This window comes from Melozone crissalis, unplaced genomic scaffold (assembly GCF_028551555.1).
Source record: "Melozone crissalis strain CALT ecotype California unplaced genomic scaffold, PUWL_Pcris_2 ptg000074l_1, whole genome shotgun sequence".
Taxonomy (NCBI): domain Eukaryota; kingdom Metazoa; phylum Chordata; class Aves; order Passeriformes; family Passerellidae; genus Melozone; species Melozone crissalis.
Window position 1 is genome coordinate 674218 of NW_026535851.1, and position 72089 is coordinate 746306.

The 72089-nt window shown below is 43.7% G+C and overlaps 1 protein-coding gene across 1 annotated transcript; it reads right to left on the reverse strand.

The window, feature by feature from the left end:
• Nucleotides 1-22658: 22658 nt before the first annotated feature.
• On the reverse strand, nt 22659-32812 carry LOC128946101 (regulator of G-protein signaling 2-like). The gene is given in 6 exon segments (XM_054290005.1): nt 22659-23609; nt 23989-24155; nt 25393-25454; nt 25556-25657; nt 32689-32768; nt 32771-32812. Coding segments are annotated over 6 exon segments (645 nt in total). The 5' UTR covers nt 32810-32812; the 3' UTR covers nt 22659-23414.
• Between the last annotated feature and the right edge of the window lie 39277 nt (nt 32813-72089).

Sequence of the window (72089 nt, forward strand, 5' to 3'; positions counted from 1 at the left end):
AAATTTCTTTAATATTTTTCCCTGGTGTAATGAAGATAATTTTCTGAACTATATTGACAGAATTATTTATTTTCTTTTTTTTTTTCATTAATTTTATTTATTTCCATGAATGTTTTTTATAGTCCCAAGATGAAAGTTTCCTGTTGTGTTCTACATTTCCATGTGACTTTTAATTGTAAAACAAACTACAATTCACCAACTTTCCTGGTAATTTTAGAAAAATATTGTCCTAGACTTCTTTCCTAGCATGCTTCTGGCTCCTGATCTTTCTCCAGCTCTAGATTTCTGAGCTATTGCATGTGTTGTGTAACTTGGTCAGGTAAGATTTTGACTTTAGATGAGTGGAAGCTGAGGTACAGGTTGCATATATGAAGGTACTGTTTTTAAAATGTCCAACCACTTTATTGCTCCTGGCTTTGCATTTGTGTCATTGGGACAACTGGAAATACTGAATGGTGGTGGTGCTTCTCACTGAAATGTCATTGCCATTGCAGTCAAATAATAATGAGTTCAAGAGAAGGAGGTTTGGTAAGAACAACAAATGGGGTCTCTGTGGAACATGGAAACTGAATGACAAAATGATCAAACATGCACAATGTTTATAGAGGCCATGCAATATATTACTGGAGTTAACAAAGTGTAATCACGGAAACAGAAGAAAGTTGGAAATAGAAGATAGCTCCAGTGTAGTCTAAAGCTGATACTGTCTCTCAGACGATTTTCTGTTTCCATTTGCTAACATGCTAACTTAGGATAAAGAATCATATCATTGTACACTTGAGGTTTTTAAGATTATTGTTGCCATTCCACTAAGTCTTACTGTTTCTTATACTTCCTTGTTGTTCTTCATGTTCCTGACAGGATATATCTTGATGACCAGGATGAAATTTTTGAGGTGTTCAACTTTGTATACAGTCTGGGCATTGCAACAGCTTGTTTTGCTGCCTCTTCCTCACCCCTGCCCTACCTCTTCCTTCCTATGCCCTTTCCTTTGCTCACTCTTGGCTGGGCAGTCCTGCCCCAATCCTTGAGCAAGTTCTGAGCTGTAACTGAGTTAATTTATCTTTCTAACTAAATATAAAATATAGTAAAATCTTTTTTCTGGATTGTTTTCTGTCCTTTCAATGAGTTAAAAAAGAAGGGCCTGATGAATATTGAAGCCCAGCTGGGCAAGCTGGCTGAGAGAGCAGGGGGAGGGCTGGAAAATAATGATTGTGCAGAGGGATTCATCAGTTCTGTCAAGAGAGCCAAGTCCTTGTGGCTGTTTGCATTTGTTATGCTGAGGAATATCTTCAGTGCAGATAATTGAGGAGGCAGGAGGCCCAGGAGGCCTTGAATTGCTGACCCCTTGGATAAAAAAGGGCTTGGGGACCTGTGGCACAGCCAGATGAGGGACACTTGGGGACTCAAGGAGCCGATGGCCCCAGACATGTAGATTGTGAGGCTGTAGAAGCTCAGAGTCTCCTTTGCTCAGGGTCCCTTCTCAGAGACATCAGCTTAAGCTGTTGATTTCTCACTTATTATTGCACCAAAATTAAACTACTTTAAGTATCAGGATGTCTGAGATGCTGCAGTGGGAGCCTGGGGCCAAGCCAGTGAGGAAACCTGATGTGGCTCTGTGGGTGTGGGGGGTGTAGCGGGGAAGGCGCCTCGATCCCAGCTCAGGGGGTGCAGGTGTGACAGCCAGAATAGCTCCTGGATGGTTGGACAGGGAAGTGTCCTTAACAGGAACTTGTCCAAAACACACCAGTTTGGTGAAAATGTAGGGTTCCGAGAGTCTGTATTAGGATGAATCAGCCAGAGCAGGGAGCAAACCCTGTAGGGCACAGCAGAAAGCACTTGCCCGGTTAACCTTGGCACTTCTGTCTCCTTTTTCCCCTGTATGAAAAGTTTTCTCTTCCTGGACTTTGCATTGTGTTTCCCTGAAAGGTTTCAGTCTCCCTCATGGAAATTATGCAAATGTCACTGTGCGCACACAAAAAATCTGACAATGGCACAAAAAGTACAGGACCAAAATAGGTTTTGCTAAAAAAAAAAAAAGGGTCTATGTAGCAATGAGAGACGTAATTTCCCTTGGACATATTCGAATTATTAGGAGATAGTTCTGTTTATCAGTCTGCCAAAGTCTCTTTTAAAAATGAGCTATACATTTTAAAAGGAAATGTGTGTACAAATTTAGTGACAATGATGAAGTAAAAAACCCTGGGATGTAAAAGCAGATTCATTTGCTGCCCCAGATCTTTAATAAATGAAGGAGTTTAGTTCATGTTGCAAAACAAGCTGGCCTTCTAGCAGGGGCCAGGGCTAGAATCTTTTGCCAAAGGTGAATGGTTTGGAAAACTGAGCGTGTGTGAAAGGGAAACAGTGGAAACTATTCCATGCTTGGAGCGTGCCTGGGCTCTGGAAAGCAGCTCTGTAAAAATGTCAGTCTCTGACTGAGTAGGTCTGTTTTCTATGTGTGGCAGCAGCCTGAGCCTGTTGCCTGGTTTGTGTCCTGTGTGCAGGTTGTGTGCGCACCACGGTCGATATATTGGTGTTGGGGCTTTGGTTGCTTGGTGCTTCCCAGCCAACAGCACATGGAGCAGATACTGTCCCAGCCCTGGCCATAAGTGGAAGCTTTCCTTTGCAGACTTTTTCTCTGCAGATCTCCTCCTGCTTCACCCTTGCAGGTGTCTGCAATGCCACTGGTCCCAGCAGAGTTCCTTTTAGGGGTGTTTTTGGAAAGCTGGGGCTCTGCAGAACAGACCTAGAGGCTACCCTGCCTTGTGAAGTGTGAGTGTCCCTTTGCCAGAGTGCCAGATTTCTCTTCTGTGTCCCTCAAAAATGCCAGAAAAGGAGCACTTCGGTCTAGCAAAGTGTAGTAATGCCACTGAGTCACTGTAGCTTTTCCTAATGTTCTGCTGATGACTTGAGGTCCTAAATTCTGACAGGAGCCACCCACAAACATCTACTTGGATGTAAATATGTGTATTACACATTGCTACATTTATACTTCAGTTTTCCATCAGACTTTAAGCTCATTTACCAACTCCTGAAGTGTAAGACACAGGTATAAATGACATGAAATTGAGTGTCCCTTGTCTGACAGGGGAAGTTAATAATGTTAGTCTCTGAGGGAACTAGAGCAAGAAACATAAATAGGAGCAGAACACTGTGTTCCTTCTTCGATGTCTTGCCCTAATCCTGACATGTGAGCACCTACCAACACAAATAATGTTATCGGGTCAGAATCGCCAGCCAGTAATAAATCAGCCCTGGCACTAGCGAGGCTGTCACTGCTGTACAGCAGTATGACCTCCAGTCAGGAAGAGACTTTTTATTTGGGCAGAGATGCTTGTGTTTGGTAAGAAACATCTTGCACCAGTACCCGGGAGATGTGCATGCAGGTTGGAAAAACAGAGACATGGGAAGGTGTAAATTTATATGGACTCTGTGTGGAAGATGTTCTCTTCCAGCTACCCAGAGCAGCTGCAAGGCCAGTAAGGGTTTCCAAACGTGGAAGAAATGGGCAGACAGCAAATGCTCGGTGGCATATGCGTTATAGCTCAGAGTTGGACGTTACTGGTTACAAATGATTCACTGCTGGCATACACTGGAAGGGTAAACCTCTCCTTGCAAATGTGCAACACTTGAAAAACTGAACATAGGTAGATGATGAAACCTGCTTTTGGAGTTACTGGCATTTCTGTCTACAGAAAAGATTGTCTTTTCTTCTCAAAAACTACTTGAGAACTCGGTGGAGAAATCTCAGTACAACATGAGGTTAGAATTTGCCTTCTTTGAGAAGAGCTGGATGTGGAAGAGCCAATTTCAGTATTCTTTTATTTGTAGACATCTTGGTGGCAGTTTTGTTGCAACTGTGTTCCTACGTGCTATAAGCATCCATCCATGGATTTCAGCTAGACCTCAAGCCAGCAGCTCTAGGGTTTTTCCATTCCCTCCCCTGCACTTTCCAAGCCTTTTTAGTCCCTGTCAAACACTTTATCAAGAGTCATGACGGGTGGATAAAGCACTAGCAAGAATATCAAGAATTATAGTTTCTGTTGGAAAAACAATAAGTATTTGGTTCAAAATGTTGGTTCTACTGGTTATATTTAAAGTCCTTTGAAGTCAATAGTGAGAATCTACTGATCCTACTGCAAGATTAATTCTTCCAAGGGATCCAGTACAAACATTCAGAGCTACTTATCTAGAAGAAACAGACTTTCAAAACCAGAGACAAAATGCCACCTTTAATGCACATATTTACTCTTTATGTACTAAGCACAAAGAGGAGGCCATAGGGCCAGGAGAGAGATAAGGTAACTTCTAGTTTATGCCATGAAATTGTATCTGACAACATAGTGTATCTATTTGTGAACAGTGTAAATGAGTCTGAACCATCTGGGGAAGTGAGTAAGAAGGGATCTGTGCAGCTGATGGCAGAGGACATCCCTTGTACTTTCTGCACTGTACAGAGGAGGAAGGAAGGGCAGGTTGCACAAAGGCAGTGCCAAGCTGTCAGGATTTCCTCCCTGAGAATTTCTGGTGAATGTACAGAGCATTGTGTGTTATCCAGATATTGCATTGGTGTGTAAAAGTACAGGTCACAGGTACATCTGTGACAAAAAAGGGTAATCATGGCTGTAAAACTGGGCATGCAAAAGAAATGCTTGAAATATGGTTGCTTGTAAAACTTTGCTTAGTCTTCCATCTAGAATTGAAGTACTGCTTTGATTTCCAGAGACACTTTGAATGCATGCTGCTGTCCTAGTTTGGGCAGGGCTGTGGCCAGCTCATACCCCCATCCCTGTGCAGATAATTCACAGGTAGGTGACATACAAAATCCGCATGGAACTGGTATTTTTGGTGCCCTTGTGCATTCTCTAATTTCTGTATGGCTTTGCTGTTGCACAGAATGTCTATAAACATAACCCACAGTCACCTTTTGTACTTTCTCATTTTCTCCCCAAACAAGAATGGTCTGGTCTGGACTTTGCAGTAATCTCTGATGTACAGGCAATCTATGTCCAGTGATGCAGGAAAGGACCCCCAGCCTCTGTCAGCGATCAGGGCTGGCTGGCAGGAAGAGGTGAAGGTTCTGCCTAATGTTTAAAGGCAAAAGGGCAAAACATTGCACAGATCAAAGGGACTCAATTACTCCCTTTACACAGGCAGAGGCCTTCTGTGGTTTCAGGACAGTGTCAGAGCTAGAGCACCCAAAACAAAACCTGCATTTCCACCGAGTAGGGCATGGCTGGTGATGGAAATGTCTTTTTACCTTGCAGTGCAGTGGCTTGCAGCACTGCTGTCTGCATGTCCTACAGGCACAAGCTCTTTCAGTTGCTATGAAGCTTTTCAATCACTTTGAAATTCGTCCAGGAAGCAACTCCTCTGTGACTCTCAGCAGCAAAGAGCAAATTGGCATTGGAGACCTTTCTCATAGTACTTTGCTAAACTATCTCAGAGATTTGTATGTGACACTGGCAGTTTTTCTGAAAGAATAATCAAAACTCCTCAAAGTGTTTAAGGAAAATATGGCAAGAATTTAAGCCTTGTGTTAGAAAAGTTGTTTGTGTCATTCCTCAGAGAATTTATTTATAAACAATGTTGTACATTAACTTCTTGTGCACCCAGTCCTACCTGATCCTCTTTCTGTCTCTTGAAATGTTTAGATAGAAAATATAAATAATCTTTTTATGCTTACTTATTGTCTGCCTCTTGCATTTACAAAGATGCAATCAAGTTTAGAGTTAAACTACAGCGCTTGTTTAAAAATGTGCTGTTTCAGGGACTCTTACGTAAATACTACTTGGACTTTATTTTTTCTTTCTTCAAATTTTTCATTGCCCTGTCATCAATGTGGAAGGAAGATGTGTGATCAAAAAGTAATGTAGGCCCAACATATTCAGGTTAGTGTTCATCTCTGTGCTCAGATCCTATATCCACACAGATGTAGGTGTGAGGGCTGGACAGTAGGAAAGAACTACTTCAAGAAAGAGCTGTCTTTATCCTGGGATTGACTCAGCATTTGTAATATGTCCCTGTCCAACTCCACAGGTAGTCTCTGGAAGCCAGAATAATGTGCTGCTCAATGTGCGTAATGCTATTTGTATCCAGCTCGTGGTAACAAAAATTGCAAACCAACACTCCAAAAACCCTGAAAATCTTCAGGCCCTAAAACCATTTAGAATTACATGCAAAAAAACCCAAACAAACCAAACCAAACCAACCAACCAGAAAAAAAATACAACAAAACAAACCCAAAACAGAAACAACAAAAAAGAACCAACAAAAACCCCAAAAACCTCACCAACAAAAACCCCCAAACCCCTCATTGTTGAGACCTCACGCTGATTGTACTGGATGAAGTACAAGTTGTTGCTGCAAGGGATGCACAGGCCTTGCAACACTCCCTGGAGAGGTGACAAACGTGGCAGCCTGTTTTGTTTCTGTGCTAATTGAGCAATCACTCATTGCCATGGTGGAGGCAATTCCTGCCTGCTCTTGCAGCAGTGTGTGCTGGTCCTCCCGCCCCTTGAGCCCCTGGGAACTGCTGTCCCTGCTGCTGGTGGCAGGGCTGGCATGTGTCTGTCGCCAGTACAGAGACCAGGGGCTCTTTCACCCTTGGTGCTCACGCTCCGGTGGGCGTTGAATGAGCAATGATCCAGTGCCTGTTTCTGGGTCTGTGCACAGCTCCATGCTCGTACATCCCCTCTGTTGTCTGTCCGTAGGTTTTTCATTATGTGCCTGTATTTTGTCAGTTTCATTTGATTCTTGCAGTCTGAAGCACTAGGTTCATACATCAAAGGGAGATCCCACCTCTGGCTGAGGGGTTATGGCCATACATGGTATTTAGATTTATAAACCCAGTGAAACTGTTGCTATTTTAAGAAGATGCTGCCAGAAGTCTGGCTCTGGCCCTATGGAACTAGGTCTAAATAATAATTTTTAAATGTTCCACAGTGGTGACTCTATCATCCTCCAGCAGATTCTCTGTGCTGCAGCAACAGGGGCTCCAGACAAAGGCAATGGCATTGCACCATTTTATTTTAGTCCTAAACACTCAACAAGAATTAAAAAGAAAAAGCTAAGATCTCTTAAATAATAAAAAAAAGGGAATTTGGGGACGAAAGTGTAAGTTATTAGCCTTGTAGTGTTTTGTGCTTTTGGAAGTCACATTTCAGCCTTTGCTCTGCAACCACAAATGCTACAGATATGTTTTAAAAAGAAAATTGAATTAGTCTTATATTTAAGCGACTGCTCCAACAGCTTATAGCTCCCATAACGCAGAAAGGATGCCAGAGAAGTTAAAAATGCTGCCCAAGTTCAATGTGCTTTTGATCAACATCTGCTTTTAAGTCTTAAACTTTCACTTTCCATTTTTCTTTGCCCAAACCTTGTCAAACAATCTCACTCTAGCACTGAATAGCCAGTTAATTAGCAAGCCTGTTTTCTGCCACTGCTCTGGTAACAGCAAGGAGTTATTTCCTCACTGCCCTGCTTTTACTGCTCTGTTCAGGAAGCTGTGACATGAAGATTTGTCAGTGTCACCACGCTGACGCCACAGCTGTGCACGATGACATCTCCCAGTGAATCAAAAGGGAAAGGCAAATGCCAATATGTGTATCCTGGGGTGCAGCACTGACTGATATGGAAAGTATTAAGAAGTGGCATAATGAGCAGTGTATGTAGGAGTGCTGGGTGCAAGTAGGGCTTCACTAAAAAAAGCCTTGTGCTGTCTGACAATTGTTTGAGTAAGCCTTGAATTGACAGAGGGAGAACAAAGACTGCGCCTCCACTTTTTGGGCTGGCTTATGTGAACAGCAAAGCAAACAAGCAGGGAGCATCAGGTTTCTATTTTTAAACCAAACATTCCTTTTGATTTCGTGCAGAATGATGTGTGAGCAGTGAAGGGTGCACCTTTCTACAGTGTGTGATGATGAGGACTGGATGTGAGTCCCTGCTTCTGTAGGCTGGAAGCATGGGAACGTGCACAGTTACCGCGGTGTAAATAACCCCTCCATGCTCGGGGGGACGTGCAGGTTAAGTGTAAGCACTTGTTAAGCACCCTGCAGGTAAAGTGTAAGCCCTTGTTAACCATTCTGGTGTGGCTGTCAGCGCAGGAGGTTATATCAGAGCCCACCCGGCGGGTCAGGCTGTGGGAGCCGTGCAAACAGCTCCTGTGGGAACGGCGCACACAGGTTAACACCGTGTGCATGCAAGTGTGGGACAGCTCTGAGTCACTCCTTAACCTTTCTCTCAACCACAAAAGTAGGTGGAAGCGACGGACAGCCACCAAGTTCTGCCATGTGTTCGCACACCAACTAAATGCTGATACTTGCGACACCACCATGGAAGGACATGAAAGAGCCTGCTCCTTTTCTGTGCAAGGAATGCCAGAGCTGGCATCCTGCTGGGGGTGAGGACGTGTGGGCGAAAGGGTGGCATTGCAACACCCTAAATATAGATGGGAAGTCCCCAGCTACGCTGCTGTGGAGCTGCATTCCAGTCTCTGACAATAGTGCATGATTTTCAGACTGCTTTTTTGCAGCATAGAGCTGGGTTTGCCTCTTTCTAAAGTGCCTTGCGCTGTGCTCTTCAAGCCTTGGCTGTGCAAGCAACATTGTCATAATATAGAAACATATTCCTGACATAAAGCTGGGCAAGAACTTTCATGTTAGAGTGCATGTCCTTGCCTGTGATGTTAAATATGCTTGTCCTGGACTCCTGCAGTGATAATTCAGAAAGAGAACTTTTAATCACATTGATTTTTTTACCCTTTGTGGATGACTGCATTTCTGCCCCTTCCTTAGCTTGCAGAATTCAGCAGCTGGCACCACCAGCTGTGTGTGCTTATGAGAGTGTACAGGGAGGACATAGAAAATACGAAGCTCCTACGTCCTGGTTACAACCTCAGCAAAAGTCTGAGAAGTTTTTCAACTTTGCTTTAACCCATCCCTAGATCCACATGTCAACTGATCCCTGTAACTCTTAGGGGGGCTCTGCACAGTGGCACACAACTTGGCTCCTTGTCTTCCTTAGCATAGCTGAAGGGAGCAAAGACAAGATGATCCCTCTCTCTTTGCGCTGTGGCAGCAAACCACTGCTTGGAGATTTGTTGCAAGCAGGCCATCAGCTCTAGTAATCACTCATCCTAATTCCTTTTTCTTTTTCTTTTTTTTCTTTTTCTTTTTTTTCTTTTTCTTTTTCTTTTTCTTTTTTTTTTTTATTTTAATCTAACCTGTCATATCTTAAAGCTGTTGATACTTTCAGCCTCTGGATGATCCAGAGTTTAATTACAGAGTGTGCAAGGACATGTTCTCTCTTGTTTGTTTTAGATGTGCCTCCCAGCAGATGTAGTTGGGTGCCAGACACTTCCCGCATTGTGTGAAGCAGGGAGGGCTTGTTTTGTTGATTTTTTTTTAAACTCCTCTGCACTATTTGCAAAATTATAAACAGGCCCCTCTGCCACTTTTTTTCTTGGCTTAAAATATTAAAACCTGTCAAAACTCAAGAGGGATTTCACACCTTGTATCCCCAGCTGGCCGTTGGGGTACAAGGTGTGAAATCCCTCTTGAGGACAGACCCTCTGCCAGCTCCCAGGGCAGCGTGGAGATGAACATCGGTCTGATTTCACAATCCGGGGCTTTCTGCTTTTCATCCTGTTCCCATGGGCTTTTCTGTGGGAAACAAATCTCTGAAAAGGAAAGTTGTCTGCTGTGGTAACGGGATTTTTCTTAAGTGCTAGCTGCTGAAGGCAGCGAGAGCACAGGGAAGCTAAAATTGGTTTTGAAAGCTGTTCTAATGTCTCCTGGGCATTTTGTATGTCTCTCTATTTTCCACCTCCTCCCAGTAACGTATGGCAATAAAATGAGATCTAGTGTTAGGAAATTACTTTAGAGTTAGCTCGGGTTTGTCCTAGATTTAAAGTGATTCCTGAATATTTGTGTTCCTGGAACCTTACTCCATATGAAAGTCCATTTAAGCTTAATGTATTTCCCTGAATAGGCTAAACTAAAAGGAAAGGAAAAGACAGCTGGGTACCAGCACCTGAATATTTCTATTATGGGCTGAATATTCTGGCTTATTTTATTTCACATTTCTTATTCCAGAAAATTCTCTGATGAAAAAAATGTTAGTGGAACTGTGGAAAGAATTAAATTCCTTTTTTTCCAGTAAATCAAGTCATCACTGTAACCTCATTGAATTGCTTCATATTTTCCCAGACTAAGGGACTGAGAGGATATTTTGGATAGAAAATTCTGTTACGCTGATGTTTATAAATGCCAGTCTTTATACCAACCATCTCTTTTTAGCAAAATCCTATACTCTGTTTAAAAGGCCTCATTTTAGTTTGAGAAGCAAGAAAGATACAGCAATAACTTCTCTTTTTGTAACAAAAATGTGCTAGCCTTGTTGTAGGGCAGAGTCAAGTCAAAGCCAGGGTGTATTTTCTTATTTCTTTGTATTTGTCCCCAAAATGAGGTTTCTCATCTCCATTTCTCACATGCCCTTGCAGGTGACTGGGCACCCGGGAAGCTGAAAGATCTTTGTGTCACCCACCTTTTCCCCAGACTTTAATTATTAAACATGGTCACCATTTATCAGGCACAACTTCTCAGCAAATATCTTTCTGGAGGAAAACCCATAAATCTGCAGAACTGGAAAGCTGATGTTGGCTGCTAACCGCAGGTAGAGTAGAGAGAAAAGCTTTTTGATAACCTGGGGCTGCTCCAGGACAGGATGAAAGGTGCCTCTGCTGCCAGGCCTGTCCATCATCACACTACACTGGCTATGAAAATGTGGCAAGCTTTTCTTCAAGAGGCTAGGTTTTAAGTGACAACTTTGAGTTTGCACATATGCCAAATTAACTCAAAACTAATGGCCCAGAACTTAGTACAACAATTGTGCTTAATGTTGCAGAACAAAACCTTCCCTTTTATGTCCAGAGTAATACTTTTTTTCCTGAAACAGTGTTGGTTAGTCTTGAATATCAAAGGATTGTAAGCATAAGTATAATGTATGCATTTAAATTGATTTAGTTTCTTGTGCCCTTTGTTGAGCCTTTCCTAACACCCAGTATTGCATTGCTTCAATTTTTTTGTCTTTACAGCTTTAATTTTAAAAATAAAAAAATAAATAACTCCCTCTTCAATGTGTTTAGCTGCATGCTTATGAAATCCCTGTACACATGGTCAGATGGAGCAATGAGAAAAGATGGAGTTAACGCTTCTGTGGCTGATTGCTTGATTTGCATTTCAGGCTTTTCTGAAGGGCTAAACTTGAGAGGAATATCTATTTATTCAAAAGAGTTGCAATCTCATATATGTTTTATTTTAATATTAACAAACACTTGTATTTTAAACACAGACTTTACAGATTGTAACTACTCTCCAAGCACTAGCTGATAGGTAGATGTATATGGTCAGTCATTGAAATGAGTGTAATTATTTCAATGGTATAGTGCCAAGGGCGCACCAGACCTAGTTATAAATTAATAACTTGGATTTATTACATAACACCAGTTGGAAAGAAAAATGCTTTAAACCACCTCCAGAGTGCTCTGGCATCTTGGAATGTAACTCACTGTGCTTTATTTTGGGTCTAAATCAAGAGCTGTACCTGTTAGCCTTTTGTGTCAGAGACTTTTTACAAGGGCATGTAGTGACAAGGGAAAATGGCTTTGAACTGAAAGAGAATAGGTTTAGATTAGATATTACTGTGAGGGAGGGGAGGCCCTGGCACACGGTGCCCATAGAAGCTGTGGCTGCCCCTGGATCCCTGGAAGTGTTCAAGGCCAGGTCAGACTGGGCTTGGAGCAGCCAGGGATAGTGGAAGGTGTATCTGCCCATGGCAGGGGGCGGGAATGAGGTGATCTTAAAGTTCCCAACCCAAACCATTCTATGGTTTTATGACAAATGAAGGAAAGTTTTGAAGCTGAGACTTTCCAGCAGAGCTGTAGGTCTTGGAGTGCTTGATCCTTACCCTGGAAGAAAGCAAGAGGGCATTACTGCAGGTGTGATGTGACTGAAGTGATGTTAGCTGAGCTTCCAAAACCAGTTTCAGACAAAACCTGACTTCTTGTGAAAGGTTAATTGGGAAATATAAATGCTGCTTGTGTGAGGAATCTATTTTGGAAAACCAGATGCTCTTCCTGGGAGGAAGGTGGCAGCTGCCAAGGTTAATGGAAAGAAAGCTGTGCTGCGGCTCAAGGTGTGCCCGTTAGCAACTGCCGTCATTTGGTGATACGGAAAAGTTACATTTCAAAGACATTTCAAACTAGAAACCGGGTTTGAAATGTGGCTCCAAGGTCTCACAGTTACTTTCTGTACATCAGATCCAGCTCTTAGCGATCAAGGACAGATTGGGTTCTTTCTTCATAAAAGGATGACGGAGGGAAAAGGATACCTGGTATTGCTGATGTTATTTGCTCCTGCCAAGGGGAAAATGTGGGTGAAAAGGATTCCCTGAGTTTTGTAATACTGCAGCTATGGCAGTAAATAGAAACAGTAGCTGGGGAAGACTTCAAGAATAGAAATCATTATCATCAGTCTTCAGGCTCTGGGAAAGGGAAATAATCTGCTGTGTCAGTTTATCCAAGTCTTTTGGCATTCCTGAAACTGCATCAGGGATCCATCATAGCACTGCCTTACTTCAACCCCATTTTCAAGTAATGCGTCTCTGCCTCTTTGGGAGAGACTAAAGTAGGAAATACTGGTTAGTTATGAACATACAAGTGCTGTAAATAAAATTTCCTTGAAACTTGAGCAAATTTAGGTGCAAGTTGAAGCTGTTCAAGCAAGAGCAGTTAAAGTGCTTGCTTCAATTAAAATTGTACGGCCCCAGTCAAAATGTAACCAGTAACTACAGTCAATAATAACATCAGCTACAGCTGCTGTTGCTGAGCTGTACCTGCTGCCAGTAAACCACTTTCTGTGTTATGAGTAGTGCCTGAGAGGGGCAGAATAGTTATAAACTCTGCATGAAGAAAGATGCAGCAACACAGTAAGTTAGAACTAACCCTCATCTCAAATATACTGGGTCCTTGAGTAAATCAGTATGATCCTAACTAGTTTGGGAAGGTATCACTGCTTGGTGAAAGCAGGAAAAAAAAAGCTGCCTACTTAAATCACTTAAAACAGTCTCCTGGCAGCAGATTTGTGGTCTGATATTTTCCTTATAAAAATCAATACACTGTAGGCAGTGTATCCTATTCCATAACAGCATGAGTTTTACTTGTTCTGGAAACTGCTCGTTGTCAGAAAGCCACTAAATAAATGAAGATGTACTGCTGGAAGATATGAATTTCCATCAGCGCTTTTCCAGCCCTGTTTGGAAGCCAGGCGGGCTGCTTTTGGAAAAGGATGGTAATGTTCTGAGCAGCTTTGTCCATTGACACTTTTGCCCATTTGAATTACACCAGTGACTCAGGTCAGGTCACGTTACAAATGTACTAAAATTATTTCCAGGCCATAATTGAACCTTGTACCTCTGATTTTACACCAGTAGGTGCTCAGGTGATCTGTAAAATTTAAATATTTCTTGGATGTTAAACCAGCCAACCAGCCCTTCTCTTTCTTAATGAATGACCCAAGATGTCCCTTCTCTGAACACCACCACATTCACAGTTTTGCTGGTGATATCCATTTCAGCTGCCCCCACAGTCTGTAAATATCTCCTGAGGTGCTGGCCTGTGACCAGTCTCATTGGGTTATCAAGGAAAGGGGGGGCAGAAAATCAAGAATGCCATTTCCAGATGGATGGCATTCCTTGTGAAGATGCACCAAAGCAAGGTGGAGGTGGAGTCTAAAGGGAAAAGTATGACAAAGCGGTGATGAGGGACTTGAACCTACACGTCAGTCAGCCACACCTTCCTGTATCTCAGGCCATGTCTCACCAGTGTGTCCCTCTCTTCCCTGTCACCCTTGTTTAGCATCTGGGTGGCTGCAGGCTAAGTTGCATCAGTGATCTGATTCTGTGGAAAACAAATCCACCAAAAAAAGAACAGTTTCCTGCCTGACCAGCTTGCTCATCCAGCTCCACAGCAGCTGCACAGCTGCTAAATCAGATGCAAGGGCAGTGAGGGACAGGCAGGGAGCGGGGGAGTGTGACAGTGTGACCGTCCTGCTTCTCGGGAAAGCAGCTGCTCTGGGTGCGTCAGACCACAGCGCAACGAGAGACACATCCTTCGTTTGTCTGAGCAGAGTTCCCTGAATCCATGCAGCTAGCAACACCCTGTGGAAAGCTCACTGAAGAATGCTGATGCTGTCCCAGCACAGGCATATCCTGGTGTGGTGGGACTGGGGAGGATATGACCAAGCAGCTGTCACCCAGCTGGTGATGTCACTCCAGGTCCTTTGATACACATGTTAACAGCATGGTGAGATTTAAAAAAGCTGCACTAATGTGGCTGGGGTAAACTGCTATTAAAGTAACCCTGTGTATTCATTTGTGGTTATGTCAGTTCTGCAAGAGACTTGTCGCCGGAAAAAGTAATTTAGGCCATACTAAGTCCCACAGGCACAAGCTATGCTTTGTTGTCTGCAAAGCAGCAAAGCAGCTGCATTATTTCTACCCTTGGGGAGTGCAAGCTCCCCTTGATCTGAAGGGGGGAACATTTCCTATCTTCTGGCAGTCTGCTCTCAGCTACATCCACGCTTCCTTAGTGACAGTTCTTCCACTCTCCTCTGTTGTCTGTGGCACTGAGACCCCATGCAAAGCCTGCAGCTGATATGTTCTTTGCTTGTAAATAGTACTTTGTTCCCCTCATGTTTGATTGTTTCTGGTAGCATTGATTCCTGTCCCTCTGGCTGTCACGAGCAGCACTTGCCTGAGCCCAGCCCTTCCCCCGGGCAGCTGCAGGGCAATACTCCCCCGTCCTGTGCTTACTCAGAGGAGCTGCTGCTGTCTTTGGTCACTATTTCCGAACTTGTTGACTGCCATCATCGTTAGTCACTTACTATTTCCTGGTGGAAAACATGTTCCACAGGGACTCCTTTCCAAGTCCATGCTAATTCTACCTGTTCATGTGGAAACAGGGGATGACTCCCATCCTGAGCCTGACCCTGAAACCTTCACTCAGTGGTGATTCACAGGGCTGAAGCAAATGCTTGGCAGGTTGTTCCCCTCACTAGTGGCCAGCCATCCTCTGCAAAGTCCTGTTTTGACCATGCTGCCAGCCGAGTGGTTGGCTTGGTGGGAATGCTCTGTCTTCCCTAGGGAATCCACTTCCTGTGCCAGGGGTGCTTCTCTTCAATCCCAGTACTCCTGTAATTAAGCTAGGCTGCTGGGCTGGAGTAATACTCCTGTTCTAAAAAGTGTACCAGTGACTGCTGCAGGGGTGTTTCAGAGAGACTCACCATCCTCTGGGGTTTCTAGGTGCTATCTTTAGGAGCTGGCTATTATGGGTATAATTCCTGCTTTGCTGTTTCAGTTATACTCCATAAACTGAGATTTTCTGGATGCTCTAGATTGATATAATTGCCCCACACAAAACTGAGGATATGTATTTAATATTTCCTAATATGTCATTCTAGGTCTTACATACATCCCTTAACTAACAATCAATGATTTGGTTTCCCCATCTCTATCACAGAGTAAGGCCATGGGGATGAACCAGGGGTGTCAAGGCCCTGGTTCAAAGGAGGCTGGAGAAGGGCTCTGGCTATCCCTGGATGCAGGATATCCCACTGACGGTCAGCTGGGCAATGCTGAGCTGGTTTTCCCTCTGCAGACTCTTAACTCTGCACAGGGCAGGAGTTCCATGCTGCTCTGGGGTTATTTGGCAGCAGATCCAACACTGTGCATTTTCAAACCCTTGATGAACATCATAAAAAATAGACTTTGCTCAAGTAGACTTTACGTAATAATTAGTCTTGGTTAAATGCAGCAGGCATGTTGCAGGACAGGTGCATCAGCCAGGATGTAGGCTGCAAATCATGTAGTTGCTTCTTGCTGCTTCTTTCAATACTAGGCATTGTCATTAGTTTGTTGCCCTGATAAATGTTTGGTTTTCTCACAAGAATGAAATTACTGATAACTGTGGTGTCCAATAGAGCTGATAAAGAAGCATATTTCTTCCTATTCCAGCCATGAAAAGGGAAGGCAGGTGAAAGCCCCTTTCAGGAGGTTCTCCCAAAATTAGCATCCTTGACAAAAAAACTACAAAGAGATTTACTAAAGTTCTTGCATATGAGGTGTAGGTACCTTCTCCAAAAGTTACAGTGCAGGAGCAGACCAAGAGACCTTTCAGTGTGCAAAAGCTGCTTGCTCCAGAGCACAGTGGGGTTTATACCACTGTGATTTTTTGTTTGTTTGTTTTTATAAGGAAACATACAAAAGGAGAAACTGTTTACAAGTTTGTGTTTCAGAACATCACACTTCAGAGACATTGCGGGCTCAAACAGCTACAAGACAGCTACCCAATCCCTTCTGACAGCCAGCTCTGTGCAGCACTTTGTGTTTCGCTCTAAAAAAAGTGAAGCCAGAAGCCTTTATTGGGATATTCTGTATATTTGCAGTAGTGACCTATGCTTTCACATGGGCATTAGCCTGTTGGAACATGCGTAATCTCCACAGCATCACAGAGCTGCAGCCAGCGGGACTGTGTAACTATGTCACTGCACTCTGACCTCCACAGAGCTCTGTGACTCTCTGCTCCTGAAGTCACAGCTGATCTCTCCCTCAGCTCTCAACTGTGACCCATTTACGCTGCACATTTATCTGGCATTTTCATCTTGAAGGGCTTCTGGCTGCTGAGCAAGCCGGTCTCTCTTTTTGAAAACAGAAGGACTCGGCTCTGAAAGCCAGCAGTCTGCAGGGGGGCAAGGAACAAAAATGACATCTCGGTGTGCCGATGGCAGCCAAAGGCCACCGAAGAGTGCGGTCCTGCCTGGCAAGCACTCCTCCCTGTGTGCCGACGCCTAGACCCAGCCCACAGCAGGTATCAGAGACAGCAAACAGCAGAAACCAAGTTCTGCCAACAGCCATGCTTGGGCTGGGCAGGTGCCAGGCAGGGCAGCCACATCCGGCACAGAATCTCCCTGATGCGGTACAGAGCCTGCTGAGAGTGGGGAAGCTGCCAAGCTCTGCACATGCCACAGCTGGGATGGCCCCGGGACACTGGGGACGGCTCTCCCCGAGTGCCCCTTCGCCTCCCAGGCTCAGCCCCACCGGCTCCGGTCGCTCCCATCGAACCCGCTAATCCCAAGGGCCTTTAAAAGTAATAGTCAAATCAAGAGGGTGCCAGCACAGCCCCTCTGCTGTGCTCCTGGTATTTCCATTTCCCTTGGATGCCCACAAAGGCAAAGGGTGTTCAGCTCATTAAACTGCCCACTCTGCTCCCGAATGTCTTTTCCATATTGGACAGCTGACTTTCCGAGCCCTGTAAAAATCATAATAGTACCATGTCCGCTTGAAGCCCAAAGGCAGGCTCCCATCCAAAAAGCCAACAAGCTGCTCTCTAGTCTAAATCTGTAACACAGAAACGCAACTTATTCCATGAGATCTCAAGTGGGAAAACTGGCTGGGAAACTTAAGTACTAATTTATGTCAATTAGATTATCTAGAATGGAATATTTAATATTTTTAATGGAACATATTTTAATTGATGCTCATGGGTACTTTGTAGCTGTTGGAAACTCTGATCCAAATGATTATTTTAATGAAAGATTGCCAAAGGACTCACATTTGAAACTCCTTCATAAGTTAACAGTGGGACTGTTTTTCCTGGGCTGACCAGCCCTCATTTCCCAGTCAGGGCACTCAGGGTAATGCCAATTATCACAGCTACAGAACTCAATGAGGCAAATTGCTGAGGGTGTTCACCACAAATCTGAGTGTGGAGCCCCCTCAGAAACAGTCTGAGCTGATGGGTTGATATGGATGGCCCAGGAACTTTCAGAAAAGGATATCTGCATCTTTGTGTCAAGACCCTAAGGTTTAACTGCCCTGCCCAGTCCCTCCTGTACTCCCCACCTGCTGCCCATTGGAGGGGTCTCCATTTAAGCTCAGCCTTGAGATGCCTCTGTTTCCCCCTGTCAATGTTGCTGTAGGTGCAGCCTCCCATACAGCTCTTGCTCCCAGATGGATAAACATCCTAAGCTGTAGATAAGGCAGACAGGACTGCCACCAGCCCCGTTTCTGGCCTGTCTCTGCAATGCACCTTGCATTGATGTAGAAGCCTTGTGGCTCTCTGGCACATGTTAGCTGTGCCACCTGAAGGAAATTGAATTTGGAATGCTCTCCCAGCTTCTGACCAGTTTTTCCCTCTTGAATCACAGGAAGACCAAAAAAAAGAAGACCCTAAAATTATTTCTAAAGGTCACGGTTCTTCTCTGTTCAAGTTGCCAAATCAGAAAGTCTCATCCGAGAAACCCTTTCACACACATACATGTGTGCCTATACAACCCTTTAAATCATCATTAGTGTCCCCTTTTCCAAAGGAAGAGATGCAATTTCAAGTGGAGAAGCAGATTGATTGTATTTATAGTCTGGTTTTATTTTTCAGCCACAATACACAAATCTGTGGAGCAAGATCCCTGCACTATCATTTGTTTTCTGCATGGAATTGCTTTCCCATTCTCCTGGAGTGGTGAATCATCCTCGCTGCTGAGCTCACCCTGCTTTCAGAGGCCCTCTCCAGTCTTTGCGCCACAGAGCACTTGATGAGGGTCAGCAGCCTTGGTGTTGTTCTTTAGAAGGTTAATTTACACGCTGCCTCTTGGCAGCACAGAGGACTCTCCTTCAGCTTGCCCTGTGCTGTGGTGTCTAGGCAAGCCCTTCAAAACCCAAATTGTTGCTGGATGCGGTCAGTTGAAACTCCTGACCTAGTTTCTCAAAATGATGTGGATGGCTTAAAAAATTAGATTTACTGCTTTTTTAAATGATTGTGTAGTCTTTGCTTCAAGTTCTTGTTTGAGGAATTGCTAGAGATACTCCAGTTGCAATTATGAATTTCTCTTCATTGTCATAAAGGTGACAGGTGTATTTTTATGTGATACATGATCAGGGAAACTGCTTGCCTCTAGCAGCTAGGAAAAATACCAACTATTATGACATTGTGATTTAAAAACAGTTGTATGTGGATAGTTAGAAGTTGCTGTTATTCCAGATTTGCTGGGTCTCAAAGGCAAAGAGTTCAAGGTATTGAAGTCTGTGCTAAAAGCTTTCTAGCATAAATTCCTGAACAAAAGCTGCAGCAGCAGCTGCTACCTGGCATAGAGTCCCTGGCATAGAGTCCAAAGTTCTGAGAAGGAGCAGCAGTAGCAGGCTTCTTTCTTCTTGATGATGATGATGATGATGGAGAAGAAGCAGCAGCAGCAGGAGGAATAACAGCCATTTTTCTTCTTCTTCTTCTTCTTCTTCTTCTTCTTCTTCTTCTTCTTCTTCTTCTTCTTCTTCTTTTTCTTCATTCTCCTTGCACCCCATTACAGGGGCATTTAATTCATAAAACAACCAATCAGCTAAAAACACAATTCTAAAACATATCTTTCTAAACCATCTTAGCATAATTCTAATGTACAAAAGTAGTACAAAACTAATACGAAAGTAGTGTCAGTTATTACCTAAATGTTTTATGCATATAATTTTATCTATTTACGCATATAGCTTTATCTGTTTACATGAATAATTCTATCTATTCTATCTAGAAACGCAAGCAATGTTCTGCTATGTTTTCGTTATGTCTGGAGCTAAGTTACTGAACTTTAAACTGGGTTTTAGGGCCTTACTAGCTAACACAGTCTCCTAAGGAAACGTTTCTACTTAAAACTATAACTAACTGCTTCCTCCACTTACTTAAAGTGCTGCCTCGACTTACTTAAAGTTACACTTCTACTTCATTTCTAGGTGGTTTTATATATTTCAGCTTCTTTAAAGGGTCTAATTCAAACCCTGCATTTCTTTCTCTCGCTGAAGGACTCTGAGAGACTTCTGTCTCATGTGCTCCAACAGTGGGGGTGTTTCAGCAAGTCCAGGTCCTCAGACCTATGTGCAGTTATCAGGTATGTTAGGATGGCATGAGCTGGCAGTGACTTGCTTGGGATCAATCTGGGCTCGCTGTGTGGCTGGAGGCAGCACCCAGGTGCTGGGGTGCCCTCCTGCAGATGCCCACTTCTCACTCCTCAGCTTTTTGCAGAATGTCTGTTACCTATCAATGCTAGGCTTGTTTACGCATTTGTCCAGGTTCTGTGCTCCTTCGCAGCTATTCACTGAGATCCTTCTTATTTTTCTACCTGGGCAGCTCCAGCCCGTATCCCAAATAGTGAATGTGGGCAGGAGCAGTTTTATAACCTGCTAAAAAATGGACAGTGCTCTGGCCAGCTGCTGAGCAGCACCCAGACCTTGGCCCAGAGCACCCCAATTCTGTCACTCTCCCCTTGCTGCTTCCATGCCAATCCTGTCCCCATGTCAGTCCTATCCCTGCCATCACAGTGTGTTTGGCTGTGGGCAGCCTGGTGGAACTGGGGGTGTGTGAACGTGGACAGGCTGTGGGGGAAGGAGCAGTTTATTATTTGTTGCCTTTGGATACTGATACCAGAGTACCAATTTTAACTGCAGCTGTAAGGCTGCCTGGAGTACAGAACCAGCATCTCTTAAAGCAATTGTTTGGGTTTTATTTCCACAGGAAATGCTCATATCATTATTTCGGGTTGCAGCACTCCCAATATGCCTGTATTACCTGGTTTTCTAGTGAAGCTTCCTCCTAGGAGTTGGGAAAACAGATTAAAAATGGAAAAGCAGCAATTGGAAGGAATGTTGTGTGTTGGATTTTGCAAACAAGATGTTTTAATTTTTTTTCTCTTTTATCAAGGGTTTTGTTTTTTTTAAGCAACCCTTGATACCAGGTTGTTTTGTTGCACAGCTTGGCTGTGGAGCCAGGCCTCTCTGTGCTGCAGACAGACTGTGCCAGGGACTCAGCATGGCTCGGTTGCTTTGTGAGCCCAGTGGCTCGCTCTGTGGCAGCTGCAGAGCTGCCTGCATGGCCTTGCTAATGCTCAATACTCATGAGTCAGATTTTAAAAATACCCCAGGGCAGCCTCAGGCAGGGATGCCAGGCCTAACAGCCCCACTTAATTTCCTCTACATACTGTGCTATGAGTTGTTCAGGCAGTTGTTCTGCTGAAACTAGAAATGTTTCTTTCCTTTAAACAAGACACCAGCAAATGTGGGTAATTACCACAACACAAATTGTCACAGTTGAATCTTCATGGAATTATTCCTGCCCCAGGTCTGAGTCTTTAATAGGTATACTGCATGCTATTTTTATTATTTTGTTATATTACAAAAGCAATTATCAGCCCAAATCTGTTTTCCCTTGTTAGTAAAAAACCTCTGTTGCAGGAAATTATTGGGATGAGGGGTTTTTTGTGCTTTCTTTATGTGGACTTAACTGATCAGCAAATGTAGCTGCATGAGAGCTGGCTTTCACAGCCCCAGCCACCTATGGCAAGGTGGGGGCCATACCAAATAAACTTCTATGCACAGAGCCAGTGTAATAGACGTGTACATCTGCGGGTATGTATGTATTCACTATACATAGAATCCTCATGTGATTATAGACTGGTTGGGGTTGGAATAAGCCCTAAAGATGATCTAGTTCCAGCCCCCCTTCCATGGGCAGGAAATCTCCCACCAGACCGGGCTGCTCAAAGCCCTGTCCAACCGGGCCTTGAACACTTCCAGGGATGGAGCAGTCACAGCTTCTCTGGGCTACCTAGTCCAATGCCTCTCCACCCTCATAGCAAAGCACTTCCTCTTAATACCTAATCTAGTCTGACCTGCTCTGTTGGAATCCATTCCCCTTTTTCTTGTCACTCCATGCTCTTGTGAAAAGCCCCTCTCCATCTTTCTTGTAGGCTCCTCTCCTGCAATGCATATATAGGGACCTGAAGGAACTGCTTCTGAACAGCTTTTTGGATGTGTAATTGAAGTAGAAAAAAACACAGTTAGAATTTTCTTGATGCTTGGAAAGCTGTAGTGTTATAGAAGTGACTGCTGTGGATATACATGAAATCAGCAATTAAAGCAGAGAAACTGAGCATTGGAATAAAAATGGCTAGAGCCAGGACCTAAACAGACCTGAAATGCAGATGCCACAAAGCTAACTAGAGACTGGTTTTGGAAAAAATAGTACATGGAATAACAATGACCAGTAACTTTTCCCCAAGCAACTGTCACCTAGCTGGGAGTCAAAAGCCTTTATTGTACTGGTGCCTCTCCTGACTTTGCACAGGTTTTGTGATATTAAAATCCTCCTAAACCCTTTCTGAAGAAGAGCTGTTGGGCAGGAGCAAGTGCAGTACCATGGGTGCCTGTGTTCCCAACGTCATCCTGTGAGCTACAGCAGCATTGCAGCTCTGTTTGATCTGGCATCATGGGTAGATGAATGTGTGCCTAGCATGTCTTAGAGATTGGCTTCACAGACATGTTGGGACAGAGGATGTGGTTGAACATGTCTCCCTGTTAAGCTTTCAAGCTCTGAAGGTTTTTATTCTGTTAATAAAAAACAAACAGAAAACTCAATTCATAGATTAAGAACTAACTGCTTTAAAATTAGCCCTATTAAGATCTCACTCAGGACCCACAGTCCCTATACTCTGGAGTCCAGTGCCAGACAGTGTTTATCTGTGTGTGCAACACACATTGGGCAACAAAAGAAACTTTGTACCAAAATAGTTTATTAAAAACAATAAAACTTCATTGAAGCTTGCTGTCTTCAAGACAGAATTATGACATTGCAGCATTCAACACAATCATAATCCACATATAAATATAGTACTATACAGCTCCTGTTCGCCTTGGCCAAGTTCTGCCCTCAGTCTGGCCCCAACAGCCCTGCTGACACAACCCAGCCCTGCATACTTTAGCTGCAGAACCTGTTCCTCTGGGAACAGAGTTATTCTATCCTTTCCTCCCCTCACAGTGCTGTTACTGTGAAGAAGTTACACAGAAACCCAGCACAGCTCTTGGCAGCTCGAGACAGTAACAGAACCGGTGTGAGCACACTGGGCCACCGACAACAGCATCCCACTGGGGGATGTTTAGGAAAAATAAATAGGCAACCAATTACTCAAGCTCCCAGCAGTGCCTGAGTGCAGAGAGCAGCTTCTGTTCACAAGAAGGAAGCTCTGTCCAGACCTGCTACATCGCTCCCATGACAGAAGGGCTCCTGCACAGCCACCTCTTGCTGCAGCTCTGGCAGAAGGGCAGTGCCAGCAGCTGGCTGGCACACCTCTGCCATCTCCCCTGAACACCCTCCAACAGCGTCACTCTGGGCCATCAGCTCAGCACCAAAGTCAATATTTGTCCTTGCACTGTGGCATACAGACTGAGTGCTCAGTGCTCCAGCCTTTTGGGTCGGGACGCTGCTCACGAGCTGTGGCTTGGCTTCCTCACCAGCCCAGAGGTTGCTTCTCCTTCCTCTCCATCTCTCATGTGCCCTGGGCTGCTCTGCTGATAGGTGTCTTCTTGCACAGTTCCTGATAGAATTCAGATTCCAAAAACCATGGGTAGGAGTTATTCTCCATTAAGCTGTAAACTCTCTTCTGTGCCACACTGAAGCAGGTATGGGTGGCTTCCTGGATGTTCTGTGCGATCATGTTCTTGGTCTGGAAGTCTATGTTTATCTGAAATACAGAAAGATTACTCCTTAGAGCAGAATTCAAGTAAGTGTTAATGCACAGTACTACTTCTGAAGAGGTGAAAAAGGTAAGCCCCCATTATTGCAGGGTCAAATTATTAGGTCAAATTTTCTTTAAGAAAATTCTTCTTTTGCACAAAACCAAAGCTAATTCAGATTTATCTTTTCACAGTTAAAATGGAAATTCTCTGCAATGCTGCTTGTGCCATTTTTCAGCTTGGTGAAAAGGCACTTGTATTCAGACCCAGACATTAACAGGGAGGTTATGCACAATGCAGTTTGACATCTGTATCTTAAGTTCAAAAAAATAACAGCTGTGAGAACTCGTACAGCAGAGCATTTGTGTATAAGCAGCTTTTCTTTACCTCTTTGGGAGCCTCCTTTTCAATGAAGTCATTGTAGATTTTTTTTGCTTTCAATGTCAGCTTTTGGGGCGATTTCGTTTTCTTGAAGTCCTCACAGGCCAGCCAGAACTCGATGTTCTCTTCACAAAACTCAGACTTTAAAAAAACTCGGAAAGCAGCAAGACCATCTAAGGAAAGAAAAAAATATTCATCATCAATTAACTATTTCAGGAACCTTGATGTTACCTATTGGTAATATCAGCTTCTACCAGAATGCTTTGTTGTAGGTCTATTTTTCTCAGCAATATCATGGCAATAAAAAAAACATAATTTATGTTTGTAAGCAAGTTAATGCTTTAACAGCTTCACAGATGACCCTTTGAGTTTGTCATTTCTTAGGCAAACACAAAAAAACCCCCATTTCTATGGTTATGTTTCCTTCTGAGAATGCATTAAAAAAAACCATTTCTCTCTAGATAAGCTCTCCTCTGTTAACCTTTACCCTGCAGTAAATGACTGCTACAGTACTCTGGAATATTCTTTCAATGGAAAGGATGACTAAAGCTCAAAGAGCAAATAGTAATATTATTTCTTAGTCATTTTGCTTTGCTAGTGAATGCTGCTTCTTGCAGAGCTACAGTAAAACCCCAAGATCACTGAACCCATGTTGCATGATCCTTTCCACATAACTGGAAAGCATTTGCTTTGCTTATGCAGTGAGCTCAGGGAAGAAACATATTACAGCACCCTGTGTGGGGTCGCTGCTGGTGAGAGAGAGACGAGAATCTTGTTTCTTGATCAGAAGGCTGGATTTATTGATATATGATATATAATACATTATAACTATACTAAATAGAATAAAGAGAGAAGTTTGCAGATGCTGCTACCGCTAAGAATAGAAAGAAAGAATCTACAACAAAGTTGTGTCCAGGGACTCGGTCCCCAGCTTGCAGCTGTGATTGGCCTTTAATTATAAACATACAAACATGAGCCAATCAAGGTGCCCCTGTTACATTCCACAGCATCTGATAATAATTGTTTACATTCATCTTCTGGGGCCCTTTGCTTCCCAGAAGATACAGAAATCTGAAAGAAAGGATTTCTGTGGAAAAATGTCTGCAACAGAAACATCCTTCTCCCATTTGGCAAAGCCAAGCTAACAGGTATGATTTTAGCTGTGGGGATTTCAAGAAAGAAACAAAATCTACTGAGATATTCTTTGTTTTATTATTAGTTTACATTAAAAAAAAATCACTTCTACGTATTTTGGCTTTAAGAAGTTAAAAGCATTTAACTTGCAAGACCAGAACCAAAGCTCTTTACGTGAGAGGTACAATACTGACATGAAATGAAGCACACTCTTACAGATACATAAACTTCTCCTTCCCTTTGATCCCAAATGTTACCTTTTAAAGACAAACTTACATTTGTTAGCAAGCAGTTCATCAAAGGCTTCTGACCACAGCTGCGCTTCTTCAGGCGAAGGTCTGCAGAAAGAGAGTGAGAACATTAGCCTACACTGCTCAAGCTTTACTGCTTTTGAAGAACACTCAAGTTATTTAAACAGAGTCTCTTTCTCATAACTTACCTAAAGTAGTTGCGGTGTTTCCCTGCCTTCTTAGATTTCCTTTTGTTAGAGTTGGAAGAGTTTTGCAGGAAGTAGCTCAGTCTTGTTTTCCAATCTTTAATGCTGGGAAAAAGAAGAGGGATATGCTTGTTTAAAATGACAGCTCGCAGAGCTTTAGACAGCAGCGCTTTCCCTGAGGCGGCTCCTGCAGCAGCAGTCACCCACAGCCCCTGAAGGCAAGGAAAACGCTTCCCGTCCTGCGGGCGGGGGGTGTTGCCTTCTGGAGCAAGGCAGGCGACCTGGTTCTGAGGAAACGGCACGGCGGCCCAACTCTCCTGGGCCACTCGGGCCAATGACACACGCAGACATCAATGTGATGGACGGTCAAAAGGCGTTTATTGTCTCATCTCTTGGGTTTTTATAGTCTAAGGGGTCTCTACGTCAGCGTGGGTCTGTCTTTACCATCTATGGTTAGTAAGAGGTGGACTGTTACTGGGTAGGGGATGGAAAGTTACTGGAATTTGGTTAGGCGGGTTACATTCCTATGTTAGTTTCTTATCTATGGGAAGCAGATGGTCTTATCTGAGGGGATCTGAGGGTCCTGGCTTTCCGTGACATCGCGAGATCTTCCGCAGCGCCTTTCCCTGTCTACCACATCTCCCCCCCCCTTTTCACAAATGAATGAGGTAGTCATATACATAGGTACTGAAGTGAGGTATGAGGTTGTAACTGGACAAGGGAAAGGAGTCTTGGGAAACTTGAGTAAGCTTTTGCCAGACAAGTTCGGAGGATCTTGTGACTGACGGTGTTCCCTGGTTGAATTCTCTGATTGAATTCTCCGGTTGAATTCACAGCAATTGTCGTCGGCCTAGGTACAGGATGTTGGTCCGTTCCAGGCGGGTCTGAACGAACGAGACCAGCTTGTTCAGCAGGCATGGTCCGAAGGTGACTGTAAGAAACCTGTCTATATTTCTCTTTTGTGGATCTGGCTGGGTCCCTCAAGAAGATGGTGCACTTCTTCGTCTGAGTGGTACAGGACCCTAGGAACAATCTGAACTTGGACACAGAAGTCGTTAGAGTCATTGAATTTGGGAAGGAACTCACAAGGACTCACTCCGGATCGCTGGCAAACCCACCTCCCAGATGCGGATGGGACTGCCCACTTATTGTTTTTCCTGTTAGGCTTGACGATTTTGGTGCAGATGTTGCCTCCCCGCTTAGCTAGGGTTGCATTGCCAAAGCGTCTGCCTCGGCCTGTGACTTGACTCAGGGTGATTCCTTTGCGAGGGGTGTCCCATCTGCACTGGTGAGGGGCGTCGGCTGTGGAATACCTGAAGGGAGTGTTTAAGGCGACTCCTTCGTAAAAAGGGGGGTTTGACATCGTGACAAAGCCAGCAGGATTCGGTTAGGTTAGGGTTGGATTCGTTCGGGGATACGAAGGTAGCTTCTAACATGCGAAGGATTGGGTCTGAGTCTGGCTCGGTTAAGCGGCTCATCTGAAAGGTTTCCGCTTGACCGGTCGGGACTTTGCTGACCCCTGTGGGTAAGGTTTTGGGGTAGGTTACATTTCTCCCTTTCGGCACGCTTTTAATCGCTTTGTTGGGTCCGACTGCTCGGGGTGCTGACGGTTGGAGCCTGATAATTCGCACGTTCTCCCTCTCTTTTGACCCTTGAAGGACTACCGTCCTGTGGCCCAGCTAGGGTGATCTGGCTGCAAGACCATCCTGTTGTAATCGGTGCATGCCTGAAATCTAGGGATTTTATGTTGGTTTCGATGGAAGTTCCTGTGAGAGAAGAGGGGTATTTTGCAACCGATGGGTGCCCTGGTGAACTGTAAGAATTTGTCTGGCTCTTGTGGATCCCACCCAGGCCCCGATGGCCTGGCATCTGTAACTATGGTTTCGCAGCCCCAGTGCCCACAGTATCCCCACCCTGGGTGATTGCAGTAGCTTTTCCCAGGGTTTGAAGCTGGGCACCAGTAGGATAGGTACGAGTGTTTGACGTGTGGGGAATAGGGGTGTACCTTTGGCTGTCCTGGAAACCCGTCGGTGATGCGGAGCACGGTGTGGCGATTTCTCTGAGTGCTTTGCCCCTACTAAGGTGTCGCATGACCCACCTGAAGGGCTGATGGGGGTAGTGGTCTGGGCTGGCTTGCCCTCTGGCAACTAGCCCCAACAGCAAAATCCCACAGAAACACCCTTGGTGCTTGGGTCTCACCCGTGCGGGTCTCTCGGGTGCTGCCTGGCGGCTTGGTGGTCTGTCGCTTTCGTCCGGAACCGGGAAGTACGCATCACGAGGACGTTCCGCGAGCAGGTCCTGTAAACAAATACTCGCAATTCTCGTCAGTCTCATTCTGCTCGCCCTGAAGGTCCGGTTTAATCGACTTAAGTGGACACCACCTGATTTTGCCGTCTTTTTTGACCGCTGCGTACCCTCGCCCTGTGAGCATCAGCCTCCAACCCCGTTCCCACTCGCCTAGCTCGTTTCTGATTACCACCTGTGGGCCCTCTTCTAGCGTTCGAGTGGCCCAGTGTTTTTGGACGGGACTGTTTGTTTCATCTCCCCTAGGGGATTGATTCAGTGCCAGCAAGGCGGTTGCCAGCATACGTGCCTGATCTCCTGGGGGAATGGCATTGGCAAAGCCCTCTGCTTTTGCCAACACTTCTATCTTGGCTTTCATGGTCTGGTTTGCTCTCTCAACTATGGCCTGTCCGGTACTGTTATATGGGATGCCTTCCACTAGCGTGATACCCCATTTCGAGGCGAATTCCTGTACTTGTTTGGAGGTGAAATTGGAGCCGTTGTCCGTTTTGATCTGCTTGGGGATACCTAGCCAAGCCATGGCTGTCAGCCAGTGCTGGATTGTGGCTTTGGAGTTAGTTTTGGGGTGCTGTGTAGCTATGATCGTTCCGCTATAAGTGTCTACTGTCACTGCAAGCCATGCTCGGGGCTTCAGCATTTCGCACCAGGTGAAGTCCGACTGCCAGATTTCTGAGGGCTTGAGACCTCTCGGGTTGACTCCGTAGGACCAAAGGGGTGACTTCTGGCAATGAGGGCAGGTGGCTACCACATGTTTGGCGTCCGCCGTCGAGATTCCGCATCTCTTCGCCAGTGCTTTGACTCCGATGTGGAGCGACTCGTGCAGTTGACGGGCTCTTTGCAAGGTCCCAACGCCTTTTGCTGCGGCGTCCGCTTTGTCGTTGCCGATCTGGAAGTAACCTTTGATTGGGTCGTGGCTGTTGATGTGGATGACTGACGCGGTGCCCTGTCGCGAGGAGAGTGCTTCTTCCAGCATTAGGGCTGCTGCCGATGTTGACACTCCTGGTCCTGCCATGGCTAGGCAGAGCCTTGCCACGAATATGGAGTCCGTTACGATGTTGAGGTGTTCGTCTTGGAAGAGTCCGCACGCCAAAACCACTGCTGCTGCTTCCAGCTGTTGCACTGACTGCGTGGGGTCACACGCTTTGACGCAGTGCCATTGCTCTCCTGCCTGCCACACTGCTGCTGCGGTTGAAGTCGTGGAGGAAGCGTCTGTGAAGACCGTTGGTCCCGGCTGCGGTCTGTCCTTGACCTTCGGCGGCATGTCCATGTCGACTATGGTCAGCAGCTGAGTCCAGGGTGGTCTGGAGGAGTAGGTGATTTCTCCTCCGAAGCCGGAGAGAGCAAGGGCCAGGTACTGTGATATTGTGGCTGACTCCGTGGTGGGCTGCTTGCGAAACGGAAGGTGGATGCTTGTCGGCTCTGTCCCTAGGTGTTTCAAGGCGAGTCTCCTGCCTTTCATGATGAGGTTGGCGATGCACTCGATTCCTGGGGAAAACGCACGAGCGGGTCTTCCGAGGACCACCCATTGGATTGGTCGGGCCTTTTCTGCAAGTCCTTGGGCGAGTGCTCCCACTCCCCCCTTCGGTGTAAAGTGGACGTACAGGTCCAGTGGCATGGCTGGGTTCCACCTGGCAAGCGTGCCAGTGGCCACCCGGTTTTCGATGAAGTCGAGGGAGCTCGTTGCTTGCGGTGTCAGCTCCTTGGGTTCCCAGGGGTTCTTTCCTTTCAGGAGGTCGTACAGAGGGTCCATGACCTCGGGAGGAATCTGGACGATGTTGCGAAGCCACTGCAGCGATCCCACCAGGCGTTGCACGTTGTGGAGTGTCTCGATGTCTCGGTTGATCTTCATCTCGGGGGGTGTCACGTGGGAGCTCGTGATGCCTACTCCCAGGAAGGTCACGCAGGGTCCTCTCTTGATCTTTGCGCTCGCGATCTCGAAGCCGTTGGCTTGAAGGGTTTCCGTGACTGTGGTCACCAGGTGATCTACTTGGCTTGTCGATGGTGCTGCGACCAGGATGTCGCCCTTGTACTGGATGATGGTTGCGGTGGGGTAGGAGTGTCGGACTGGCGTCAGTGCTTTGTCCACGGTGATTTGGCATATGGTCTGGCTGTCGACCCGGCCTTGCGGAAGTACTCTCCATTGGAAGCGAAGGTTGGGCCGCTCGCCGTTCCGAAATGCCCCCGAAAAGGCGAATTGCTCTCTGTCCTCAGGGTGCAGAGGTATTGAAAAGAAGCTGTCCTTGATATCCAGTACTGCACACGGCTGCCCTTCGGGGATGGCTGAGTTCGTGGGTAGCAGTGTCTGGACTGGACCCATGGGTCTGGTCATCTTGTTCACCTCTCTCAGGTCGTGGACGAGACGATAGCCTTGTCCGGGCCTTTTGGGGACCACGAATACCGGAGTGTTCCAAGGGCTGGTGGAGGGTTCTATGTGACCCTTTTGCAGTTCTCGATCGACCTGTTCCTGCAAGGCTGCCATTCGAGGCTCTGTCAGGGGCCTCTGCTCAACCCATACAGGGTCTGATGATTTCCAAGTCAGTTTGATTGGCAGCGGGGGGTGTACAGCGGTGGCCCTCGTGGTAAATTTGTGATCCGAAATCCGAGCAAGGAGAGAACGTCCCTTCCTAACAGGGGTGGAGAATTCTGCAAAATTGACTGCTCCCTGTGGGGGCATAGGGCTTGAGGGTCCCCTGCCCCACTGGGGGTTGCTGTAGCTGGGCCGTCTCGCATTTGCAGCGGGAGGAGGCTGAGTGTGGCCCACGCGCCCCCTCCCTCTCCCGTTTCCCCGGGGCCCGGGATGCTTGGAGTGAGGGTGCTGCCAGGGAAAGCTGTGCTCGCTGACTAGCTGTCCTTCCCCGGAAGCCTGGGCTAACACGGTCGTCTTGCCATTCCTGCTTAAATGCAATCCGCCCCGCCCCATCAAAAGCATGCGGCTTATTTGCGTAATATCAAAATTGAGCAGATCGTTATTGCTAGAAAGGCCGTCCTCAGGAGTGGGTACTACAACTGAGTTGATCCCTATTTCTGAAATCACTTTGGCTTCTTTTGGGTTAACTGGGGTATATGCCCTTTGTTGGTTCCCCCGCGCTCCGGCAACCCCCCTGGGAAAGCGTGCATGGAGGCTGCCGGTGCCCGGTCCCCACAGGCTGCTTTTATTTTTCCCCCATCGGTGAGTTTGTGTTGCGATTGTTTCCCGATATTGTTTAAAGCTTTATTCGGTTTCGCTCGAAACCGCATTAATTCTGCTCTCTCGGTTTCCGAGTCCCAGCCGGGCTCGGTCGGCTCTTCCGAGCTGTCTGAGCAGCTGTTACTTGACTCTGAGCCGGAAGGTGACTGCCGGTACACTTCCGGCGCTCCGTGCCGTTTTGTGCGGCTCCGACCCCGCTCCTCCCTTTGGGGGTGGTGCCGCTCCCTCCCCCTGGGGGTCTCCCCGCCTCCTGACGGGGGAGGTCCTTGCCCTATAAGGACCTAATTTGAATAGAGCGCTCTGGTTGGTTTTGCACTCTAGTGCGGGGACCGCCCCCCCTCCCCGCTCGCCCGCGCATGCATTGTTAAGCAGGCTGACTGCATTTCCGCCCTTCTCCTCCTCCCTTCCGCCCTCACCATGTGGTTCGGCGCCATTTTTAAACGCACATGGCGGGGGCGAGTTTTTACCGATCCCGGCAGGGTCCGACCATCCGGCCGCGTTCCGCGCCTTCTCCGCGGGTCCCTGCCAGAAGCATCGCGCGCGCTGCTCTGCCTCTTCTGCTGGATCGGCGACCGGCGGGGAAGGGACGGATAGAGAAACTGCGGTTTTCTCGGATGGTTCCGCGGGGGGGCTAGGACCCGGCGGGCTCCGTGGGAAGGTCGGGGGGTTCCCTGGGGGTTCCGGGGGGGTCTCCTGGGGGCTCCGGGGGGTCTGGGCTCGGGCTCGGAAAGGGATGGAACGCGCCCGGCCCCCGCATGTTCCCGCCTTCAATCCAATCGCTCTCGGAGGCGGTTTGTGTCGCGGCCCCCACCCCCGGCTTTGGTGTAGCTAATAAACCTGTACACGCGGCTTTCCGCGTCTCCTGTTCTTTTAACATCTCGCGTAGGGTCTCTTCTACTTTCCCCCACGCTCTGAGGTTTTTACCTCTGCCTGCGGACTTAGAGTCCTCTGCTGAGGCGGCAGTGCACTTCTCCCGCGCTCCCGAATATAATATATTTACCGGACGTCCGATCGTCCCCAGCTCTAGGAGCCTTGCAATAGCAAGATTAGAGTTCCTGAGCTCACCTTTAATTCCCCATTGCTCATGAGCCTGACTTACGACCTTCGCTGTGGATTCCATGGTCCACGCTGGTCCGGAGGCGTCCCTCCCGCTGTAGTCGGACCCGCCGCTACAGCCGCCGCCCTCTGACCAGGAGAATTCCCGTTCCCCGGGCGCTGCAGCAGTCCCGGGTTTGGCACCAGTATGTTGCCTTCTGGAGCAAGGCAGGCGACCTGGTTCTGAGGAAACGGCACGGCGGCCCAACTCTCCTGGGCCGCTCGGGCCAATGACACACGCAGACATCAATGTGATGGACGGTCAAAAGGCGTTTATTGTCTCATCTCTTGGGTTTTTATAGTCTAAGGGGTCTCTACGTCAGCGTGGGTCTGTCTTTACCATCTATGGTTAGTAAGAGGTGGACTGTTACTGGGTAGGGGATGGAAAGTTACTGGAATTTGGTTAGGCGGGTTACATTCCTATGTTAGTTTCTTATCTATGGGAAGCAGATGGTCTTATCTGAGGGGATCTGAGGGTCCTGGCTTTCCGTGACATCGCGAGATCTTCCGCAGCGCCTTTCCCTGTCTACCACAGGGGGGGGGGGCTCACATTGTTCTCTTCATGCTGCCCTTGTCAGCCTCCTCCGGCTCGCTGCGGCGGCGGCCGCCCCGCTCCATGCGGCCGCCGTGCGGCCGCCGTGCGGCACCGCCAGCAGCAGCGCGCTCTGCATCGCCGAACGCCACTCCGGCCGCCCGCTCTAACGGCCCCGCTCTTATGGCCCCGCGGGCGGGCGAGGGCGGTGCCGAGCCTGCCGCGGCTGCCCGTCCTTCCCAGCAGAGCGAACGGGGCTCTCTTCTGCATCGCGTCTGCTTTTCCCCCTTTGTTTTGTTTTTCCTTACTCCCCCCTTTCTTGGAAATCTTTCGGCGTGTCACACCGCCAAAGGGCTGGCTGTCCTTTCCGCCAGTCAGAAACATACCCTGCTCTTCTGGAGGTTTTTCTTTTAAGGTTCAGATTTTTGAGTGTGACCGGTATGTGAAAAAGGAAGGACTTAGTCATATTTCTTCAAAAATTTAAGTAGATCTAAGTTTGAGTTTACGGTGCTTTTGGCGTCGCCCCTCTGCTAACCCAGGCTGTGGATCCCTTCCCCCCCGTGTCTGCACAGGATTTAGCTCTGGGCAGTGTTGCCACCTACCAGTGAATTGTGTAAATCACTCCCAGCGCTGGAAGCTGAAGTTGCAGCGCCTTACTCGAGCGAGCACTCGGCTTGTTAAATAGGCCATGTGGTCCTTCTCAGCAGCATCCAGCTGGAGGGTGTAATGTCCAAACAATTTGGATTTAGGAACCATGTGAGTTTCTCTTTAGCCTCTCTCTGCTTTTCTGCTCTTTTCTGTGCATGTATCTTCCTCTCCACAATACCCTAGAGCCTGTCTTTCCTGCAACAAAAAACACCATCCAGAGAGACTGACTCCCAAAATGCCAGCTGACTTCGACACAATCATGTGGCATAAATGTCTGATCCTTTGAGATAATCACTGTGTCCTTACAACCCCTGCTTGCTGAACACTCACAAGCCACACTAAAGCATTTTGCTTTAAATGGGGAAAGGAATGCTATTTAATTTGTGACAGCATTTAAATAACTTTTCACTGCTTCTGATTGTACCTTGTTTTCACTGCTTCTGATTGTAACTTGCAGTATATATTGATGATCTGATAGGAGAATAAAGTTCAATCCTATAAATTTTAACAAATCACTTGAAATTGTTTTTGCGACGGGTAGCTCTTAGTTCTGTATGTACATAAAGCAAAATTATTGTGAAGGTGGTTACCATGGGAGAAAGTATGGAAAGAGGAGGGCTCTAAGTGGTGTAAAAGCATGCATTCCAGAAGCTCTATGGAGTGAAGTTGCCAAGGAAAAGAGCGGGCAGGCAGTGCCAGGACGATGGATGGGTGTGTGCTGACTGCCTTCCAGCGCTTCATTCGTCACTGGCGTGGAGATCCAGGGCCAGGTGAGCTGTGAGCGCTCCGGGGCTGCGGAACAGCCTGTGTGACACGGGGGAACACTGCCTGGGACAGCCTGCGTGACACGGGGGAACACTGCCCGGGACTGCCTGTGTGACACGGGGGAGCACTGCCCGGGACAGCCTGCGTGACACGGGGGAACACTGCCCGGGACAGCCTGCGTGACATGGGGGAACACTGCCCGGGGCAGCCTGTGTGACACGGGGGAACACTGCCCGGGACAGCCTGTGTGACACGGGGGAACACCGTCTGCACGTGCGGGCCGGGCACAGGCAGGCTTGGAATAACACCGGGAAACTCAGTCCTGGCCTTCCCCACGCTGCAGCCCCTGAAAAGGATCAAATGATCTGCAAGGCAGAACAGCACGTCCCCACCTGCCGCCTGACTGCAGATTTCCCCGGTTTGGATGCTGGTTTCGAGTTTCTTTTACCTGATTCTCAAAGCTGAAGGGGGGAAAATGTGCCAGCTATTGGGAAGTGGGAAACTTCAGAGTCTAGCAAGCTACAGTAAGGTTTGGTCTAGGAATTATATTTTGAGAGCTTACCCGTAGCACACCAGAGATCCAGAAGATGTTTAAATCCTGAAAAAATATTTTCTTGCTGGTCCTAGAGGAGGATTGCAAGAGTAGAGCTGGGATATTCCCCGCATCCGCCAAGTTGTAAAGTTGGCAGTAGTCAGCATATGGAAAACTGCAGCATGAATCATGTATTTATCTGATACTTTCTATTTCAAACTTTTAATTGCTTCTTTTAGTAACACATAAAAAGGAAGTACCAGTTAAGGAAGGCATTTATAACGTGTAATATCTTTCAAGTGTAGAAAATACAGCTAAAAAATTAAGCTGAATATGGAATTGTGGGCTTAGATGACCTTACAGAAAATTATTGTAACATTTGGTTTAAAAACTAGATTGAAATTGTCAGCTGTGTTAGGTATATTTTGGTTTATATATTTATTATACTTTTAAAGAATGGATATTACTGTTTTTTCCAGTAAACGAGACACTTTACAAAATACTTTTTCACTTCACCATGGTAAGTTTTCAGGCTGGGACAGTTAGCTTTGCAAGGACATAAATTACACATCTGCATGATAAAATGTGTTTTCCATTTATGTTCAAAGACCAAGAAAAAGCATCTGACCTCCCACAATGTCACCAGTGTGCTGTGCAAGGACCCAGTCAGGGCTGGGACGGAAGCAAAGAGGCTGCTGAGAGGTGGCCAGCTAAGTTCTCTCCTTGAGAACTTCTCCAGGTGCTGTGGGCATGAGGTGACCCTGCATGGCTGCACTGCCTGCAAGAGTGTTTGGGCTCACTGAGCACTTTTAAAGGTACCAAACCCAGGCATTACTTCATTTTATCAATTTCTGGTTTTTCCAAAGCAAGATGGCAAAATTGTTTGGATTGTTAGCTTCCCTTTTTGAAGGGGGGCTCTGTTTCACACCAGCGGTGCCATGCATTGACTGAGCAAGGGAGATTTGGCATCTCAGCCCTGTCCTGCACTGTCTTGCAGCAGGATATTGAAATATTCCAGGAAAATTAGGAATTGAGGTCGTAAAGAAAAGCCCTGGTTTGTAAGTGCAATACAGGTTAGCACAGCACAATGTGGAGTGCTGCTGGAAGATCTGTGTCTCCACGGTGTGATTCCTTTCGTAGGCACAGGGGTGAGTGGCTCCAAGCAGTGCCCAGGGCAGCACTGCAGACCTGCCTCTGGGTGTGCTGACCTCTGCCCTTTGGAATAAGGGAAGCTCTTGGTGGCTGAGGACAAATGCAAACATAGTGCTCAAGCGTTTCCTTTATGTCCTCCTTAAAGCTCCCATATATTTCTGTCCCACTGATCTCATTGTCAAAGGGCAAGGCCGAGGGAAAGCGGTGGGAGGAGAGAGCCCAGAGCCTAAACTTTGCTATTGAAGTCGGTGACAAATTTGCCATTGCCTGCAGCAAAATCTGATGTCAGACATTTAATGGCACAAGTGCTCACCCTGGAGATCACACTTTGCTTATCAGAGCCTTTCTTAAGAATGCTCTGTTCTTTTTCTGCTGGATGTACATGGGACTGTAAAACAGGCAGGCAATAAACATCCCAGGAAGAAGATTAGGATTTTTCCATCTCTGTTATGTTCTATGTCGCAATAGCTACGCTGATCTTTTGAAGTCGTCAGCGAGTTGTTCTGACTGAATGATACTTAAATCCATGTCTGCATTTTGTGAAATGCCAACCCTTGTTTCTTTCTTTTACTTGGCTGGTAGGACACAGGAAAAGTGGTCCAGAGTTTATAGCTGAGTTTCATAAAGCCAGGAGGATAGAACATGCTTTTGCATGGTAGTTCAAACCATGCATGGGAATTATTTGAGGGATGTCTTATTGAACCCTCAGCTATGAGTAGCTGAATAATCATATTCAAAAGAAGGAACAAGATGTTAAGCCATGTCTTTTTGTTTCATAATGCAAATTGCAAATGACACAGGTGAAGTTTCCTGTATTTTTATTTTTCTTGAATGTACAGCTATACAATCCTGTGCTGTGAGATGATTCATGTAAGCATCAGAACAGGAGATCAGCAAAGCACACCACATCGTGACCCTTTGTTCTTACCTCCCTTTCAGTCTGTGTCTTCTCTGAAGTGCAAGGACTTCACAGATGTGCCCAGCTATGGTGCCAGTGAAGGCTTTGTGCTGTGCATTCCTGAATAACAGCAGCCAAGCTCAGGCTGTGCCATAGGGCACAAATTTCTAAATGAATGGTTATGAATATCAAAATTGCCACTCTTTCTCATTTTTTTAATAAGAAGTTCACTCAAACCTAGGTCTAATACTAATCCTGTTCATTGCATTCTGCCTTTCTAGCTCCTGTTAGAATTTCAATTACATGTAGTAGGAGTGTTGTTTTCTTTATATTTTTTTTGTTGGGTTTTAAATTTTTGTTTGTTTGTTTTGTGTTTTTTTAATTGCTTGGAGGAGTCTCTGACTCTGGCCCTGCAGGCTGTGCCTGACAGGCTGTTGTACTTCCCCCAGTATTATTTTCCAGCCATAAAGCTCAAAAAGTGCAAATCATCAGAAGCCATTTCTAGATCTAAATTTAGCACTACTATGGATTAACATTGGACTAATCATATGCTCAGTCTTTCCTAAATAAAAAATAAAATATATCTCATTACAAATGGATCTTTTTTCACTTAGCAGCAAAATCCTCTGAGTAATGTATAAACTAGACAGGGTTCTCTGAGAGCTCATCAGTCCCAGCCCTCAGCCACCTTGTTTTACATAAACACTGACATTAGTTTATAAAAGTTTTAAAAATAGAGCTGAAATTTGTCAAGTGGATCAGCTGGGACTGTGTGTCTACATACAGGGTTGCTGTTGTGTGGATGTGTACATCTCTATTTTAGTGATGCTGTGAAAAGAATATGAATTTAGGCATTGAGCCTAAATTGTGATTCACCCTCTGCCCCTGGACATTTGAAAATGATGGTTTTGAAGGAGATACTGGACAGCAGCAGGCAGAAATTGGAACAGCAGGTTCCCTGGGAAACAGGGATGGCTGTCCTGCTTGTATCAGATCTCCTCTATCCCTTCTGCAAAAAAAGCTGAAAAGAGACCTGTTAATATAGTCTGCATTCTAAAGAACAGGACATTCTCAAATTCCTTATGCCTTTTGTCAATTCAGAAAGCAAGCAGCTTAGCAAGAAGCAGGTTATTTTTAACAATGAAGTTTTCTTAGCTGGGCCACCATTTCAGGTGAAGAGACATGATTAATCTTGTTCGAGGTTAGCCAGGTAATGCAGAACACTGACTCCATGTCCTTTTCCACTTGCAGCCTCTTTTGCCCCCCTGCCTTTACAAAGACTGTATTTGTTAACCTGGGTGTGCAGAGGGACATTAAACAATCAAATATGTTTGTTAAATCTGGATAAGGGCACCATCTTTATCATATTATCTGCATGTAACAGAGTCAGCTCACAGCCCTTCTGATGACTCTTTAATCCATGTTAAAAAAAGTTTCTGCAAATACCTGAATGGTGTTAGTCAGACTGTGATTCAGAAAGTCTCTGTGGCTTAGAGAATCACTCCCTTTTACAACTTCCACAGGTGGATACTGTCAGGAGTGCAGCAGCAAGAAGGCTAGAGGTCAGAGCACAGGAGTATAACCATTTGTGCACCACCTTAAAAGTTCAAATTTAAATGAGCGTTGAAAATTAGAAGTAAAAACAAGTACTTCTTTTGAAATTAGATAAAATTTCTTTCTTATTTTGCAATGGGCAAAAAAGTTTTAAAAAGCCCACTTCTTGGGACACCCTGATCTCCATGCTGGATAGAACTAGCAGAAGTTTAATTACACTTTTTAGTGGAAAACAAAAACAGTAGCAAAATCTCAAATTTGTCAGTGGAATTTTTTTCATTTCTTTCAAATTATTTTAGGGTGATATTTTCTTTTTATCACTTTCAGCACTGCCGCATAGGCTTTTCAGTGAAGAGTAGAAAGGTAATGAATGTCTTTGAGATGTGATAAAGGCTGCATGGCAATGGAGAGGAGAGGAAAAACTGTCTGAGCAAATCTGCTTATCATGGTCAGGAGGCATCTCAGGAAGGGCAGCCTTACACCCTCTTTAGTCATCATACTGACAAAAACAACTTCCAAATTTGTAGGGCAAATTCTCTGGAGTCAGAAAAGGCCAGAATGAAGGTTCCCTGTACAAGGCTATTAATCCCACAGTGGCACCCTGTGGGCTAATCCCAGAGTGAAGGCTAGGAGAGAAAGGAAAGACAGGATGAAATTTGTCCTCACCAAAGTGTGGAAATTCCCTCCTGCCTATTTTAAGAGTACCATAACCAGGGTGTTTTAGGGGCAGTCTGGGAGACAGACATAGCCAAGTACCTTGACAGATTAGTCATTCCCTAAATGTTGCAAAATAATGTCCCAATCCTCCAAGCCCTGTAGGCAGGTACATGGTTCCCCAAGAACTTTTTTTTTAATTAGTTCAGCATTCTAACAGGCCTTCAGAGCAGAGCAATTCATAGATGACTTTAGGTGAATCATTCAATGTGGAAAATACAGGTCCAAACCTATAAAAATATATGGAGAGAATGATAAAAGAATTTCTTCTGTCTGAATAAATGTTAGGCAAAATTCCACAGAAATTAATAAAGCTGTTCTTGCTGATATTGCAGTGCTAGATGTAGTCAGAACACTTATTGTCACAGCAAACAGCAGTGACCGGTAATTTTGCATAAAAGAAATTTTGCATTTTCTGGGCTGCTTGCAGTGCTAGAAAATGTCAGTGCAGGACTGTACATTACCATGGGCTGCACTAAGAGTTTTGAGAGGCTGCAAATAACTCATTGACTGTTCTGGCAAACTCCTTTTTAAAGGAGTCACACTGTGACACAGCCTCCAGTTAGGAGCTGTGATGAGATCTCTACATCAAGCACTTGGTATTTCTCAAGAAAGCTCTTCAAGGATTGCTTGATGTGTCATTGAGAAAAGAGAGCAAGAAACCTGATTCAACAAAAGACTCAACAAAAATTTACCATTTTTTTTTCACTAGCTTTAAGTACTAAAATGTACCTAATAGATAATTTAAAGGGAAAAAAGGAAATCTTGCCAGTTCTTAAAGGATGGGACAGGTTAATTGGAGGTGACAGAGAGGAGTGTTGAACATGTCTGTTCAGCCCTTCTCACCTCACAGGTTTATCTTTTCCAAGATGAACTAGTGTAGAGGAGGGAGTGCTCTGTGATGTTGGTTATGATTTCACCTGCTCCTTCCGGGAAGCTTCTCTTAACTCTTTCAAAAAGGAAAGCAACTGTGTGGCAGTTTGTAAACGCACACTTCAAAACAGGATCTTTCAGTACTTTTTCTGATGCGTGTTGCTCTGAGGTGTGGCACATGAGCTGCAGTTCAAGCTCTGGAATGGTGAACTTATTTCACATTTAACATTAAACTGGTGTTTAGTTGATATGGATTTTTTTTTAATCAAATTGTTTACCTAATGTCTTTTTTTAAGTAAGTTTGTTTTTCTGGTAGTTTTCCATCAGAAATGGTTATTTGAAGAATGGGACAATATTCCCAGCAAGCATATGACTGAGAAAGAAACCAGGGGACAAGAGGGCTTGCATCAGCTCTCTGGGATATATGTGAACATATTAGGAATCATAGGATGCATAGGGGTTTTGAATTGCAAGGGGAAATGAAAAGAAGAACAAAAATTATCTGGAGGAAATTACCTTCTGCTGTGTCCTATACCAATATCCATTGAATAACTAATGCCCAATGTATTGATTATGTTCTGCTTGCTTTGCCTCCAGGAGACATGAGGACAATTTTTTTCTGTGTATTATTTGAGGGATACTTCTTTGCATAAGTATTTTCTTTATTTCAGACAACTACTCCAATCCATACACAATAAGCAGTGAAGAGAGATTTGGAACAGGACACAGGATAAACACAGGGAAAGCTTCTTGAAGCTAGAAGGTATTTTTGCATTGACAGTTTCTCTGCAAGTAAATGGAGATTAAAGAAGGATGTGGTGAGGTTCTCTGCTGGGTTTGCAGCAGGTATTTCACAACTGCCCTGTGTGCATCATACATGCATAGTACTTTGAATCTTTGCTAAATATTCTTCTACTAGTACTATCTGCCAGTATAATTTAATTTGCTTCTATTAAAACAAATTGAAACAAGATGTTATTTTGTTACAACTCAAAATGCACTCAAATCGAGCTACTTTGTTTTCTTTGCCAGTTAGCATTTACATTTTTAATGCATTACTAGACAGCTCATTTTCTTCTTTTTTTTTTTTTTTTTTTTTTTTTTTTTTTGTTTTTGTGCTAAATACAGCTGAGAAATCAACAGGTTTCCATTAAACTGCATCCCCAGTTTTTTTTTTCCTCCCTCGAGTGAAGAATCAACATATATTTGTAATGTTGTTACAGTGAGTCCTTTCTGACCTGGGGAAAGTGGATCAGTGTCCTGGTTTAGGGCAAATTTGGGAGAAAACTTCTAAAGGGGTTACTCTAGAAAGAAAATTCAAGCGGCCCCTCCCCCAGCTGGTTCAGGAAAAGATTTCTTTGGAGGAAAGTGGAAAAACCCTGTTTATTTAGCAGACAAAGCATTCACCAGCACAAAAAAAAATGAACAATATAAAACAATAAAACCTCTTGCTGCTCTGAAGAGATGACAAAGAAAGTCAGAAAGTCCCTCTGTGGGCTGTAGCTCGGCTCACCCAGTCTCTGATCAGTCCCTCTGGTGCTGGCAATGTCGCGGGCCAGGCCCGGCCTGGTCGGCCTCAGCTGCAGCTGCCGGTGCTCCCCTGGGTGTTCAGGCCAGAGCAGGTTCAAATAGTTCCAAGAAAAAGAAAAAACCACAGTCCAGGGAAATTCTCTGCCTCAGCAAGCTAAAACTAACTAAAAGCAAAGGAGAGCTCTGTCCTGCTGTCTGCCCATCTGCCGACAGCACAGCCCAGGAGCAGGAATGTGGAGGAGTGAGTGCAGTGTCTGAAAACAAACTGCTGCTTCTTCTCTCCTGCCTTCACTCTCTGGAACAAGTCTTAAAGGTGCAAAACTTATTATTCAGCATAAAGAGAAGAGATGATTGGGGATACAAACTTCATATAGCCAACCTGGGACAATCAGGAAAGAACAGGTACAGTCAGACCTGCAACATGTCTGCTGCAGTTTGGTCTGCCTGTCTTGTCGATGGAGCTGGGTTAATATGATGGCTGTACAGGTGAAAAACAGTATTTCTCAGCTGTGGCACATGTGTTTGTGTAGCTTTCCTGCAGGATCTGACCCAGCCCGCTGGCACCTCTGGCAAAACTCCTATTATGACTGGACACTCTCTGAGCAGAGTAGCCCACACAAGCATGCAGGTTGTTCCTTGTTCTCCATGAACCTCCATTTTCCCTGGCATGATCGAAAATCTACTTTGCAAATGTGTACTCACAGTCGTGGCCAGAAAGGGAAGAGGTTGTATGGAGGGGTGAGAAAGAAGCATTTGCCACTGTGGGTCTGTGCTGCCTGCTCCAGCAGCCAGCCCAGGAGCCCCTTCTGTGTGGAACAGCCTGGTGCCAATGTCCCGCGCAGCTGGGCTGAGTCCCGGGAGCCCTGGCTCCAGCCCTCCCTTTGTCACAAGCTGTCTGTCACCCTGCAAGGGCTGTGGCACTGTCCGAGGGCAGAGCTGGGCAGTGCCAGCCCTGCAAGGCTGGGAGCTCCCTTTGGATGCTGTCCTCTTTGCAGACAGGTGTTCACTCTTGGCTTCTCTTCTGTAGAGAAATCAATCTGTGGCTTCTTTCTTCCTGTGTATGAACCCCCCCGGGCTCAGCAAGAGCTTTGAAGTGGTGCTAGCAGCTGGAAAGTGCCTTCTGAATAATGAGGCTGAATGTTTCTCTCTCTGTATTTTTACTTTTATTATTTTACTTTTCATGTTTTCTCTCCACTCTGAGAACTGTGCATTCTGTGCTGCTCTGATTATATTTCTTTTTACTTTTTTTCAAACCCTCAGTGAAATAGCAATACTGGTCCAATGTTTTAAGCTTTCAAAAGCAGTGAGTTATTACCATTCGCAATTGCTCAAATTTAAGGGCATATTTATTTATAAATATTTACCCAAATGATAATGAGACAAGGAGCTGAGAATGTTTTCCCCAATCCCCTAAGGTCCTTGGTCATGTGATACCATTTAGCAGATTTACATCAATTTTCCAGCTCTGTGAGCTTTCTTAGGTAAGAAAGCTGCCAGCAAACAGGTCCAAGATTTCCCTTCAGCCTATAAATACACTGGGGAAAATTGAAAGGTATGAAGCATCCTGAAAATTTCTGGGTGCCTATACTGGTTATTCTAACCTGTGCTGTAGCTTTATCCTCACCTACTTTGCTCTGCATAAGCTGCACATAGCTGAAAGTGTGATCTGAGGACTGGACCAGTAAGATTAAATAGTAATTGAGGTTTCATTGCATTAACAAATTATATACTGTTTTGCAAGAGTATAATGTTTTATAACATCATATAATGTTTTGCAAAAAGTAGATAATGTAAATGCCAGCAGACATTCTTTTTGCAATATTAATGAACTTTAAAACTGTTGTGTTTTACTGACTGAGTTAAAATAGTCCTGTCTGGAACATAACCTCTTCTGGAGTACATAAAGGAGAGTTGAGTTAGGTTTCTACTTTTTTTCAGAAATCGAAAAGAAATTGTTATCTGCAAAGCATCCCGTTATTTTTACAGCAACAGAGGACTGTTAGATTTTGCAATCTCAGAAGTTTCTATATTGGCCTGTATTTTGCCCTGCTGTTTGTCACCTTCCTGTAGGGTAGGGATTAGCTTTGACTCAAACCACAGAATGCTGGGATGCATTTGAGGAACACGGTGAAGTTTTAAATTCATGGTGAACACTGCAGAAGAAAGTGCACTGTACTAACTCATGCAGGTGCCCTTACCTGCATCACTTTTTGGAGAAGTAGAGGTTGTTTTCTCTCTTTTGTCGCATGTCTTTGTCATTAATTAGCAATGGTTTATGTGCTTAGGGACTTCTTTTCCTTTAAGATACATGGAACCTTTGAATGTTTTCAGCCAGCAATGTAATTACCTCGAGCTTCCTGCTTCATCCACTTGAGCGTTTTAAATAGGTATATTTTTTTTTAAACAACCTTTTCACAAAGCAGACTCAAATGCATGTGAAATTATCCTCATCTCCAGTCAAGTTCAATCTGACCTGGAATGTTCTCAGAGTGTGATAACAACATTTTGTGCTCTTTGGAATTTAGGGTAGTTTTAGGGAGAGAGAGATTGCAAGCTTCAATGATTCTGTTTCTGTAACCATTTTGAGGTGAAATCCTCTCTAGGTAGACATATCCATTTGTGTTGTTTACTTTGTCACAGTCAGCCTTTGCTCAGTCATTACCAGGCTGAGTTTTCATCAGCTCCTGGATAAACTGAATTTCTTTTCTGCTAGTTCTCAGTTACTCCAGTGCCATTTTCAGGTCTCCACAAGACACTCCATTTTCTAGACATGCAATTTCACATGCATTTTGTGAACTACTGAAACATTACTTTTGCTCTTGTTGCCTTTTTTCATTTTTCCCTAACCAGATTTCAGTCAGTAGTTGAAAGTGCATGCACTCAAGAAATGTTGCGAGTGCTCAAGATGCAAAAAAAACCCATTACCAGGCAATTAGTGTTTGACACTTAATTGCTGCCCTTTTTGGAATGTCATGTTCAGAACCACTAGAAAAATGTGGTGATGGTAAATCTTCCATGGTTTTTTTGTTATTTCCTGCCTAGTTCTTGCTGGGAGCGGGCTGGGATGTCCGTGGGCAATAGGTCTGTACTAGGGTACTAAAGGACAGTTGGTTTGGGCTTATCTAACATGAGGAAGGAGACAGTGCAAAGAAGGGAAATTACAATGACCAGAGGTGAAACTACAGCTAGGGGATCACTTGATACAAGCAGTAAGAGAGCAATTAGAATAAAAGCAAACCTGTCTTCAGCCAACAGGTAGTGACCACCTGGAACTGGCTTCCATGGGAGGCTGTTGGGATGGGCCAGTCACTGTGTTCAAGTAAATTTATAGACAACAGATCCACAAAGAGATGCTGAAAAGTATGGGGATGCTCTAAAATCCCTATTGTAATAGGTGTGAATGCAGAACCACTGTGAGTGGAACAGAGCAAGAAAACAGTTGGATTTTTATGCTTTCCCTACCTACTTACTTCACCACCACTGGAGACTGAGTGCAGGGATAGAAAAGGCAGTGCTCTGCCCCACTGTGGTATTTTCTGTGCCCTTATAAGTTTTATTTATTGCTCAGACCACCATAAAATTAGAGGTTAAACAAGCATTTACCCTTGAAAACTCTACAAGTAAGGAACTTTTATGTGTGCAAGATTTTGCTAGACTCAGACCCTATACTTTATTTGGTTAAAGAGGACCACGAACATTCACACAACTGTATAAATAATCACGTCCAGTTAGTCCTGTCAACTGAGCCAAAAGAGGGATTTTAAGTGCCAAGGACTTTGAGCCAGGGTAAAATTAGAAAGAGATGTTCTAAGTGTGTTTAGAAGATGAGGCATAGATAAAATCAGATAAGCAAAATTATTTAGTATCCTGTCACTTGTAAAATGTTTATCAGTTAAAAATAAAAGAAGTGAGAAAAATAAGTTAATCTTTTACAAGAAACAAAACCACATTTAATGGCTGGGTTAGGAGCCTGTGTTTAATAAGCAGCAGGGGATGATGACAAACAGTCCACAGCAACTGCTGACAGACATCCTGTTTTCAGCAGTTTGTGTACAGCTCGCCAAGAGATGCTACCTGCAGAGGTAGAAAATCTCAATGTGTTGTCTTAGCTGGAGGTAATTATCTGGAAGATGGGTAGAAAAACATGAATGACTCAGCTGGATACTGGAGCTGTTTGGAGGTGTTCCAGCTGATTGGTTTTCTGATAGAAAAGGCTGATTGTTTCAAAGGATAACATCTCGCTAAGATATGTAATCTCAATAAGAGTGTCTTTTGTGCTGTGCCCAGACTATTCCTCAATTTTGCCAGGCTCTCTGGCAGTCACCAGGCAGGTGGTACAGAGATGAGCTCTTCCCAGCTTCCTCTGCTGGATTTTCAGTGGCTCCTAGCTGGTCTTGCAGTGACCATTTCTGTCCTTCCAGCCACATCAGCTGACTCTGTTGTCTGTCCAAGTCTGCATTGCAGATGATTTTTTTTTCATATGTTTGAAATATTTTGCAGGCTGCATAGAAAATCTTCTTACGTTAATATACAAAGAGCCTGGAGGCAAGAAAAGCCCTTAGAGAAAATGCAGCAGATGTTTTTTTCCTCCAGTAAGAAAAATGTCAATAGGTTTTTGTGTATTCATTTGGACATCAAGAGGGGTTTTCAGTGTTTTTCTGAAATATTGTCAGCTGCCCTTAGCAGTACACTAATATCTAATGGCGTATGCTAAGCTTCACCCTTATTTTGTTTATGAAACAGGACTTGTGGCACAAAAGAGGTTGAGGAAGGTGCATATACAAAAAATCTATCAGTGAGTTTCATAGCTTATGGCGTATGTCAAATCTAATGATTCAGGCTGCTTGTGGGGAGACGGGGCAGAAAATAGAAAAGAAAAAGCATCAGAGATGACAGCAGGACAAACAGGGACGTGCCAGGAAAGCACCTTGCAACACCAGGCTCCTGCATTTCTTCTTTGCCAAATCTGCTAATCTCTTTCACTACCTCATTTTTTATCAAACACTCCTCTTAAAAAATCACAGGATTCTGCCTAAAGGCATAAATAAATTGGGATGATTTTGAGTGTTTCCTGAACCTAAAATGTCACTTTAGCTGAGTGTTTTACTGCTTTTGCAACCATGAGTATCCCTGGAATGACAGGGCAGGAACAACCAACCATGTGTTCTTCACTGGGAAACAGTTCCTTATTTCAGTTATAACATTTGTAACATTTTTGGCTCCGAGGTACACAGGTTCTCCATCAGAGAGATTTATTTTGTGCTTGGTAATTTATATCTTTGTGTCATGGATGTCAAAACTTTGCAACATATGAGGCAACGAAAATGTTGAGCTCAGCAAGTCATATTCTGGGAAAAGATTGGAAGAAATGTCAGCCATGGACTTGCCATTCCTGGAAGGCAAGGCAAGATTTTACCTCAAGGAGGAACAAAGAAGTCACTTATGTTTGTTTATCACAGTGTAAGGACTAATTTACTCGAAGGGTGGAAAGTTTGGATTCATCTTTGTCTTTTCCATATGAAAACTACTGTCCTAATAAGGAAGGAAGAAGAAAAATGGGGCAATTGTTTGACAATTACTTCTTGCAAAAGAGAAAAAATATGTTTACAGAACCATGTTTCTATTATGGGATGGAACAACCATTTGTGAATTCAAACATGAGCCATCCATCCTCTATAACTCCCAGATGTTCCTGCTGGAAGAGGCCAGCTCAGCCTTACTCTCTGTGCATCCGAAAAAGGGATATAGGGGGCTGGGCTTTCACCTGACAGCTAAACACACCAAATGGAGATTTGTTTCTGCAGGGGGTGGTCTTGTTTCTCTGGGTCTGCCCTTCATGTAGCCTCTGGATGTGATCCAGCTGGCTACTCCACTGCCAAACTGGTGCTCTTGTCCCTCTCCCAGTCACTGCATCTGACCTGAGAGGAATAATGAGAAGAGGGTTCAGGGTAAAGCTCCTGTCAGTGCATCTTTATGTCCTGCACTGCCTTTGCTGGATGACATTATACCCTAAGAAATGTAAAGATTACTCCTGTGCAAATTCATTGCCTGGAGTTTGGGACACCTACAAATGATATTCTGAGGGGCAGACATTTAGAAGGAAAAATAGGTATTTTGTTGATCAAGTGACTTCTCCTTTTTGGTGATAATCAATGCAATAAGAATGAAGCCAGTTTTCAGAAGCATGTTTTGTAACAATGAAAAACAGAATTGGGTTGAAAGATTTGAAGTGGTCCCATGGCACAATGTTTTGTTTGCATCTGGATTAGGGAAAACATTTTAAAAAAAGTTCTCTGCCCTGTGAAACATTTCCTTTTAACGCTGAACTGATGGACATTGGACATTGAACTGGTTATTATTTCTTTCCTTTACAAGCAGAAAACACCAGTCTTTCCATATTTCTGATCAGCAAATTTCACCAGATGACATAAAATACTCTTTTTTCTTTTCATTATGTGCACCATTAAAATACACTTGGCACAGTTCAGAGTACTTGTGAGATGGCCAGGCTTTAACCTTCAAATAAAAATATGCCTGTGTTTCTGATTTATTTGTCCTATTTATTAACTTTTTTTTTTTTTCCAAGATAACAAACTAGCTCTTGGGAATATAGCACCAGGTCAGAAGTGCTGTGGCAGGAATCCCAGTGCAGTGCAGCCTACACAGATGTTCCAAGAGCAGCTGTCAGCCTCAGCTGGGGCTGAGCAGAGGGGTCAGCACAGGCAGGTGACAGCGCTGCTTAGATGGATCCTGGCTGGCCAGCAAAGCTGCCAGAGCAGGTGGTGGTGGTGACCTCAGCTGCATTTTATTAAGAGATGGAGCTGGGGACAGGGGCTGTAAATATTATTGGAGGACTTGGCATGGCCCAAAGGCTTGGCTAACAGGGTCCAATATGAAAGGAATGTTTTTGTGTGCATGCTATATGGGCTGAGCACTACAGACAGGATTGCAGGTACATTTCAGAAAGCAGGGGCTTCAACAGCACATCCCATCTCTGGTGCAGGGTTTGAGCTTGTCATGGGTTCTGCTGTGGTCAGGCTTCAGGGGCAGTGGCTTAGTTTTAGTGCTGGTTTATTATAATGTTTATTATACATAGGGCACAGCAAGTTGTATTTGGAGTGCTTGTTAAAAATAAAAGCAATCTGCTTGTGCAGTGAAGATTTCAGTTCTGAAGCTCTCACATTCCTGCAGTCCCTGGGAAGGAACAGGAGAGGCACAAGCTCCAAGAGGCACATATATTCTTACATTTTTAGAAGATACTTTGGAGAACATTACTATTATCTTGATCACATGCATTCCAAAATCAGAAAGAGATAAGGAGTCTCACTGCAGGAAGATGCTAAAATAATCCAATCTCATATTTAAAAAGTGGAAAACAAACTTCCCAGTATGATATTTAAAGGCTCTTTGGGCTGCTTGAATTAAATGTTCCTGTCTCTTGCAGTGCAGTATTGAAAGGATTGACAACAGGTAGATTTAAAATAGCAGAAAAAAGGAAGGCAGCCAGAGATTCTTTTCCAGAAAAGTTTGTTCTTGCAAGTTTGATGGGAAAGAAGCAAGAAATAAAAACAAGAGTGTTGTCTTAACTTCTTTTCTCCAAATGTATTTTAAGAATGACTTGAAAAATATTCCTTCTCTAACCAGGCAGTGAGGGTGCTCTTGCCTCTCCAAGCTCACTCTAACAATGTGAGAATTGCTACAGCTGGAATAAGATCAACTCCTTGTCTGGGTTTTTTTTAAACTAGAAATTCCTCATTAGAAGGACAACTTGAAACCAAATTTGCAACCCAATATTTTGTGGAAGTGCCAGCTTTGTGGGATGTGTGTAAAAGTTGTAAGAATATGATCTGTCCTCTAGAATTATTGCTTCCTAATTTTAATAAGGCAGCAAGTGCTTCAGAAGGTATCAACAACTACCTGCAGATATTCATGCAGGAAAGTTTTCAGTGCCTGCAAGAGTGTAAACAGCACTGTATAATCTGCTTTCTACTGACTGTATTTTAGCTTGGCTTTGGTGGTTCAAACTCGGGAGTTTTGGTTGGTTTGCTGTAAATGGATGTCATGGGAATGCTGAAAATTCAAAAATGCACTGTTTCTGTCATGTGTAATTTTCTTCTCATTGTGTAGGATCGCTAACAGTCAAACCTATTATGCTGTACAGCTTTGCTGCTTAGAGTTATTACATATTAGTGGCAAAGTTGCTTAAGGAATCCAGGATGGCCTTCTCCTAACAGGAGCCAACATCAAGGACCAGATTTCCAGTTCTCAGGAAAAGATAACTGTTGTCTTATTTCCAAAACATTTGTCTTTCATTTCACCTATGATTGTGTGGTACTTCTGATAGTTAGTAAAAGGATAAAATGTTTCTAAAATCATGGGATATTCAGGGGAGTTGGTAAAAGGTAGGGCCTGATAGGCCCTGGTAAAATGTTAGGCTTTACTGGATCATGTGACACTGCATCTGTATAATCATTTAATGACTATGATAAATTATATGATTGTTAAATGCGATGATTGTTTGGTAATTGGATATTATTATTATTTAATTGTAACGACAATCATGAGAAATGATGTTTGGGGGATTTGATGGAAATTGCAAAATCCATGTTCGGATGAAATCTATGTATGCAGTAGAACAATATAAGTTTAATAATTAATATGTAGTTACATAACTATAAGGGTATAAAAACGTGTTCATCCTGAACCCATGTTGGAGTCAGCTTTGGGTCTGTACCCCTGACACCCAGAGCTCTTCAATAAAAGCACCTGCATATAATCATTCCGTGATTATGTGTTCCTGAACACTTCTAGGAGACGTTCTGTGTCCTGAACCTCAGCTCATCTCGTAACCAGACAGAAGAGACTTTATAAAACCCTATTCCACTGAGATGTGTTTTGAATAACAACCCTCTGATACTGGGGTAAAGTTGAAAACTAAAAGCATTGTTTAGTTTAGCTTATTTTTGCATAGTTGTTTAAGATGGGAAGATAATACGCTTCTGTGCAAAATCACGGTGTTGACCAGAAGATTTAAGATGGTCCCACTTAACATCTGTATAGTTTGTCTGTAAACAGGGGAAGCAAAGGAAAAATTATGCAGTCATTGTCTTGTTTTCTTCATGTGGCTCTAGGCTCAGTCTCAGAGACATCTTCCTTTCTGAAACCCAGGGAAGGACATGAAGAGCATCATGGTGGCTGTTTGGAGAGAAGAAAATTCTTTCATATAATCTCAGAAAATTTAGAAGTGCCAGGTAGGCAAGAGAAGAGGACACACTTGGACTGCATTAAAAAACCAAAAAGACAAGACCCCCCATGCCAGCAATAAGCCAGGTTCGAAGAACTGACCCTCAAAGAAAGAAATTTTTAAAAACCAAACAAAAAACCCTAACAAGATTTCAAAACCCCACACAAACATTAAAAAAAAAAAAAGCCTAAACCAAACCCCCCCAAAAAACCCAAGAAAATGACAAGATGGTTCACAGGCAGGAGTTGCTCTTCTGTTCTGGAGGAGGGTGGAAAGGGTGGGTGTGTTAGAATTTATTCTTCTGTCTTCATGAGAGCAAACTTTCACAATTTGTCATTGTCTAGGGGGAGAACTGCTCGTACACCTTGTGACAAATAAAAAGCATATTTAACAACAACAACAACAACAACAACAACAACAACAATAATAATAATAATAGTAGTAGTAGTAGTAGTAGTAAGCAAGGTGGGCTTTGTTGTTTTCCAAGAACAGCCTCTCAGACATGACCCCACCACACTGGCTGAGGATTTAAAGCCATTTCAAAACTTCTACAGTCCAGAGGCACAAAGGCAGCAGCTCCTAAGCTGGAGGGGCAATTCCCCTGCTGGAGTGTCTTCAGGGAGGTTCTCTTATCTGCCAATATTTGTAAACATTTCCTTACTTCCTATGGATTGAACATAGAGCCCTCATGAATAATCATTGCCATAGAGATACTGAGACACAAAATGCAACCTGTTCACAAATATTGTTGATGACTGTAAGGAACTAATTCCAGGAAGACCATATTGTTACAGCCCTCTGTTTGTTGTCTAATTGCAGTCCCATTACCCTGTGGCCAGAAAAGCATTGTGCTTGGTCTTTTAACTCTCAGAGAATGAGTCAGAGGACTTGTTTAACCCATAAAATATAACAACTTTTTCCTGTTTGTGATTTCCCAGCTTTATCTTGATAATCATGGTGTAAACATTGACCATTATTTCCAGGTAAACTTCTCTGATAAATGTTACATTGCATAAAATTAATATTTTTCATTATTAACCAAAATGTTTATTTAATCCTCAGTTCATAGGGATGATACTAGGAATCTTACACAGAAGGATGCATTCAAGGTCTGAGTGACTTCCTCTAGCATGTGTGACTAGCTTTACTAGCAAACTCATAGCAAAAACATGGAACTGCTGCAGTCCTGTCAAAGTCTGTGAAAAAAGTCCTTAAAAGGCAGCTGAAGGGCAGAGACCTCATTTTCTGGATGAGTACAGCAGCTCCTGCCTTCAGCTGTCTGCAGGGATGAGAGCTCAGCTGCCAGCACCCAAGCCTCTATCAAGACGTGCAGCATATCAGGTCAGGACAAACTAAAATTGCTGGCTTAGGCTGTGAGGTTTTAGCAGCTGTTTCATTATCAGCTGAGCAATCTCTGCAATAGGAAAGGAAACACTAAATAAATTAGGTTGCAGGACACAAAATGGTCCTTCTTCTAATAGGGGAAAGATAAAATTTGGAGGTAATTTATTTGACAACATAACTGCAAGACAGCAGAATTGCAGCACCAAAATGTAAGAGGTAGAAAAAGGAAGAGAGACATTGAGGGGATCAGGAAAGATGCTGGTTAAAATGTGGGCTATAGAAGAGTGCCATAACTTCTTGTTTTCAAGTGTGGGCATGTTTAGAGTGGAATAGGAAATGGGATGCTGGTTTTGGACTAGTAAATTTGGCAAGCAGTTCCTTTGAGGATGAATTGGTTAGTTTTATAATGCCCGTGCTTACAGCCAGTTTTGCTGGAGAGTTTTGAGCTGTACATCTAAAATGAGGGCTGTAGGTCTATGTAGCAATGTGTCTGAACCACTCAGACTACAGGGTGCACCAGCCATTTCACTTGTAACTCTTCCTTATCAGAATTTTATCAGGGCTCTCTGGAATTCATCAAGGATTTTAGGACATAAACAGTGCTAAAGTAAGAAAGAAGAAGCTAAGAAACTGAATTCCAAGATCACAAGAAGGAGATAACAGAAAGCTGTGAGCCACCTGGACTGTAAACAATCACATATTCTGAGAAGTGCATACAGAACATGTGTGCAAGCAAAGGCTCCAATAAGAAATGTGTGATCACTGTATGCAGAAGGCTTAGAATTTATAAATAAGTGCATAATGTAAACAATAAACAGCTTCTGCTTAATTATATTGGTTAGTCATACAGGAGTCCTGATTTCCCACAGACTTAGTGTGCTCTTGCAAAGGAATTTCTTTTTTCTCCACAGAAACATTTTCCCTTCCTTTTGCGAGCTAAAAGGGAATTTAAGGAATAGGGGCAGTATTTCTGGATTGCAAAAATACTATAAATGCTACAAATACTGAAGACTGAACTAAGTGAAATATAAGCAGGAGAAAGTATACCCAATTCTGTTTGTCCATCTCCATGGAGCTCAGACTGTAGGTAAGACAGTTCCTTGGTGTAGGACACTCCTGAGCTGAGCAGAAATTGCAATAAATCTGAAAAAGCTGCAGTACAAACTGAATGTACTGAACCACAAAATTTATGAAAATTAGTGTTATCTCATGTTCTCTTGTAAGTTCAGACTGTTTCTTAGCCTGATGCCAGAATTTAATCAACAAGGCTATTTTAGAGACTAATTGGATTTGGAAAGAAAATATTTTCATGGGCAACAGATGCACTTTTTGTTCCGCCCCCTTTCTTAAACTGATATTGAGGATGTACTACTATTACTGGAAATTAATACACCATTTTTAGACAAAACTATGTTACTATTTGGCAAGACATACTGTAGCAGTCACAAGTGATGTGAAAATCACAGCAGCTCCTCAAAATTGCTTTATTAGCAGCCAGTATTGACTCAACCATGTGCACACTTGTCAGTTAGCTGCTGAACTCCAGTTTTTTGGCAAAGGACTGCTCCCTCTGTAATGATTTCTTATGCTACCTTAGGGATTTAGTTATCTGTTGTTAGCTTGGGGAGGTTTCTGTTTCACTCTGCCTCCCTAAAATCTTCCAGCTTTGTGTATGAGCATGTAAGGAAATGGCTGGAATTCAGGAAAGAGCAGAGTGACCAAATATCTAATTGAAACCTTGTGCAGTTGTGATTCCTGCCTCTAAAGCAAAACACGTTGGAGCTAATCAAATATGGGTCATACAACTATAAACACAGACAAGAATCCAACTTTTGGCAGCCGGTTTTTGGAGAAGTTTGGCACAGTTTTCTTGAAGTGTATGAGCCACTGCTACTTGATGGATTCTGTGATGGCTGTCCTGTGATGAAACTTGTATAAAGAAAACAAGGACAGGCTCAGATAATCACATTTTAATCTCCTGCTCTGTATTGTCTCTGAACTGAGAAGGAATTTGGCCAGGGCTTTCCACCAGTTCATCTTTACTGAAAACTTGTGCTGAATTTATTGGCAGGCTCTGTAATGCTTTTCTACTTTTGCTGATGGTGATTACAAATCAGCAGAGAAGTGACTACAAATCTTTGCAATTGCAACCTACAGATTACTACAGATTGCTCAACTGCTTTACAAAAAGAGCAGAGAGCTGTTTTCCTGGAGAGAGAGACTGCAAGCAGGAAGTTCTCCTTTAGTTAATCGTCCCTAGTGGAAGGGCTGGTTCTGGTTTCTCTAGTATTTCAAGTATGCTGTTATGTCAAGGAGTCTTGCAAACCCAAGTCTAACACCATGTTTTCTTGGCACACCAAGGATATGTACTTGTAAACAAAATGCAGTTCTTCAAACTAGACAGAAATATATGTTGGAGAACACCATAGACAGGAAATACCAGGAAAAATATGCCATAATTTTGTGAGGACATCCAAAATTAGCTGTATAGGTAGTTTGAGTAAGGGTAGCCTTATTTGAAACGAGTAGCAGTTCCTACCCCACAGCAGATGGGGTTAAACAGCTCATTTAGCAGCTGCTGCTGCTCACAGTCTGCATTCCCCATTGGTTTTGGGCTGTCCTAAATGGTAAACAGGTGATTTGATGACTGCTAATTGAGCAAATAACTGCTGTAATATAAAGATGCTGAAGGTGGAGGAGGTTTTGCATGGTGGATGTATTTGGAAAAGAAGAAAATTTTTAAGTTTTGATGTAAAGGGTTTATTTACGCCATTGATAAAAAAAATACATATCAGAGTGTTTTAAAATTTGAAAGCTATAGTGAATTACTTTTCTAATTCGCTAAGAGGATATTTACATCAAATCATCTGAGCAGCTGAGCCTAGAGCATTCCTCCAGTATAGAAGGCTAGGTATAAAACCTGCAGGTGAGCTCCACTGAATTCTAGTGCCATGGCTTTAAGTAAATATGTTGACTAGTAAAATACAATTTAAGTAAATAGTTAAAGTAGATGATCAATTGAATGGTCTTTCAGAAGTTCCCTGCAGTGTGGGCTTGAACCACTTCAGGGAGAAGAAAAAGCAGAACCTGATTTTTGTTTCCTACATCCTGGGTGGATGTCACGTCCCTCAACTCTGAGGGAAGCTGTACTTATAACAAAGCTTGTGAACCCAGTTCAGCCCACTGGAGGTTCCGAGCAGCAAAGTCTAGGGAGCACTGAGGTGACATTGGTGTGGGAATTCAGTGCCTAGAAATCTAGCACTGGTGGCAGGCAGAAATCACCTGGCTCTGCCAATGTGCTGAGCTGCAGGCAAAGGGCCTTACACAGACCCCTTGGGCTCAGTGGGTGTGGGTCTGGGCCTGCTGCAGGGCCATGAGTCTGTCTTTAGCTGTTGCTCTATAACTTGTACATCTTCTAGCACAGGCAACAACTTGTGTCTGCTTTGGTAATGAGCCGGTCAAGCTTATTTCTGCTGGCAAAATACTCTGAGGTTCAATACCTAAGGCTCAGTACAATGTATAGGCTCAATAGAAGGCTAAGGTATGTCCAGCCAGAGAATGCAAAAGATATCTCTTATCAGTTCTGTTTCTCTTCTGCATCTCTATTCACTTTTAATAAAGCTTTAATTGTCATGCTTCCCTTAACCACTGAGAAATTAACTTGGTGGGCAGGGGTATGGATTGAGTTACTACCTGGGAGACAGGAGGTACTTGCTGCTCAGTAACTTATTAATGATAGTCAATAAGTTAGTTAATTAGCTAATTGAGCTCAGGTGAGTTTACAAAGCTGATGCTTTGAGTCTGACTAGCAGCATTTTCCAGCGCTACACAGACCTGTTTTAAATTAATCTTTGTGCTGTTTCTGCAGAAATAGCTTTTAGCCAACTTCTACATGTGCTGCCTTCTGCTGCGTGCCCTGCACCCAGGGATGTTCAGCAGAAGACAATGACACCAGATGTGAGCCCATACCTGCTCTGGAAGCTCCTAGAAGTGCCCCTTGGCTCTTAGTGAGCTGCATGGCTGCTTACCTGTGGAAGGTCTTATGTTCCTGAAGCTGTTTACCTAGACTCTGTCAAAACCAGAAATAACAGAAAACAAAACCAGGGAAAATGTTGGTTCTTCACTTTTATCATCTAATATGCTTTCAAAATCCAATCCAGAATCTGGAAGGGTCTCACTTAAGAGCTGCAGCATTTTGATTGCATCACAGTCTACATGCAATGATGTGTAGCATAAAATGCAACACCTGCTTTAGATTCAATTAAGGATGGGTTTGCTACAGATCCCACTAAATTCATCACAAGGCAGTGAGAATTTTATGTCATTGTGTGAGCTGTTATTTCTACATCTACTTTGCACAGTAGGAGCATCTGTCTTTGGGAAGACTGCCATTAATATTCTTGTTTCTTATATTTTCAGCTCTGCTTTCCAGGCTTGATTATCTTCAAATTTGTGCATCACAACAGATAAGTCAGGTTTTCCACTGAAATAAGTCACATTTATCCAAAAAGTGCACCACCTGCCAATGTGAGCAAGCCATGTGATATGTTTTTTTATTTCTGTCTTCCTTTGTGTTTAGTGTTTGCATTTTGTAGCCATAAAGGAGAGGAGAGAAGAAAAAGAGAGCAGTTTACACTACATATTTTCTTGCATAAAAATTGGGGTTTTAATGACTTTAAAAATCCTTTTACAGATTGCATGGTTTAAAAGAAGCCATTGGGATGTGCTATTTAGACGTATGAGGGCCTTTAGTTGCAAAAAGTCACCAATTAAAATGCTAAAATTTTTGTCACTAAGATTTTTCTTGAGGAAAATTAATGTTGGAGCACATTGGAGTTGGAAAATTAATGTTGGAGTACTTTAATCTGAAACATTATATTGAAAAGAATTATAGAAAGGGGATGTAGATGAAATGGTTTTTGATACTGGAAATGTATACAGAAGGAGGTTGTGGTTTTGTTTTATGTCACAGAAACCTAGCTTGGCTTAATCAGTTACCCCTTCTCATTAACCTTCCTTGAGGGAATTTGGCACTTGTTTCATTAGTTAAGGGTGTGCATAGTTGTGTTTTTTGGTATATTGCTACCATGTTGCAGAAAATAATATCTGTAAAGAAAAACAGGGCAAAAAAATAAGTGCCACAGAGGATTGGTGTTGTGGTCATAAATCTGCAAGCAAATTTTAATTTGTTCCAAACTATTTTGCACTTCTGGCATTGGCAGAAAAGCAATGTTGGTAAGCTGGAGCAAGTTTTGTGTTTGTGAGATTTCTTTTTGTATGTATTACGTCTGGCAAGATCTCTGTGGCCTGCAGTCGGTACAGCTTTGCATGTCAGGACCAGGTTACTGAGAAGTCAATTGCTGCATTTACTTTTCTTCTGGAGACTAGGCTTGGTACTCCTATCCCATTCTCTATGTATGGATTTGTGTGAAAGTTCTCTCATAAACTGCCTTTAATTTCTTTGTTTACAATATAAAACCAAAGTATCCTTAATCTGCCAGGAGTCTGGAAGGATTTAGATCAGTAGTGGCTATTAGTACCATGTCCTGGGTCAAGGTGACTAAAACCCATTTATCTCCTAATTATGTCTTTCTGAACGGCATCACTCACCCTTTCAAACAAATCTTCCTTTTCTAAAATATATTCAAATACATTTTTTAAGTCTTTCTTTTCGGAAGCTAGAAGGGAAACATGGCTTTAAATGTAACCAAAATCAATTGATTGCAGCGGAAAGCCCCAACTCTTGTCTTATTTCAATTTCTCTGTGGTTTTGGTGTCTCAGTCTGACACACATTGTAGCCTGGGCAGAGTAGTCAAGGCCCTGTCTTTCCCAGCTCCTGCTGCTCCTGGTGTACTTCTGGGCAGAAGATGAGGTCTGTCATTCAGGAGGCTTTGTCCGCCTTAGGGCCATGAGATGCAGCTGGGCTGCTGGGATCTTTCACAGGGGAAAATAGGCAAAAATTTGCACAGCAGAGTTTTTCCTCAGGATGCAATGCTGGTGCAGAGTGGGGTGTAATTTTTACACCATTGCTCCTGCGATATTTTACATCTTTTTGCAGAAGATATCAGCCTCTTGTTCCTTTCCCTTGTAAGAGGTTTTCTGTAGGGCCAAGCCTGTTGGGTATCACCAGGTAGCTAGTGCTCTTTCTCCTGCAGTCCAGGCTTCAGGGGAGGCAAAAAAAAAGCCAAACAGGAAACCTTAGAGGGATCACATGAATAGTGTTCTGAAGAAACCATTGAATGAATGTTTGTGACAAAGTTCTCTAAATGTGCAGTGCTTTTCCAAGTACCCTGGGAGGAAGCATGCCTCATTGACTAGGGACATCCATGGCTCTATTGAAAGATGGGAGAATGAATAAACAACACTTTATTTAAGCAAACAAAACAAGAAAAAAGCAAAACCCACCTCCTGGGAACTAGGAAGCAATGATGTTTGCTTTGATCCTTTATTTGCACAGTGGGTAGGCATTTTAATCTCTCTTATTCCAATTACAGTGGCAAGTACATGCTGCCCATTTCACTTTTGTTGTTGGGTTTTCTGTTCCAAGTATTGTAACTCAGGTAGGATTGCCTGGAAATGCAAAGTTTGTTCTTGATTTAACTAACTTTGCCCTCAGTTGCTTTTGGATAGGGTTTTGGCCTATATCTGATGGAAGGGACAGAACAGCCCTGTGGTGTGCTGTGCATGATGAGGAGATAACTGGGGCAATCTTTACATCTCATCTAAAGCCTCTGAGGATTTCTGTGGTTCAGCATCACAGATGTTAAACTTGTGAAGATGGATTTATTTTAATTACACCTGTAATCTGATTTGTGCTTCTAAAGGAGCATGATGAGTCCATGTAGTAATGGTGCTCTTTTTTTCCCCCACTTTGGGGGGACTCGATGATATAAGGATTTGAAGTTTGACATAAAGGAATTGAAGCTTAGCATCAGAGTGTTCACCAGATCCATGTGATAAGTAATGGAACAACTTGCTAAGGGCAAATATCTCTTGGACATATGTGGCAGTTAGAGATGTACCTGATGGACCTCAGCTTTCTTGTCTTTCCTTCCCTCATTGGTCTCTCACCCTGCTAATAAGAAAGATCAGTATGTTTGGTTTCCTGTGTTATTCTGATTCTCTGGCATAAACATATCCACAAACCAACGGCAACGTTCCTATGGATGTCTTCATTACCTGCTTGCATTCTTATCAGAAATGAGTGTCTTTGCTCAGCAGAGCCCTTCAGTGACTACAGGCACTTGGTATATTAATGCTTTCTCCTTATCAGAAGCTGTTGGTAGCTTTCTTTTGAAAGATGAAAATGGTAATTTCAGTAGTCTTACTGGTTTTGATAGAAATCAGTGGTATCTGAGCTGCTGCTGCTGGTGAAGATTTCTTAGCTCTTGTGGTGAAATGGTTTTCCAGAGTTGAAAGGAAAACACTTTTAAAGCCTGTTGCCTGGACACTGAGGTGGCTTGAACCCCCAAAGTCCTCTATTTGTTTTTCAGAGGTCTGTCTAAAATAACAGATTCCTGTCTGTCTCAGCTCCCTTATGTTCAGCTGTGTGTAACCAAATTTAACAGGGACTTTTTCTTCCACATAGCAGCTGAGGATGAAACCATCATTTCACCAAGGTTTTATTGGGATCTGGAAGCTCCCTGTGGCATAACCCAAAGCTGGGTATTGTGGGGATTTAAGACATCAGGCTCTGGCTTTGAATGAGCACAGGATGAACTGGTAGCCTGTTATTTATTGTGATTTGCTCCTGGAAACACAAGTGGGCATCCAAAACTGATGGATGTCATTCCCAGCCTGTACTCAACCTCAATTAACACTATTTCAGTATTTTTAAATGCTATCTTAATGAAATTTGGCTGCTAGTGATTGCACCTCATGAGATCACCTGGAGAGCTTGTGCTTGCAGGAGAAATCTTTCTGCCATTGACAAGGGGATTACAGGGCTCAGCATGGATGAAAGGGGAGGGGGTGTTTCCATCAGTCTGGGGGTTGGGAGGGGCTGGAGGAAACTGCTGGGGAGATTTTGAGAGCCTTCCAGAGGTGAGCCCTGGAAACCATGCAGCTGAAATTAAGCACAGCCTCAGACCCTGCCAGCATCCTGAGCAACACGCATTTTATCTGATTTTGAAAAAGCTGATCATTTTGGGGGGCTACAGGAAAAATCTGCTTTGTAAATGCTAACTTTTTTGTCTGATGCTAATAATCCTGGATCTGTCTTGGATTAGTGCCTAATAGACCACAGCTTTGGAGCCAGTGTATCAAAAGAAATTAATCGAGACATTTGCTTTGTAATAGTCACACTTTCTTTCTTGGATTGATGAGTCAGCACTATGCTATTTCAATTTATTTGAGGATATGTTGCCATTTAGTACTTTGATAACTTGCCAAGGGTTAGGTGACTGAGTTTTCCAGCAGCATTAGCACATGAAACTCTGAATTACTTGGTTTTGTTCCTTTGAACTGTTATTCCATGTCACCGGCACACTGTGTTAGCTGATACACTGCAGCTATTTGGTAATATTCCTGGAATATGGTAGAAGACAGTTTATTCTGAGATGTTACAAACTAACAGTGACATATTCTAACTCTGCAGTCCTACTTCTCTTACTCATTACAGATTATTCCAGCTGGCACCAGAGGCCACATGCTTTTTGCTCTTTTTTTCCCTCTGGAAAGTTGTTGGTGAAATATGTCAATTCTCCAGCCTGTGGTACCAGCACATCTCTCAGGAGGTGCTGTCAAGAGCCCCTGCACAGTTTCATGAGGAAAACCTGCTCTGTTCAGAGATCTGCATGAGGAAAGGGATCTTCAATGACAGTGGAGCAAAGGTTGACCTCGAAAATGGCACACCCTAGAGGCAGGAATGAAAAATGAGATTTATGGGACTGTGGGCACATTAGAAGAAAAGTGAAACATTTCAAAGATAGAAAAGTCCACTGTATTTACTGACAGAGCTCCCAGCGATGTGTGGAGACACCAATAAGGAATGCTTTTAGTTTTACAAAGCATATTTTGGCTGGGTTTTTTATACTGTCCCTACTTCCTGTGAGCAATGCGAGGGTGATTGACTATGTGAAAAGCTATGGAGTAGAAATTCCTTGGATGAAAATTGTTCGGTGGCAACAACTTTTGCCAAATTAGACCCCTGAGTTTTATATACCCTCTGAAGGGGTATTTAAATGCCTCTCTTTAAATCATAACTAGCATATTGTGGCAGTGAAAGGCGTTATTTTAGGATCAGCTAGTTCTAAGCCTGTGTGCTTTTTGGAAGACATGTAACCTCTGGGAAGGAAAGGATTACATCTGAAAATACCTCCAAGGCTGCTATCAGGACAGAAAAATGCTTCCAGGCTCCTTGCCAAACCCTGGGGTTGCATCTGTCCTTTTAGAGTACGTTTAGTTATGCTAGGGCGATGGTGTGCTCTTGTATGTGTTGTCTCTTCTAACTGAAGTAAGAGAAGTGACCTTTCAAAGGGTAATTAATTGTGTTTTCCTTCCTATTTTGCTAGTTTCCTACTGAACCTAAGCTGTAAGTGCAGATATCTGCAGGCTCAAACTGTACCTTCATCTTCTCAAGGCAGCAAATTACAAATTGAAAAGCTATAATATCTATTGATAACAAATAAAAGGCTAAGTGGGAAGTTATTTTTCCAAAATACCTAGGTATTGTGTACTTGTGGAGGAGTTCTGAGTAATAAACAAACTTATAATTGCAAAATTCCTGTACCCAGTATATAATCAGGCAATAGCAAAGTCTGAGGGCTCATTTTCAGGTCATTTTAATGTGGGATTTTTTTTTCTTCCTTGTTTATTCTGGCAGCAATGGATGGAACTGGGGAGAGGCCAGGAATTCAGGTTCTATTCCAGGCACTAAAATACGCTTTCCCATATGACGATGGAGCGAGCTGGTTTTTGTAGCAGGTAATTGGAGCATTTAGGAGAGCAGACAGCCAGTGGTGTGAGTGCTCAGAGGAGCTCTGGTGCCACTGTTTGCAGGAGCAGTGAGTGACCAGGTGAGAAGGGCAGGAATAACTGGGTCAGAAACACTGTAGAGCTTTATGGGGAAGGAAATGGGCACAATTGCCATGCAAGAAATAACTGGAAGAAAAATCCACAGAATACTCAGCTGACAAGTGATCCAAATGGAAATTATAATGGTCATGGAAAGAAGGCCCTAAACATCTAGGGAACTTGCATGGGAATTTTGAAAAATTTTCTTCCGAGCTCCTCCCTTCAAATATGGGTCCTAAATTGTCTTAATATGCTCATTAGTTTGCAGTATTATTTCTTTTTGATGCTGCCATTTTCTGTATGACTTCTCTGTTTCTTCAGAGACTCAAGGAAATGTATCAATGGAGGAGCAGAAGTTCAGTCTGTGTTTATAGAAAATTTCAATACATGCCATTTAGACACAACACTACTCTGACTCTTAGTGAGCTTTCTTCATGTTTGAACTTGAAAGTTTTTCCCTTTTGCACATACATATCTGTATTAATACACTTATTTATGAGTAATAGCTGGCAAGTTTCCAGCATTTAGAAGTGTCTGAAGAAACCTTATGCAGAGCTACATTTCCTACAGTGATGGGAAGGCAGAGATAAGCTGCACTTCTGATAACAGCACCTTTTCAAGGAATTACTAAAAGAGAACACAAGTGACACATCTTTGTATTTATTTGTGTTAGAACTGAGTGAGGTGCTTGATTGGCTGCTGAGCATTCTGCAATGTGTACCCATTAGGGCTTTGGCAATGTCAGCTGTGAGCTACGTCACCTTCCTCTTGCTGAACAAACTCTCTACAATATTCTCAGAGGGAAGGTAAACACAAGTTTCACTCCAAACAGGTTGGTTTGGCTGCCTTATATGGATTAAACTGTGACAAAACCAAGGACAAGCTGAGCTTTTGGCAGTATTACAGTCTAAGAGGGAATGAAGAAAAAAAAGGATTTGGCTTATAAGAGTTTTAGGAGTCCATTATCAATCACTGGAAAGAATTTCTATAAGGAAGTTGTGGAGGTTTAACAGATTTTAGGTCTTCAATGAGAGTCTATGGGCAAGTCTAAGAATTAGATGGATTGGATGATTGCTTGGAGAGTTTTTCCAAACATTTTTGGCTTGGTTCATTAACTGAGCCCTGCACAGTCCTCCAACTTCAATTAAAAGCAGAGACATCAAACGTGCCTATAATATTTGAAGTCTTCTGCCATGCAGAATATTAGTAGTTGTAACAAAATGCAGACCATTCCCTGTGCTTTTCTTGCTTAACATAAATATTTATGTGGTCTCTGTATAACACATGTATAAATATTAAGCATGTTAAAAATCAATCTTGCTAATGGCATGCCTAACAGCTCTGATTCATGCTTTGAAGACTAACAATTAATTGTCTATTATTTAAGCAGCTGTTGAACCATCTTAGCATGCGGAGGCCTTCTTATGTGCTACATATTTGTAATAACAAATAAAGCTGCACTGATCTTCAAAGCAGGTGGCAGGGATAAATGATCTCTCTTGAAATTTGAACGCTGCAATAAAATATCATATACCAATTTTTCTCCAGGCAGGTAAAGGTAACTTAAACAAAAATAAGGCAAAATACATGACTACTTGTGTTGAGAATCTAGAGAGGCATGCACAGGAGCAAAACAGTGTCAATCAGCTTGAATTAGCTGGACTATTCAGGACTTTTTTTTCTGAAGACAGATGCTTCTAATGGTGAGGAGTAGAAAAACCAAACCAGAAAACAAAAACTTCCCCTAGGTCCTTGAGAATGTACTGATGGGTGGAGAAGTTGATGCAGTAAGAATTTGAAAGGTAAACGAAGTGTCTAGGCTTACTGCTTTTCTTTTTGGTTTGGTTTTGTTTTCATTTTTTTTTTTTTTTTGGTCCACATAGAGCACCTATTATACATTTCCACTCTGGACACAGTTCTGGGAATGCTTTGACATAGTCTTCATTAGATGGAATTGTTTTCATGCTTTTTTATGTTATATTACTCACAGGAAGAGGGAAAAAGGTTACAGCAGCAGGTTGTGCAGGTGTGGTCTGGTTATAAAGATACAACTAGAAGTAAAACTTCTCCCATGAAAGATGGTGGATTTGAGAACTAAATTAGGAATTGTAATTAAACAAGGAATGTTGCAGATCTTTAAATGTTATCTTCAACAAGGAATGAGGGGAGAAACAAGAAAATTGAGTTGAAACAAGTACAGAAGCAAATAATGGTTTAAGAAACAACTGTTTATCTAAGACAACTACATCTTTTTATACACCAAAAAGGCTGTGATTTTTGTCAATGCTCTTAGTGAAGTTACTAATTTTGAGAGTCCAGTAGGGATTTTTGTGTGTGTGAAATTAGCCACACGTTCCCTGGGAACTGCTGTGACAGCTGTAGTCCTGCTTTAAGCAGTGCTGGGTAATTACTTTCTTTCTGGGAGCTGGTGAGGCCTTCCAAGTGCCTTTGGGGGCATTCAAACAGATCTCTGACATTGGTGTTACTTTTAAACATGAATTAGAAAGGGAGGGAAGGGAAGCACAAGACCCACAGCTCTGTGACAGAAATCATGAGCTGAGTCTAGCTGTTGGCTTTCCCTTCTCTCTGGGCAGTTTGGGCTGAACAGCAATGACTGCAACGGCTTCCAACTGGACTTGATATTAAAGCAACTGAGAGACATAACTGGTCCTTTTTGCACATTGCAATCAATGCAGCTTTGCAGGGGCTGGAAAGGAGAAGTATGAAAGGGAGTAAGTTGCCTGTTTCCTGATCTTTTCCCTAAATGCTGTTCTCTTTGTGAAGCTACCTTTCAAATCTTGCTTCTGTATCACTGTATTCTTCTTTTGCTCTGCCATTCCATGTCCAGGCACAACCTCTTGTCCATGCCCTTCCCTGATCAGTATGGGTCAGTGCCAGTGCAGGACTGATACAAGAATAAAATATAGATGTATGAATCATAAAATTGCTACAATATATAAAATCACCTATGACAAGGCTCTGCTCTGCCTGTCCAGACAGGTCTGCTTTGTACATCTATCAACAGAGCTGTTTGGCCAAGGAAAAGAAAGAAGAATGGTGCTTCAAACAGACTAAAAATAGCAACAGTGGAAAACGATCTAAAAGCAATTTTACTTCATTGAAAACCAAAGGAATGCTGAGTTTCTACAATGGTATTTTCCATTGGATTAAAATTGCCCCCTTTACAGCATTGATCGTAAATACTGTTTTCATTGCTTCAGTGATATTATTGTACATCTGGACTGAAGGTGGGCATTCTTGGATATTATTGGTGCAATGTGTGCTGGTGCATTTGCAGGAATGGACTGTGCACAAGCTGGGAGGGAGAAGCAAATTTCTTCTCTCCTCCACATGTGCTAGTTTTTAAATTGTTTGAGAATGTTTTGTGTTAGGCTAAATGGGAAGCCAGGTCTTTTTATAGTTTTGTTTCTCTGCTTTCTTAGCTCTTATTTCTGGTCTTGCGGGAGTGGTGTCCTAACTAAAACATTCTGCCTTCTGAAGCCTGTTGAAGATATGTCAATTGTGTTTTTAAAGGAAAAAAAGGTCAAATAAAATGGAACAAGGAAAGTCTGTTGGAAACTTTAAATTTCTGCTTTCTGTTTAGGTGTTTGGTCCAGTTTGCTTCTCTAAATGCCTCTGTATAATTAAATCATTAACTGTTTTATGGGTTTTTAAGCGGCACACATTAAAAATAATTTTCTAGTAAAAAAACACAGAATTATTCACTCTTACTGAAATAGAAACTGTAATTTAAGATGGCTTGATGTGGTAATGTGGATATTGCCTTTAGATGGAAATCTTAGAAGAATCTGTCTTAATAAAGAGCTTTATTTATGTGTCCTAATCGTTAACCTTGTTTCTTTAAACATTAACAATTGCCATTAATGTCATGGGAGTAACCCCTCAAGCTTTCCTGTAGCTGATGGATTCACTAAGTGCAAGACTCGGTTGCCCTTTCTCGTGGGTGCAATATTTGTCTGGTCGGTAGCAGGTAAAGAACCCCAGACTGCTGTGGTGGCTTTTCCATTTCCACTGCCTTGTGAGTGCTGATAGCAAGTCACCCAGGTGTCCTGCAGCCCCTGAGATATCTGGAGGGGCTCAAGTGTTCATTGTGTCTTGGAGTGTGCTGTCTAAAGGTGTGGCCCTGGCCAAGGTGGAGGGGAGAAGGTCAGGTTGGGGTGAGCTGGCCCTCACCCTGACTCCTTTCTGCTGTTTATCTGGGGCAATGTTCCCCTAGAAAACCTGAAATGCTCCTGAGTCTCATTGCTTCTTACCTCTTTGGATTCTTATGTGTGTTGGTTTTTGTTTCATTTTTTTGTTTTATTTTTTTAAAGCAGCATGTACTAATGCCCCGGGGCTTTTCATGAGGACTACCAGCATTAACATAATGTAAATACATGACAGTCAAGTCCTCTGTGCCCAGAAATCCTTTCAAGTTACATCACTGCCAAAGCCTGACAGCCTCAGAATTGTGAGTGCTTTAATCAAAGCAGCTGCTCAGCAATGGTTATAAACTTCTGCTAGTGGGGTCAGGTAGCTCTTGGCACTGGAAATGATCTTTCTTCTGCTAATGTGAAGTGCAGGTGGAGTACATTAATACCTTCCTACAAGTGCAGGTGTACTCCAGCTGGCTGGCTTTGCTTGCAAACCACTGAATGCTGGGTAGAAAACCTTTTTTTTTAGCCAAAATGGCTGGCAGACCCAGTGCACATATGAAAATTGGAAGAATTCTTTCAAGATCTGTGAAAGAACTACTATCTGGATCATTTAGACAATGAACTTCATGCACTACTGCACAATAATCAGTAATTCCAGGCTAAGCTGCTAAAGGCAAAATTATTAGCATAATCTGTTAAACACTTGCCTATTGAAACAGATAAAGTCTTTGCTAGAATTCATCTTCACTGTTTAATCTCCTAAAAAAACTCCCTGAAGATTTTGCAATGCCATAGTTTGCAAGTTTATTAGAGAAGCAGAGCTAGACAGAGCATAATTATCTTGGTAACTTTTTTTTGCAATTTCCCACTTCTGTAATTGACTCTAGAGGTAGACTTCTCCCACTCTTCCATACTTAGCAGTGTGAAATACCTGGTTTAAATGTCAGCAAACTGACATTTAGGTATACTGCAATTGCAAAGACAATGCAGGTTTATCATCCTCTGAGCAATTTTATTCTGCTTTAGGACAAATTGTGCTGAAGGGAAGTAATTGCCATACTGAAGTAGCAGCAGCAGCAGTTTCACCAGAGTTGCCCCACTGTAATTTGGTTGGAGGAGCTGTGGAACTGAGAGCTTTGCTGTGCACTGTTTTAGTAGTGCTTTGGGACACGTTACCCAGCCTGATTATGACAAAAATGTGGTGATGTTGGAAGGATCTGCAGGGATAGAATGGAGAGAGGTCTTTAAAGTAGCATCAGGTTACTCCTGAGAGAGTATGAACTCATCCAAAAGAGCTGTGATAGATGTTCATCTGGAGCCAAAGCCATGCGGTTCCAGAGTTATTTAAAACAAGCATCAAAGCTTTTAAAATCCTGAAATATGTGACTGTTAAATATGCTTTTAAAAAGGATGTAAAAAATATAGAAGACAGAAAAGGAAAGAATTTGCAGAGATACTGAGATAAATATATACAGAAAATATGTTCTAGGAAACAAGAGCAGGGTGCCTGCCAGCAGAAACTGTTGCAAAGGTACAGCTAAAATGAAAAACAGTGAGAGTGTGAAGAAAGTAACGAGGAATAAACAAGTATTGTCTTCACAGGCATGTGAACTGAGATTACATGTATTAGTTATAAAATCCTCCTTCCTTATTAAAATATCGTTTCAGCACCAGACACAATTGTAAGTAAAGAAAACATGGGCAATGTTTCACAGGCTAGATATTTCCTCCTTTTGAAGTTTTTCGTTAAATGTGGAGTTTTTTTAATTATTATATTAAAAATGAAGTAGGTATTCACTGGTAAAGTAATTAATAGAAAGTGTGAATGGCTACTGATACTCAGAATTAATGTAATCTGCCATGGTCCTGAAAGAATCATTAAGAACTGACGGGGTCATGTATCATGAATGATAAATCTTTAAGAATTGCAAATGTCTGAAAACTGCTTTTAAAATTATGGGAGTTCTTTCCTTGAAATTTATGCAAGTAAAGTTACAGCCCTGTTCTCGTTTTCTTTTCAAAGGGAAAGTAGAGCATGTCAGGAAGGAAATAACTCCACGAAATAGTTGAGAATGTAACAATTTCTTTGGGGGTCAGGGGTGATGTGTGGATATCTCATTCTTGTTTACTCACCTGTTTATTTCTGAGGTGATTACTGGAATCAACACTTGCACGTGAGGAGTGTGGGAGGAAAAACTATTTGCCGTGGCTGGTGCTGTGTGTAGTGACAGCCCTCATGATGGATGTTCTGGGCAAGTTTTGACGTAGCAGCCTGAGACTCAAGAGACAGGCAGGCCAGGACCCTAGACAGGGGTAGCAAACTAATTCTGTGAGGAGCAGAACGCCACGTTCCTTCAGCAGCTAGCAGATGCAGAGGCAGCGCGCATTTCACAAGCGCCAGGAGTGCCAGCAATCAGAAATGCAGTCTCCAGCTGGGCTTTGGTGCTGTAGCTCAGGCCTGGCACCATGCTCTCGCCGCCATGGCACGGCTGGGCAGGAAGGCAATGCTCACACCAAACCTTTGGTGCCCTCTTTTTGGGTTTGGCTTCTGCGTTGTTTCCCACTGAGAAGTACAGGCTATGGATCTGTGGGATCCTGCAACTTATGGGGTAGTGGGGTTGTGGAAGAGGAATTGCAGCCTTGTTCCTGGCCTCATGTAAAGCCTCAGGATTTCTCCCTTATCCTCTGGTCTGTGTACCTGTTGCAGTGTGTTGTAAACTTCCTTCCCCAGGTGTGCCAATACCGCTCTTCCCCTTCCCCCCTCGCCCCCTGCTGGGCTGTCAATCAGGCTTAACATTCCAGCAAGGCGTCATGTGGTTGGTCAAGTTCAAAGGATGCCACTCAGGCCCAGGGGTCATTGGCCTGTCTAGGTGTCATCCCCCCCTGAGACCCTGCCCCTTACACCTGGTTGGTGCTCAACTGTACCTCCCCTCCCCTGTGGGATCTCAGTCTCTCAGAACTGGGGGGCTCGGGAGTCCTGGAATGTTGCCAGAAATGTCTGGTGGCTGGACTTTGATCCCACATGGGAGATGACATCAGTATGAGGACGGGAGGATTTCACTGGGGTGAATGGTGAAGGGACAAGTTAATTGGAGTGTGAGATACAGGGTTTAAGATCCCTGTACAGGGGGGTCTAGAGAGGCAAGATGGAGGTATTGGGGCGTGCCCTTCTCCTTCTTCTTCTTCCTCTAGGCCTCCATCTTCTGTGGTGGAGTTGGCACTCCGGGATTGGACCTTACTAGGGGAACACTGGTTAATAAGGATAGAGGGTATTGGAGAAAAATGATAAATATTGTATACGTAACTCCGGGTATAAAGATAGACGACCGCCCCAGGGGCTCGCAGTGTGTGCCCATGGCTGACTGCTGAGCAGAACTCTGTCAGGCCAAGAGAAAATCTTTTAGATAAGCAATTAATAAACACCGAGACCGAGAACAAATCTGAAGCTTCCTCTCGTCCTTTCGAACCCGGGGGCCCAAGGCCATCTTTGGGCTTTTCCCAGACCATCTAAACAGCACAGAAATCCAACACTCCCCCTGTTCCTGAGCTTAAAAGGTGAATGAGACCATATGCTCGGCATTCTGTTGGAGCAGTTGCTCACATTCAGACCTCTGTAACCATGGAATAAACCTCTGGATATTAAACCCTCCAGCAGAATCCATCTCCTTTTTCTCCTCACCATTTGCCTGAAGTCTTCCTCCTGAGGTAAACAGAGTTCCTAACAAGCCTGGACTTGTTCAGTGCCCTGCTGCAACCACCAGCGAGCCAAGGTATCTCTGGGGTGATATACCACAGTTGCTGCCTTTGGCCTAGCAGCAAGGGTCAGACTGGCCCAGGCACAATCTAACTGGTAATACTGGGATTCTTATTCCAATATTTTGGCGTCCCTGAGGTGGGCAAAGCGACTCTGCAGCCCTGGAACGGACTCTCAGTACCTCGGGCAAGCTTCTGGCAGCCGTGCACCCAGCTGGAAGGGCTTTGGTTGCAACGCCCTCAGCTAGAGACTTTGGGAATATTCCCAGAAGAAGTTTCGTGGACTGTTCGGCGCCTCTGGAAAGCCCAGCTCCATTTTGGTGAGCAGATTTTCCGGAGGAAGAACAGGGGAGCCTCTCTTGCCCTTAGAGAGGTCCTGTTCCATTGAGGAGACCTGCCTAGACCCAGCCAGCTACAGCTTCCATTTCGGGTGAAATCGGTAGCTGATTTTGGCTTTTTTTTTTGGTCAGGCAGGATTTAGTACTTTGCCTTTTACATCTAACATGGGTTCGAAACTCAGCATTGTACAAAAAGGAGTGTTTTATAATATTGTTAGCATTTTAGTCAGTGGTAATGTTAAGTTCTCTAAAGGAAAATTGAAACAGTTTATAAGATGGCTTTTTCTACACTTCCCGAAAATTTCCCCTGAAGAAATCCACAATATTAAATTCTGGGATAAAGTTGGGAATGAATTGATAATCTTAGGACAATCTGGCAATACACCCTCAGCTAAATTTGTGTTCTGGAGTTTACAAATTCGAACAGCATTGCTCAAACAAAAGGAAATGGAGAAAAAGCCAGATGCCAAGCCATGTATCTCTGCTCTCCCTGTTTCTCCCTCTCCTAGCTCTAAAACCCCTAAACCTCTTACCCCAAAACTTGGTATTTTAAAGAGAGCACACTCATTGGGAAGTCGACTCCCAGAGTTTGTTAAAATGCCTGAGTTGCCCTGTCCACAAGGCCCTGGCCAGGCTGCGTGGAACCTTTCCCAATCCCCTGTGTCCCCTCCTCTGAAACCTAGAGCACGTGTCAGCTTTCCAGAGAGCAGTGATGCCCAAAATGGCCCCCAGTCCCTAGGGGGTCCACAAGATGGTGGATGCCACGTGGCATCTTCCCAAACCTGGTCTTCTTCTTCCCAAAATCCTCGTAAGAATCCCAAAATTCCTGCCCCATCCCCCTCTCCTCCAGTACCCTCGTGACACCTTCCCCCCTCCCCCTCCCTTTCCTGCAGTACCCTCGGCTCCACCCCCCTACTCCTCCCAGGGGGCGTCTGCTGACGTGATGTCACCAGGTGTCCCCACCCCCTGCCAGCCCCTTGACCCCACCCCTTGTTCCCACGGTGTCCCTGCCCCCTGCTTGCCCCTTGACCCCGCCCCCTGTTCCCACGGTATCCCCGCCCCTTGCCAGCCCCCTGTCCCCGCCCCCTCCCCGGGTTCCCACGGTGGGGACACACCCACTGCCTATCCCCAAACCTGTAGCTGTGATCTCAATGCTTTCAATTCAAGGGATACAGAGCAGGGAACAGCAGATTCAATGCATAGTCCCATGTTGTCACTGGCTCCTATTACCTTTTGGCCTGCAGCTCAAGGAGAAAACCCAACTGCTAATTGGAGTTCTTTTGGACGACAATTGATTAAGGAGATATGTAAATCTCATAAAGAATATGGTCCACACAGTCCATATTTCCGTGGCCTTTTAAAATATGAATTGAGTAGGACTGTGGTGATCCCACATGATTTAAAACAGCTTTTTTCCTGTCTCATGACCTCCACGGAATTCAATTTATGGGAAATAGCATGGAAACAAATGCTAAAAGATGCTGTCCCAGGCTTGCATGCTGATCCAAACACAGCTAAAGACAACAGTGGTAACCCTATCACCATTGAGCACCTCTGTGGTGAGGGCCAGTGGTCTTCACCCTCAATCCAAGCTACTGCAATTCCTGCAGAAACACTTGAGAAAGTAAAAGAAGCAGCTGAAAAAGCATTCTTTTCCCTCCAACCTGAGGGGCCTTTTGAGCCCTATAGTAAAATTAAACCGATACCATCAGAGACTTTTTTGAAATTTGTAGAAAGGTTAACTAGAGCCATTGAAATACAAGTTAAAAAAGAGAATGCTAGAGAAGCGATTTTAGAGGAAATGGCATTTACAAATGCAAATGCACAGTGTCAAGCGGCAATCCTGAGCCTTCCTATAGAACCTTCTCCTACCCTAAAAGATATGCTTCTAGTCTGTAACAG